Source organism: Procambarus clarkii, chromosome 52 (assembly GCF_040958095.1).
Source record: "Procambarus clarkii isolate CNS0578487 chromosome 52, FALCON_Pclarkii_2.0, whole genome shotgun sequence".
Lineage (NCBI taxonomy): Eukaryota > Metazoa > Arthropoda > Malacostraca > Decapoda > Cambaridae > Procambarus > Procambarus clarkii.
Genome location: NC_091201.1, coordinates 17,993,205 through 18,065,293, shown reverse-complemented (window position 1 = coordinate 18,065,293; position 72,089 = coordinate 17,993,205). Strand labels below are relative to the sequence as shown.

Below are 72,089 nucleotides of genomic sequence, written 5' to 3'. Positions count from 1 at the left end.
TGCTTAAGGCACAACTCTCCTAAACACGAGAGTTAAGTATACAACTTTAGAACACTTTCCCACCAGGAGACTCGAACCCTAGCCAGCACAGAAGCCTTCCAGCAACTGGCATAACAGGTACGCCTTAACCCACTCCACCACCCGCTCAGACCCTTAAAAGAGATGGTAATTTCGGAGTATTTAAATACCCCAAAGATCAACACCTCCCAAGAGCACCAGAGCAAGTGGGGGGTCATTTATACGTTAATTTCATCAAGTCCCTGTTAATATGGGAAGACACAGTGTCTCTGCTTAAGGCACAACTCTCCTAAACACGAGAGTTAAGTATACAACTTTAGAACACTTTCCCACCAGGAGACTCGAACCCTAGCCAGCACAGAAGCCTTCCAGCAACTGGCATAACTAGGTACGCCTTAACCAGCTCCACCACCCACTCAGACCCTTAAAAGAGATGGTAATTTCGGAGTATTTAAATACCCAAAGATCAACACCTCCCAAGAGCACCAGAGCAAGTGAGGGGTCATTTATACGTTAATTTCATCAAGTCCCTGTTAATATGGGAAGACACAGTGTCTCTGCTTAAGGCACAACTCTCCTAAACACGAGAGTTAAGTATACAACTTTAGAACACTTTCCCACCAGGAGACTCGAACCCTAGCCAGCACAGAAGCCTTCCAGCAACTGGCATAACAGGTACGCCTTAACCCGCTCCACCACCCGCTCAGACCCTTAAAAGAGATGGTAATTTCGGAGTATTTAAATACCCCAAAGATCAACACCTCCCAAGAGCACCAGAGCAAGTGAGGGGGTCATTTATACGTTAATTTCATCAAGTCCCTGTTAATATGGGAAGACACAGTGTCTCTGCTTAAGGCACAACTCTCCTAAACACGAGAGTTAAGTATACAACTTTAGAACACTTTCCCACCAGGAGACTCGAACCCTAGCCAGCACAGAAGCCTTCCATCAACTGGCATAACAGGTACGCCTTAACCCGCTCCACCACCCGCTCAGACCCTTAAAAGAGATGGTAATTTCGGAGTATTTAAATACCCCAAAGATCAACACCTCCCAAGAGCACCAGAGCAAGTGAGGGGTCATTTATACGTTAATTTCATCAAGTCCCTGTTAATATGGGAAGACACAGTGTCTCTGCTTAAGGCACAACTCTCCTAAACACGAGAGTTAAGTATACAACTTTAGAACACTTTCCCACCAGGAGACTCGAACCCTAGCCAGCACAGAAGCCTTCCAGCAACTGGCATAACAGGTACGCCTTAACCCACTCCACCACCCGCTCAGACCCTTAAAAGAGATGGTAATTTCGGAGTATTTAAATACCCCAAAGATCAACACCTCCCAAGAGCACCAGAGCAAGTGAGGGGTCATTTATACGTTAATTTCATCAAGTCCCTGTTAATATGGGAAGACACAGTGTCTCTGCTTAAGGCACAACTCTCCTAAACACGAGAGTTAAGTATACAACTTTAGAACACTTTCCCACCAGGAGACTCGAACCCTAGCCAGCACAGAAGCCTTCCAGCAACTGGCATAACAGGTACGCCTTAACCCGCTCCACCACCCGCTCAGACCCTTAAAAGAGATGGTAATTTCGGAGTATTTAAATACCCCAAAGATCAACACCTCCCAAGAGCACCAGAGCAAGTGAGGGGTCATTTATACGTTAATTTCATCAAGTCCCTGTTAATATGGGAAGACACAGTGTCTCTGCTTAAGGCACAACTCTCCTAAACACGAGAGTTAAGTATACAACTTTAGAACACTTTCCCACCAGGAGACTCGAACCCTAGCCAGCACAGAAGCCTTCCATCAACTGGCATAACAGGTACGCCTTAACCCGCTCCACCACCCGCTCAGACCCTTAAAAGAGATGGTAATTTCGGAGTATTTAAATACCCCCAAGATCAACACCTCCCAAGAGCACCAGAGCAAGTGAGGGGTCATTTATACGTTAATTTCATCAAGTCCCTGTTAATATGGGAAGACACAGTGTCTCTGCTTAAGGCACAACTCTCCTAAACACGAGAGTTAAGTATACAACTTTAGAACACTTTCCCACCAGGAGACTCGAACCCTAGCCAACACAGAAGCCTTCCAGCAACTGGCATAACAGGTACGCCTTAACCCGCTCCACCACCCGCTCAGACCCTTAAAAGAGATGGTAATTTCGGAGTATTTAAATACCCCCAAGATCAACACCTCCCAAGAGCACCAGAGCAAGTGAGGGGTCATTTATACATTAATTTCATCAAGTCCCTGTTAATATGGGAAGACACAGTGTCTCTGCTTAAGGCACAACTCTCCTAAACACGAGAGTTAAGTATACAACTTTAGGAACACTTTCCCACCAGGAGACTCGAACCCTAGCCAGCACAGAAGCCTTCCAGCAACTGGCATAACAGGTACGCCTTAACCCGCTCCACCACCCGCTCAGACCGTTAAAAGAGATTGTAATTTCGGAGTATTTAAATACCCCAAAGATCAACACCTCCCAAGAGCACCAGAGCAAGTGAGGGGTCATTTATACGTTAATTTCATCAAGTCCCTGTTAATATGGGAAGACACAGTGTCTCTGCTTAAGGCACAACTCTCCTAAACACGAGAGTTAAGTATACAACTTTAGAACACTTTCCCACCAGGAGACTCGAACCCTAGCCAGCACAGAAGCCTTCCAGCAACTGGCATAACAGGTACGCCTTAACCCGCTCCACCACCCGCTCAGACCCTTAAAAGAGATGGTAATTTCGGAGTATTTAAATACCCCCAAGATCAACACCTCCGAAGAGCACCAGAGCAAGTGAGGGGTCATTTATACGTTAATTTCATCAAGTCCCTGTTAATATGGGAAGACACAGTGTCTCTGCTTAAGGCACAACTCTCCTAAACACGAGAGTTAAGTATACAACTTTAGAACACTTTCCCACCAGGAGACTCGAACCCTAGCCAGCACAGAAGCCTTCCAGCAACTGGCATAACAGGTACGCCTTAACCCGCTCCACCACCCGCTCAGACCCTTAAAAGAGATGGTAATTTCGGAGTATTTAAATACCCCAAAGATCAACACCTCCCAAGAGCACCAGAGCAAGTGAGGGGTCATTTATACGTTAATTTCATCAAGTCCCTGTTAATATGGGAAGACACAGTGTCTCTGCTTAAGGCACAACTCTCCTAAACACGAGAGTTAAGTATACAACTTTAGAACACTTTCCCACCAGGAGACTCGAACCCTAGCCAGCACAGAAGCCTTCCAGCATCTGGCATAACAGGTACGCCTTAACCCACTCCACCACCCGCTCAGACCCTTAAAAGAGATGGTAATTTCGGAGTATTTAAATACCCCAAAGATCAACACCTCCCAAGAGCATTAGAGCAAGTGGGGGGTCATTTATACGTTAATTTCATCAAGTCCCTGTTAATATGGGAAGACACAGTGTCTCTGCTTAAGGCACAACTCTCCTAAACATGAGAGTTATGTATACAACTTTAAAACACTTTCCCACCAGGAGACTCGAACCCTAGCCAGCACAGAAGCCTTCCAGCAACTGGCATAACAGGTACGCCTTAACCAGCTCCACCACCCACTCAGACCCTTAAAAGAGATGGTAATTTTGGAGTATTTAAATACCCCAAAGATCAACACCTCCCAAGAGCACCAGAGCAAGTGGGGGTCATTTATACGTTAATTTCATCAAGTCCCTGTTAATATGGGAAGACACAGTGTCTCTGCTTAAGGCACAACTCTCCTAAACACGAGAGTTAAGTATACAACTTTAGAACACTTTCCCACCAGGAGACTCGAACCCTAGCCAGCACAGAAGCCTTCCATCAACTGGCATAACAGGTACGCCTTAACCCGCTCCACCACCCGCTCAGACCCTTAAAAGAGATGGTAATTTCGGAGTATTTAAATACCCCAAAGATCAACACCTCCCAAGAGCACCAGAGCAAGTGAGGGGTCATTTATACGTTAATTTCATCAAGTCCCTGTTAATATGGGAAGACACAGTGTCTCTGCTTAAGGCACAACTCTCCTAAACACGAGAGTTAAGTATACAACTTTAGAACACTTTCCCACCAGGAGACTCGAACCCTAGCCAGCACAGAAGCCTTCCAGCAACTGGCATAACAGGTACGCCTTAACCCACTCCACCACCCGCTCAGACCCTTAAAAGAGATGGTAATTTCGGAGTATTTAAATACCCCAAAGATCAACACCTCCCAAGAGCACCAGAGCAAGTGAGGGGTCATTTATACGTTAATTTCATCAAGTCCCTGTTAATATGGGAAGACACAGTGTCTCTGCTTAAGGCACAACTCTCCTAAACATGAGAGTTATGTATACAACTTTAAAACACTTTCCCACCAGGAGACTCGAACCCTAGCCAGCACAGAAGCCTTCCAGCAACTGGCATAACAGGTACGCCTTAACCAGCTCCACCACCCACTCAGACCCTTAAAAGAGATGGTAATTTCGGAGTATTTAAATACCCCCAAGATCAACACCTCCGAAGAGCACCAGAGCAAGTGAGGGGTCATTTATACGTTAATTTCATCAAGTCCCTGTTAATATGGGAAGACACAGTGTCTCTGCTTAAGGCACAACTCTCCTAAACACGAGAGTTAAGTATACAACTTTAGAACACTTTCCCACCAGGAGACTCGAACCCTAGCCAGCACAGAAGCCTTCCAGCAACTGGCATAACAGGTACGCCTTAACCCGCTCCACCACCCGCTCAGACCCTTAAAAGAGATGGTAATTTCGGAGTATTTAAATACCCCAAAGATCAACACCTCCCAAGAGCACCAGAGCAAGTGAGGGGTCATTTATACGTTAATTTCATCAAGTCCCTGTTAATATGGGAAGACACAGTGTCTCTGCTTAAGGCACAACTCTCCTAAACACGAGAGTTAAGTATACAACTTTAGAACACTTTCCCACCAGGAGACTCGAACCCTAGCCAGCACAGAAGCCTTCCAGCAACTGGCATAACAGGTACGCCTTAACCCACTCCACCACCCGCTCAGACCCTTAAAAGAGATGGTAATTTCGGAGTATTTAAATACCCCAAAGATCAACACCTCCCAAGAGCACCAGAGCAAGTGGGGGGTCATTTATACGTTAATTTCATCAAGTCCCTGTTAATATGGGAAGACACAGTGTCTCTGCTTAAGGCACAACTCCTAAACATGAGAGTTAAGTATACAACTTTAAAACACTTTCCCACCAGGAGACTCGAACCCTAGCCAGCACAGAAGCCTTCCAGCAACTGGCATAACAGGTACGCCTTAACCAGCTCCACCACCCACTCAGACCCTTAAAAGAGATGGTAATTTCGGAGTATTTAAATACCCCAAAGATCAACACCTCCCAAGAGCACCAGAGCAAGTGAGGGGTCATTTATACGTTAATTTCATCAAGTCCCTGTTAATATGGGAAGACACAGTGTCTCTGCTTAAGGCACAACTCTCCTAAACACGAGAGTTAAGTATACAACTTTAGAACACTTTCCCACCAGGAGACTCGAACCCTAGCCAGCACAGAAGCCTTCCAGCAACTGGCATAACAGGTACGCCTTAACCCGCTCCACCACCCGCTCACACCCTTAAAAGAGATGGTAATTTCGGAGTATTTAAATACCCCAAAGATCAACACCTCCCAAGAACACCAGAGCAAGTGGGGGGTCATTTATACGTTAATTTCATCAAGTCCCTGTTAATATGGGAAGACACAGTGTCTCTGCTTAAGGCACAACTCTCCTAAACACGAGAGTTAAGTATACAACTTTAGAACACTTTCCCACCAGGAGACTCGAACCCTAGCCAGCACAGAAGCCTTCCATCAACTGGCATAACAGGTACGCCTTAACCCGCTCCACCACCCGCTCAGACCCTTAAAAGAGATGGTAATTTCGGAGTATTTAAATACCCCAAAGATCAACACCTCCCAAGAGCACCAGAGCAAGTGAGGGGTCATTTATACGTTAATTTCATCAAGTCCCTGTTAATATGGGAAGACACAGTGTCTCTGCTTAAGGCACAACTCTCCTAAACACGAGAGTTAAGTATACAACTTTAGAACACTTTCCCACCAGGAGACTCGAACCCTAGCCAGCACAGAAGCCTTCCAGCAACTGGCATAACAGGTACGCCTTAACCCACTCCACCACCCGCTCAGACCCTTAAAAGAGATGGTAATTTCGGAGTATTTAAATACCCCAAAGATCAACACCTCCCAAGAGCACCAGAGCAAGTGAGGGGTCATTTATACGTTAATTTCATCAAGTCCCTGTTAATATGGGAAGACACAGTGTCTCTGCTTAAGGCACAACTCTCCTAAACACGAGAGTTAAGTATACAACTTTAGAACACTTTCCCACCAGGAGACTCGAACCCTAGCCAGCACAGAAGCCTTCCAGCAACTGGCATAACAGGTACGCCTTAACCCGCTCCACCACCCGCTCAGACCCTTAAAAGAGATGGTAATTTCGGAGTATTTAAATACCCCAAAGATCAACACCTCCCAAGAGCACCAGAGCAAGTGAGGGGTCATTTATACGTTAATTTCATCAAGTCCCTGTTAATATGGGAAGACACAGTGTCTCTGCTTAAGGCACAACTCTCCTAAACACGAGAGTTAAGTATACAACTTTAGAACACTTTCCCACCAGGAGACTCGAACCCTAGCCAGCACAGAAGCCTTCCATCAACTGGCATAACAGGTACGCCTTAACCCGCTCCACCACCCGCTCAGACCCTTAAAAGAGATGGTAATTTCGGAGTATTTAAATACCCCCAAGATCAACACCTCCCAAGAGCACCAGAGCAAGTGAGGGGTCATTTATACGTTAATTTCATCAAGTCCCTGTTAATATGGGAAGACACAGTGTCTCTGCTTAAGGCACAACTCTCCTAAACACGAGAGTTAAGTATACAACTTTAGAACACTTTCCCACCAGGAGACTCGAACCCTAGCCAACACAGAAGCCTTCCAGCAACTGGCATAACAGGTACGCCTTAACCCGCTCCACCACCCGCTCAGACCCTTAAAAGAGATGGTAATTTCGGAGTATTTAAATACCCCCAAGATCAACACCTCCCAAGAGCACCAGAGCAAGTGAGGGGTCATTTATACATTAATTTCATCAAGTCCCTGTTAATATGGGAAGACACAGTGTCTCTGCTTAAGGCACAACTCTCCTAAACACGAGAGTTAAGTATACAACTTTGGAACACTTTCCCACCAGGAGACTCGAACCCTAGCCAGCACAGAAGCCTTCCAGCAACTGGCATAACAGGTACGCCTTAACCCGCTCCACCACCCGCTCAGACCGTTAAAAGAGATTGTAATTTCGGAGTATTTAAATACCCCAAAGATCAACACCTCCCAAGAGCACCAGAGCAAGTGAGGGGTCATTTATACGTTAATTTCATCAAGTCCCTGTTAATATGGGAAGACACAGTGTCTCTGCTTAAGGCACAACTCTCCTAAACACGAGAGTTAAGTATACAACTTTAGAACACTTTCCCACCAGGAGACTCGAACCCTAGCCAGCACAGAAGCCTTCCAGCAACTGGCATAACAGGTACGCCTTAACCCGCTCCACCACCCGCTCAGACCCTTAAAAGAGATGGTAATTTCGGAGTATTTAAATACCCCCAAGATCAACACCTCCGATGAGCACCAGAGCAAGTGAGGGGTCATTTATACGTTAATTTCATCAAGTCCCTGTTAATATGGGAAGACACAGTGTCTCTGCTTAAGGCACAACTCTCCTAAACACGAGAGTTAAGTATACAACTTTAGAACACTTTCCCACCAGGAGACTCGAACCCTAGCCAGCACAGAAGCCTTCCAGCAACTGGCATAACAGGTACGCCTTAACCCGCTCCACCACCCGCTCAGACCCTTAAAAGAGATGGTAATTTCGGAGTATTTAAATACCCCAAAGATCAACACCTCCCAAGAGCACCAGAGCAAGTGAGGGGTCATTTATACGTTAATTTCATCAAGTCCCTGTTAATATGGGAAGACACAGTGTCTCTGCTTAAGGCACAACTCTCCTAAACACGAGAGTTAAGTATACAACTTTAGAACACTTTCCCACCAGGAGACTCGAACCCTAGCCAGCACAGAAGCCTTCCAGCATCTGGCATAACAGGTACGCCTTAACCCACTCCACCACCCGCTCAGACCCTTAAAAGAGATGGTAATTTCGGAGTATTTAAATACCCCAAAGATCAACACCTCCCAAGAGCATTAGAGCAAGTGGGGGGTCATTTATACGTTAATTTCATCAAGTCCCTGTTAATATGGGAAGACACAGTGTCTCTGCTTAAGGCACAACTCTCCTAAACATGAGAGTTATGTATACAACTTTAAAACACTTTCCCACCAGGAGACTCGAACCCTAGCCAGCACAGAAGCCTTCCAGCAACTGGCATAACAGGTACGCCTTAACCAGCTCCACCACCCACTCAGACCCTTAAAAGAGATGGTAATTTTGGAGTATTTAAATACCCCAAAGATCAACACCTCCCAAGAGCACCAGAGCAAGTGGGGGTCATTTATACGTTAATTTCATCAAGTCCCTGTTAATATGGGAAGACACAGTGTCTCTGCTTAAGGCACAACTCTCCTAAACACGAGAGTTAAGTATACAACTTTAGAACACTTTCCCACCAGGAGACTCGAACCCTAGCCAGCACAGAAGCCTTCCATCAACTGGCATAACAGGTACGCCTTAACCCGCTCCACCACCCGCTCAGACCCTTAAAAGAGATGGTAATTTCGGAGTATTTAAATACCCCAAAGATCAACACCTCCCAAGAGCACCAGAGCAAGTGAGGGGTCATTTATACGTTAATTTCATCAAGTCCCTGTTAATATGGGAAGACACAGTGTCTCTGCTTAAGGCACAACTCTCCTAAACACGAGAGTTAAGTATACAACTTTAGAACACTTTCCCACCAGGAGACTCGAACCCTAGCCAGCACAGAAGCCTTCCAGCAACTGGCATAACAGGTACGCCTTAACCCGCTCCACCACCCGCTCACACCCTTAAAAGAGATGGTAATTTCGGAGTATTTAAATACCCCAAAGATCAACACCTCCCAAGAACACCAGAGCAAGTGGGGGGTCATTTATACGTTAATTTCATCAAGTCCCTGTTAATATGGGAAGACACAGTGTCTCTGCTTAAGGCACAACTCTCCTAAACACGAGAGTTAAGTATACAACTTTAGAACACTTTCCCACCAGGAGACTCGAACCCTAGCCAGCACAGAAGCCTTCCATCAACTGGCATAACAGGTACGCCTTAACCCGCTCCACCACCCGCTCAGACCCTTAAAAGAGATGGTAATTTCGGAGTATTTAAATACCCCAAAGATCAACACCTCCCAAGAGCACCAGAGCAAGTGAGGGGTCATTTATACGTTAATTTCATCAAGTCCCTGTTAATATGGGAAGACACAGTGTCTCTGCTTAAGGCACAACTCTCCTAAACACGAGAGTTAAGTATACAACTTTAGAACACTTTCCCACCAGGAGACTCGAACCCTAGCCAGCACAGAAGCCTTCCAGCAACTGGCATAACAGGTACGCCTTAACCCACTCCACCACCCGCTCAGACCCTTAAAAGAGATGGTAATTTCGGAGTATTTAAATACCCCAAAGATCAACACCTCCCAAGAGCACCAGAGCAAGTGAGGGGTCATTTATACGTTAATTTCATCAAGTCCCTGTTAATATGGGAAGACACAGTGTCTCTGCTTAAGGCACAACTCTCCTAAACACGAGAGTTAAGTATACAACTTTAGAACACTTTCCCACCAGGAGACTCGAACCCTAGCCAGCACAGAAGCCTTCCAGCAACTGGCATAACAGGTACGCCTTAACCCGCTCCACCACCCGCTCAGACCCTTAAAAGAGATGGTAATTTCGGAGTATTTAAATACCCCAAAGATCAACACCTCCCAAGAGCACCAGAGCAAGTGAGGGGTCATTTATACGTTAATTTCATCAAGTCCCTGTTAATATGGGAAGACACAGTGTCTCTGCTTAAGGCACAACTCTCCTAAACACGAGAGTTAAGTATACAACTTTAGAACACTTTCCCACCAGGAGACTCGAACCCTAGCCAGCACAGAAGCCTTCCATCAACTGGCATAACAGGTACGCCTTAACCCGCTCCACCACCCGCTCAGACCCTTAAAAGAGATGGTAATTTCGGAGTATTTAAATACCCCCAAGATCAACACCTCCCAAGAGCACCAGAGCAAGTGAGGGGTCATTTATACGTTAATTTCATCAAGTCCCTGTTAATATGGGAAGACACAGTGTCTCTGCTTAAGGCACAACTCTCCTAAACACGAGAGTTAAGTATACAACTTTAGAACACTTTCCCACCAGGAGACTCGAACCCTAGCCAACACAGAAGCCTTCCAGCAACTGGCATAACAGGTACGCCTTAACCCGCTCCACCACCCGCTCAGACCCTTAAAAGAGATGGTAATTTCGGAGTATTTAAATACCCCCAAGATCAACACCTCCCAAGAGCACCAGAGCAAGTGAGGGGTCATTTATACATTAATTTCATCAAGTCCCTGTTAATATGGGAAGACACAGTGTCTCTGCTTAAGGCACAACTCTCCTAAACACGAGAGTTAAGTATACAACTTTGGAACACTTTCCCACCAGGAGACTCGAACCCTAGCCAGCACAGAAGCCTTCCAGCAACTGGCATAACAGGTACGCCTTAACCCGCTCCACCACCCGCTCAGACCGTTAAAAGAGATTGTAATTTCGGAGTATTTAAATACCCCAAAGATCAACACCTCCCAAGAGCACCAGAGCAAGTGAGGGGTCATTTATACGTTAATTTCATCAAGTCCCTGTTAATATGGGAAGACACAGTGTCTCTGCTTAAGGCACAACTCTCCTAAACACGAGAGTTAAGTATACAACTTTAGAACACTTTCCCACCAGGAGACTCGAACCCTAGCCAGCACAGAAGCCTTCCAGCAACTGGCATAACAGGTACGCCTTAACCCGCTCCACCACCCGCTCAGACCCTTAAAAGAGATGGTAATTTCGGAGTATTTAAATACCCCCAAGATCAACACCTCCGATGAGCACCAGAGCAAGTGAGGGGTCATTTATACGTTAATTTCATCAAGTCCCTGTTAATATGGGAAGACACAGTGTCTCTGCTTAAGGCACAACTCTCCTAAACACGAGAGTTAAGTATACAACTTTAGAACACTTTCCCACCAGGAGACTCGAACCCTAGCCAGCACAGAAGCCTTCCAGCAACTGGCATAACAGGTACGCCTTAACCCGCTCCACCACCCGCTCAGACCCTTAAAAGAGATGGTAATTTCGGAGTATTTAAATACCCCAAAGATCAACACCTCCCAAGAGCACCAGAGCAAGTGAGGGGTCATTTATACGTTAATTTCATCAAGTCCCTGTTAATATGGGAAGACACAGTGTCTCTGCTTAAGGCACAACTCTCCTAAACACGAGAGTTAAGTATACAACTTTAGAACACTTTCCCACCAGGAGACTCGAACCCTAGCCAGCACAGAAGCCTTCCAGCATCTGGCATAACAGGTACGCCTTAACCCACTCCACCACCCGCTCAGACCCTTAAAAGAGATGGTAATTTCGGAGTATTTAAATACCCCAAAGATCAACACCTCCCAAGAGCATTAGAGCAAGTGGGGGGTCATTTATACGTTAATTTCATCAAGTCCCTGTTAATATGGGAAGACACAGTGTCTCTGCTTAAGGCACAACTCTCCTAAACATGAGAGTTATGTATACAACTTTAAAACACTTTCCCACCAGGAGACTCGAACCCTAGCCAGCACAGAAGCCTTCCAGCAACTGGCATAACAGGTACGCCTTAACCAGCTCCACCACCCACTCAGACCCTTAAAAGAGATGGTAATTTTGGAGTATTTAAATACCCCAAAGATCAACACCTCCCAAGAGCACCAGAGCAAGTGGGGGTCATTTATACGTTAATTTCATCAAGTCCCTGTTAATATGGGAAGACACAGTGTCTCTGCTTAAGGCACAACTCTCCTAAACACGAGAGTTAAGTATACAACTTTAGAACACTTTCCCACCAGGAGACTCGAACCCTAGCCAGCACAGAAGCCTTCCATCAACTGGCATAACAGGTACGCCTTAACCCGCTCCACCACCCGCTCAGACCCTTAAAAGAGATGGTAATTTCGGAGTATTTAAATACCCCAAAGATCAACACCTCCCAAGAGCACCAGAGCAAGTGAGGGGTCATTTATACGTTAATTTCATCAAGTCCCTGTTAATATGGGAAGACACAGTGTCTCTGCTTAAGGCACAACTCTCCTAAACACGAGAGTTAAGTATACAACTTTAGAACACTTTCCCACCAGGAGACTCGAACCCTAGCCAGCACAGAAGCCTTCCAGCAACTGGCATAACAGGTACGCCTTAACCCACTCCACCACCCGCTCAGACCCTTAAAAGAGATGGTAATTTCGGAGTATTTAAATACCCCAAAGATCAACACCTCCCAAGAGCACCAGAGCAAGTGAGGGGTCATTTATACGTTAATTTCATCAAGTCCCTGTTAATATGGGAAGACACAGTGTCTCTGCTTAAGGCACAACTCTCCTAAACATGAGAGTTATGTATACAACTTTAAAACACTTTCCCACCAGGAGACTCGAACCCTAGCCAGCACAGAAGCCTTCCAGCAACTGGCATAACAGGTACGCCTTAACCAGCTCCACCACCCACTCAGACCCTTAAAAGAGATGGTAATTTTGGAGTATTTAAATACCCCAAAGATCAACACCTCCCAAGAGCACCAGAGCAAGTGGGGGTCATTTATACGTTAATTTCATCAAGTCCCTGTTAATATGGGAAGACACAGTGTCTCTGCTTAAGGCACAACTCTCCTAAACACGAGAGTTAAGTATACAACTTTAGAACACTTTCCCACCAGGAGACTCGAACCCTAGCCAGCACAGAAGCCTTCCATCAACTGGCATAACAGGTACGCCTTAACCCGCTCCACCACCCGCTCAGACCCTTAAAAGAGATGGTAATTTCGGAGTATTTAAATACCCCCAAGATCAACACCTCCGAAGAGCACCAGAGCAAGTGAGGGGTCATTTATACGTTAATTTCATCAAGTCCCTGTTAATATGGGAAGACACAGTGTCTCTGCTTAAGGCACAACTCTCCTAAACACGAGAGTTAAGTATACAACTTTAGAACACTTTCCCACCAGGAGACTCGAACCCTAGCCAGCACAGAAGCCTTCCAGCAACTGGCATAACAGGTACGCCTTAACCCGCTCCACCACCCGCTCAGACCCTTAAAAGAGATGGTAATTTCGGAGTATTTAAATACCCCAAAGATCAACACCTCCCAAGAGCACCAGAGCAAGTGAGGGGTCATTTATACGTTAATTTCATCAAGTCCCTGTTAATATGGGAAGACACAGTGTCTCTGCTTAAGGCACAACTCTCCTAAACACGAGAGTTAAGTATACAACTTTAGAACACTTTCCCACCAGGAGACTCGAACCCTAGCCAGCACAGAAGCCTTCCAGCATCTGGCATAACAGGTACGCCTTAACCCACTCCACCACCCGCTCAGACCCTTAAAAGAGATGGTAATTTCGGAGTATTTAAATACCCCAAAGATCAACACCTCCCAAGAGCATTAGAGCAAGTGGGGGGTCATTTATACGTTAATTTCATCAAGTCCCTGTTAATATGGGAAGACACAGTGTCTCTGCTTAAGGCACAACTCTCCTAAACATGAGAGTTATGTATACAACTTTAAAACACTTTCCCACCAGGAGACTCGAACCCTAGCCAGCACAGAAGCCTTCCAGCAACTGGCATAACAGGTACGCCTTAACCAGCTCCACCACCCACTCAGACCCTTAAAAGAGATGGTAATTTTGGAGTATTTAAATACCCCAAAGATCAACACCTCCCAAGAGCACCAGAGCAAGTGGGGGTCATTTATACGTTAATTTCATCAAGTCCCTGTTAATATGGGAAGACACAGTGTCTCTGCTTAAGGCACAACTCTCCTAAACACGAGAGTTAAGTATACAACTTTAGAACACTTTCCCACCAGGAGACTCGAACCCTAGCCAGCACAGAAGCCTTCCATCAACTGGCATAACAGGTACGCCTTAACCCGCTCCACCACCCGCTCAGACCCTTAAAAGAGATGGTAATTTCGGAGTATTTAAATACCCCAAAGATCAACACCTCCCAAGAGCACCAGAGCAAGTGAGGGGTCATTTATACGTTAATTTCATCAAGTCCCTGTTAATATGGGAAGACACAGTGTCTCTGCTTAAGGCACAACTCTCCTAAACACGAGAGTTAAGTATACAACTTTAGAACACTTTCCCACCAGGAGACTCGAACCCTAGCCAGCACAGAAGCCTTCCAGCAACTGGCATAACAGGTACGCCTTAACCCACTCCACCACCCGCTCAGACCCTTAAAAGAGATGGTAATTTCGGAGTATTTAAATACCCCAAAGATCAACACCTCCCAAGAGCACCAGAGCAAGTGAGGGGTCATTTATACGTTAATTTCATCAAGTCCCTGTTAATATGGGAAGACACAGTGTCTCTGCTTAAGGCACAACTCTCCTAAACACGAGAGTTAAGTATACAACTTTAGAACACTTTCCCACCAGGAGACTCGAACCCTAGCCAGCACAGAAGCCTTCCAGCAACTGGCATAACAGGTACGCCTTAACCCGCTCCACCACCCGCTCAGACCCTTAAAAAGAGATGGTAATTTCGGAGTATTTAAATACCCCAAAGATCAACACCTCCCAAGAGCACCAGAGCAAGTGGGGGGTCATTTATACGTTAATTTCATCAAGTCCCTGTTAATATGGGAAGACAGTGTCTCTGCTTAAGGCACAACTCTCCTAAACACGAGAGTTAAGTATACAACTTTAGAACACTTTCCCACCAGGAGACTCGAACCCTAGCCAGCACAGAAGCCTTCCAGCAACTGGCATAACAGGTACGCCTTAACCCGCTCCACCACCCGCTCAGACCCTTAAAAGAGATGGTAATTTCGGAGTATTTAAATACCCCAAAGATCAACACCTCCCAAGAGCACCAGAGCAAGTGAGGGGTCATTTATACGTTAATTTCATCAAGTCCCTGTTAATATGGGAAGACACAGTGTCTCTGCTTAAGGCACAACTCTCCTAAACACGAGAGTTAAGTATACAACTTTGGAACACTTTCCCACCAGGAGACTCGAACCCTAGCCAGCACAGAAGCCTTCCAGCAACTGGCATAACAGGTACGCCTTAACCCGCTCCACCACCCGCTCAGACCCTTAAAAGAGATTGTAATTTCGGAGTATTTAAATACCCCAAAGATCAACACCTCCCAAGAGCACCAGAGCAAGTGAGGGGTCATTTATACGTTAATTTCATCAAGTCCCTGTTAATATGGGAAGACACAGTGTCTCTGCTTAAGGCACAACTCTCCTAAACACGAGAGTTAAGTATACAACTTTAGAACACTTTCCCACCAGGAGACTCGAACCCTAGCCAGCACAGAAGCCTTCCAGCAACTGGCATAACAGGTACGCCTTAACCCGCTCCACCACCCGCTCAGACCCTTAAAAGAGATGGTAATTTCGGAGTATTTAAATACCCCCAAGATCAACACCTCCGAAGAGCACCAGAGCAAGTGAGGGGTCATTTATACGTTAATTTCATCAAGTCCCTGTTAATATGGGAAGACACAGTGTCTCTGCTTAAGGCACAACTCTCCTAAACACGAGAGTTAAGTATACAACTTTAGAACACTTTCCCACCAGGAGACTCGAACCCTAGCCAGCACAGAAGCCTTCCAGCAACTGGCATAACAGGTACGCCTTAACCCGCTCCACCACCCGCTCAGACCCTTAAAAGAGATGGTAATTTCGGAGTATTTAAATACCCCAAAGATCAACACCTCCCAAGAGCACCAGAGCAAGTGAGGGGTCATTTATACGTTAATTTCATCAAGTCCCTGTTAATATGGGAAGACACAGTGTCTCTGCTTAAGGCACAACTCTCCTAAACACGAGAGTTAAGTATACAACTTTAGAACACTTTCCCACCAGGAGACTCGAACCCTAGCCAGCACAGAAGCCTTCCAGCATCTGGCATAACAGGTACGCCTTAACCCACTCCACCACCCGCTCAGACCCTTAAAAGAGATGGTAATTTCGGAGTATTTAAATACCCCAAAGATCAACACCTCCCAAGAGCATTAGAGCAAGTGGGGGGTCATTTATACGTTAATTTCATCAAGTCCCTGTTAATATGGGAAGACACAGTGTCTCTGCTTAAGGCACAACTCTCCTAAACATGAGAGTTATGTATACAACTTTAAAACACTTTCCCACCAGGAGACTCGAACCCTAGCCAGCACAGAAGCCTTCCAGCAACTGGCATAACAGGTACGCCTTAACCAGCTCCACCACCCACTCAGACCCTTAAAAGAGATGGTAATTTCGGAGTATTTAAATACCCCAAAGATCAACACCTCCCAAGAGCACCAGAGCAAGTGGGGGTCATTTATACGTTAATTTCATCAAGTCCCTGTTAATATGGGAAGACACAGTGTCTCTGCTTAAGGCACAACTCTCCTAAACACGAGAGTTAAGTATACAACTTTAGAACACTTTCCCACCAGGAGACTCGAACCCTAGCCAGCACAGAAGCCTTCCATCAACTGGCATAACAGGTACGCCTTAACCCGCTCCACCACCCGCTCAGACCCTTAAAAGAGATGGTAATTTCGGAGTATTTAAATACCCCAAAGATCAACACCTCCCAAGAGCACCAGAGCAAGTGAGGGGTCATTTATACGTTAATTTCATCAAGTCCCTGTTAATATGGGAAGACACAGTGTCTCTGCTTAAGGCACAACTCTCCTAAACACGAGAGTTAAGTATACAACTTTAGAACACTTTCCCACCAGGAGACTCGAACCCTAGCCAGCACAGAAGCCTTCCAGCAACTGGCATAACAGGTACGCCTTAACCCACTCCACCACCCGCTCAGACCCTTAAAAGAGATGGTAATTTCGGAGTATTTAAATACCCCAAAGATCAACACCTCCCAAGAGCACCAGAGCAAGTGAGGGGTCATTTATACGTTAATTTCATCAAGTCCCTGTTAATATGGGAAGACACAGTGTCTCTGCTTAAGGCACAACTCTCCTAAACACGAGAGTTAAGTATACAACTTTAGAACACTTTCCCACCAGGAGACTCGAACCCTAGCCAGCACAGAAGCCTTCCAGCAACTGGCATAACAGGTACGCCTTAACCCGCTCCACCACCCGCTCAGACCCTTAAAAAGAGATGGTAATTTCGGAGTATTTAAATACCCCAAAGATCAACACCTCCCAAGAGCACCAGAGCAAGTGGGGGGTCATTTATACGTTAATTTCATCAAGTCCCTGTTAATATGGGAAGACAGTGTCTCTGCTTAAGGCACAACTCTCCTAAACACGAGAGTTAAGTATACAACTTTAGAACACTTTCCCACCAGGAGACTCGAACCCTAGCCAGCACAGAAGCCTTCCAGCAACTGGCATAACAGGTACGCCTTAACCCGCTCCACCACCCGCTCAGACCCTTAAAAGAGATGGTAATTTCGGAGTATTTAAATACCCCAAAGATCAACACCTCCCAAGAGCACCAGAGCAAGTGAGGGGTCATTTATACGTTAATTTCATCAAGTCCCTGTTAATATGGGAAGACACAGTGTCTCTGCTTAAGGCACAACTCTCCTAAACATGAGAGTTAAGTATACAACTTTAGAACACTTTCCCACCAGGAGACTCGAACCCTAGCCAGCACAGAAGCCTTCCAGCAACTGGCATAACAGGTACGCCTTAACCCGCTCCACCACCCGCTCAGACCCTTAAAAGAGATGGTAATTTCGGAGTATTTAAATACCCCAAAGATCAACACCTCCCAAAGATCAACACCTCTGGTGCTCTTGGGAGGTGATGATCTTTGGGGTATTTAAATACTCCGAAATTACCATCTCTTTTAAGGGTCTGAGCGGGTGGTGGAGCGGGTTAAGGCGTACCTGTTATGCCAGTTGCTGGAAGGCTTCTGTGCTGGCTAGGGTTCGAGTCTCCTGGTGGGAAAGTGTTCTAAAGTTGTATACTTAACTCTCGTGTTTAGGAGAGTTGTGCCTTAAGCAGAGACACTGTGTCTTCCCATATTAACAGGGACTTGATGAAATTAACGTATAAATGACCCCTCACTTGCTCTGGTGCTCTTGGGAGGTGTTGATCTTGGGGGTATTTAAATACTCCGAAATTTCCATCTCTTTTAAGGGTCTGAGCGGGTGGTGGAGCGGGTTAAGGCGTACCTGTTATGCCAGTTGCTGGAAGGTTTCTGTGCTGGCTAGGGTTCGAGTCTCCTGGTGGGAAAGTGTTCTAAAGTTGTATACTTAACTCTCGTGTTTAGGAGAGTTGTGCCTTAAGCAGAGACACTGTGTCTTCCCATATTAACAGGGACTTGATGAAATTAACGTATAAATGACCCCTCACTTGCTCTGGTGCTCTTGGGAGGTGTTGATCTTTGGGGTATTTAAATACTCCAAAATTACCATCTCTTTTAAGGGTCTGAGCGGGTGGTGGAGTGGGTTAAGGCGTACCTGTTATGCCAGTTGCTGGAAGGCTTCTGTGCTGGCTAGGGTTCGAGTCTCCTGGTGGGAAAGTGTTCTAAAGTTGTATACTTAACTCTCGTGTTTAGGAGAGTTGTGCCTTAAGCAGAGACACTGTGTCTTCCCATATTAACAGGGACTTGATGAAATTAACGTATAAATGACCCCTCACTTGCTCTGGTTCTCTTGGGAGGTGTTGATCTTTGGGGTATTTAAATACTCCGAAATTACCATCTCTTTTAAGGGTCTGAGCGGGTGGTGGAGCGGGTTAAGGCGTACCTGTTATGCCAGTTGATGGAAGGCTTCTGTGCTGGCTAGGGTTCGAGTCTCCTGGTGGGAAAGTGTTCTAAAGTTGTATACTTAACTCTCGTGTTTAGGAGAGTTGTGCCTTAAGCAGAGACACTGTGTCTTCCCATATTAACAGGGACTTGATGAAATTAACGTATAAATCACCCCCCACTTGCTCTGGTGCTCTTGGGAGGTGTTGATCTTTGGGGTATTTAAATACTCCGAAATTACCATCTCTTTTAAGGGTCTGAGCAGGTGGTGGAGCGGGTTAAGGTGTACCTGTTATGCCAGTTGCTGGAAGGCTTCTGTGCTGGCTAGGGTTCGAGTCTCCTGGTGGGAAAGTGTTCTAAAGTTGTATACTTAACTCTCGTGTTTAGGAGGGTTGTGCCTTAAGCAGAGACACTGTGTCTTCCCATATTAACAGGGACTTGATGAAATTAACGTATAAATGACCCCTCACTTGCTCTGGTGCTCTTGGGAGGTGTTGATCTTTGGGGTATTTAAATACTCCGAAATTACCATCTCTTTTAAGGGTCTGAGTGGGTGGTGGAGCGGGTTAAGGCGTACCTGTTATGCCAGTTGCTGGAAGGCTTCTGTGCTGGCTAGGGTTCGAGTCTCCTGGTGGGAAAGTGTTCTAAAGTTGTATACTTAACTCTCGTGTTTAGGAGAGTTGTGCCTTAAGCAGAGACACTGTGTCTTCCCATATTAACAGGGACTTGATGAAATTAACGTATAAATGACCCCCCACTTGCTCTGGTGCTCTTGGGAGGTGTTGATCTTTGGGGTATTTAAATACTCCGAAATTACCATCTCTTTTAAGGGTCTGAGCGGGTGGTGGAGCGGGTTAAGGCGTACCTGTTATGCCAGTTGCTGGAAGGCTTCTGTGCTGGCTAGGGTTCGAATCTCCTGGTGGGAAAGTGTTCTAAAGTTGTATACTTAACTCTCGTGTTTAGGAGAGTTGGGCATATATATATATATATATATATATATATATATATATATATATATATATATATATATATATATATATATATATATATATATATATATATTTATATATATATATATATATATATATATATATATATATATATATATATATATATAATCTTGAATTCACGAAAAATTGTTTGTTATATACGTTACTCAACCCTTATTTTCTTATGCAGAACCGACCTCTGCTGCTAGTTCTGGATCAGATCACATCCCGCTGCACCAAACAAAAGCCACCAACAAAAGGGAGACTTCAAATTAGCCACTTCCGTCGTGGTCAGTTGTGTGAGAGCAAATTATACAAGAACATAAGAGGAACAATTATGAAGCGGTAACGACTGCTTCATGCAACAAGGTCGCGAGTCCAGATATTACGGCCGACGAGGGTGTGGTGAACTACGGTACGTAGGGTGTGGTGTCATGCGTTATGTAGGGTGTGGTGTCATGCGTTATGTAGGGTATGGTGTCATGCGTTATGTAGGGTGTGGTGTCATGCGTTATGTAGGGTGTGGTGTCCTGCCCTATGTAGGGTGTGGTGTCCTGCCCTATGTAGGGTGTGGTGTCCTGCCCTATGTAGGGTGTAGTGTCCTGCCCTATGTAGGGTGTGGTGTCCTGCCCTATGTAGGGTGTGGTGTCCTGCCCTATGTAGGGTGTGGTGTCCTGCCCTATGTAGGGTGTGGTGTCCTGCCCTATGTAGGGTGTGGTGTCCTGCCCTATGTAGGGTGTGGTGTCCTGCCCTATGTAGGGTGTGGTGTCCTGCCCTATGTAGGGTGTGGTGTCCTGCCCTATGTAGGGTGTGGTGTCCTGCCCTATGTAGGGTGTGGTGTCCTGCCCTATGTAGGGTGTGGTGTCCTGCACTACCGTAGGGTGTGGTGTCCCGCCCTATGTAGGGTTTGGTGTCCTGCACTACCGTAGGGTGTGGTGTCCTATGCTTTGTAGGGTGTGGTATCCAATGCTATGATACCTGCTTGATGGGATTCTGGGAGTTCTTCTACTCCCAAAGCCCGGTTCGAGGCCAGGCTTGACTTGAGAGTTTGGTCCACCAGGCTGTTGTTTAGAGCGACCCACCAGCCCACATATGCACCCCATTCCGGTTGGGCCGGCAATTTTGAAGAAAACTATCTAGTTTTCTCCTGAAGGTGTCCACGTTTGATCCGGCAATATTTCCTATTTTCGCTGGGAGTATGTTGAACAACCTTGGACCTCTGATGTTCATACAGTGTTCTCTGATTGTGCATATGACACCTCTGCTCTACACTGGTTCTATTCTGCATTTTCTTCCATATCGTTCACTCCAATACGTTGTTATTTTACTGTGTATATTTGGGATCCGGCCCTCCAGTATTTTCCACGTATATATTATTTGATATCTCTCTCGTCTCCTTTCTAGTGAGGACACTTGGAGAGCTTAGAGACGATCCCAATAATTTAGGTGCTTTATCTCGTCAATGTATGCTGTATATATTCTCTGTATTCCCTTATTTCAGCAATCTCTCCTGCTCTGAAGAGGGAAGTGAGCACTGAACAGTACTGAAGCCGGGACAGTACAAGTGATTTGAAGAGTACAACCATTGAGATGGGATCCCTGGATTTGAAAGTTCTCGTAATCCATCCTATCATTTTTCTGGCTGACGCAAAATTTGCTTGGTTATGCTCCCGAAACGTTAGGTCGTCAGACATCATTATTCCCAAATCCTTTACATGCTGTTGTTCTACTATGGGCAGATTTGATTGTATTTTTTTCCCTGTATTATGTATAAGGTCCTCATTTTTACCGTACCTGAGTACCTGGAATTTATCACTGTTAAACATCATGTTACTCTCAGCTGTCCAGTGGAAAACTTTATTAATATCTCCGTGTAGTATTTCAAAGTCTTCAACAGAGGTAATATTCATGCTGATTTTTGTGGCATCTGCAAAGGATGATACGAAGCTGTGATTTGTATTTGAGTCTATATCTGATATGAGAATAAGGAACAGCAGTGGTGCAAGGACTGTACCCTGGGGTACAGAGCTTTTAACTGCTCATGGACTCGATTTTATATGGTTGATTGTTACTTTTTGTTTTTTTTTTGACAAAAAACTGAGTATCCAGCGTTCTACTTTACCAGTTATTCCCATTTACCTCATTTTGTGTGCTATCACTCCATGGTCACATTTATCGAATGCCTTTGCAAAGTCCGTGTATACCACATCTGCATTCAGTTTTTCTTCTAATGCTTCAGTGATTTTGTCGTAATGGTCAAGTAGCTGTGAGAGGCATGATCTTCCTGCTCTAAATCCATGTTGGCCTGGGTTTTGGAGGTCGTTGGTTTCCATGAAACTAGTGACCTGACTCCTGATCAGTCTCTCAAATAGTTTTATTACGTAGGACGTTAGTGCAACTGGTCTATAATTCTTTGCGTGTGCTTTGCTTCCTCCCTTGTGTACTCACCTAATTGTGCTTGCGGGGTTGAGCTCTGGCTCTTTGGTCCCGCCTCTCAAATGTCAATCAACTGATGTACAGATTCTTGAGCCTACTGGGCTCTATCATATCAACATTTGAAACTGTGTATAGAGTCAGCCTCCACCACATCACTGCCTAATGCATTCCATCTGTTAACTACTCTGACACTGAAAAGTTCTTTCTTTTTGTGGCTGTGGCTCATTTGGGTACTCAGTTTCCACCTGTGTCCCCTGGTTCGCATACCACCCGTGTTAAACAGTTTATCTTTATCTACCCTGTCAATTCCTCTGAGAATTTTGTAGGTAGTGATCATGTCTCCCCTTACTCGTCTGTCTTCTAGTGCCGTGAGATGCATTTCCCGCAGCCTTTCCTCATAACTCATGCCTCTTAGTTCTGGGGCTAGCCTAGTGTCATATCTCTGAACATTTTCCAGCTTCTCCTTGTGCTTGACAAGGTACGGGCTCCATGCTGGGGCCGCATACTCCAGGATTGATCTTACATATGTGGTATACAAGGTTCAGAATGATTCCTTAAACAGGTTCCTGAAGGCAGTTCTGATGTTAGTCAGCCTCGCATATGCCGCAGATGTTATTCTTTTGATGTGGGCGTCAGGAGACAGGGTTAGTGTGATATCAACTAGATCCTTCTCTCTGTCCGTTTCATGAAGGACTTCATCTCCCATTCTGTACCCTGTGTCTGGCCTCCTGTTTCCACTGCCTTGTTTCATTACCGTACTCGGGTTGAACTTTACTAGCAATTTGTTGGACCATTCATGCAGTCTGTCTAGGTCATCTTGTAGTCTCATACTGTTTTCCTCCGTCTTAATCCTCCTCATAAATTGTGCATCATAAGCAAACAATGAGAGGAATGATTCTATACCATCTGGAAGATCATTTACATATATAAGAAACAGTATGAGTCCAAGGTCTGAAACCTGCCGGACCCCACTAGTAACGTCTCGCCAATCTGAGACCTCACCCCGCACAGTGACTCGCTGCCTTCTGTTACTTAGGTACTCCTTTATCCAATGGAGTACCTTCCCTTCCACTCGTGCCTGCATCTCCAGCTTTCACACTTGTCTCTGGTGTGGCACTGTGTTAAAAGCTTTCTGTCAATCCAAAAATATGCAGTCTGCCCACCTCTCACTTTCTTGTCTGATTCTTGTTGCCTGATTGTCGAATTCAATTAATCCCGTGGGGCATGACTTGCCATCCCTGAAACCATCTTGGTGTTGTGACACAAAGTTCCTTTGCTCCAGATGTTCGACTACCTTCTTTCGCGCAATTTTCTCCATTACCTTGCATGGTATGCAAGTTAGGGACACTGGTCAGTGTCCAGTCCAGTTCAGTGCCTCCTGTCTATCCCCCTTCTTGTATATCTGGACTACGTTTGCCGCCTTCTCATAGGTGGGCTATGTTTGCTGGTTTAAGCGCATCTGGTAACTCCTCTAATGTCCAAGCTCTTCCTCCACACTATACTGTGTGCCTGTGCTACTGGCACCTTGCATTTCTTTCTAAAAAAAAATTGTTCCATGAGTCTGACCCCGGGGCTGAGTGCATGGGCATGTTGTCTATTTCCCTTCTGATATCTGCCACGCTTGTGTTGATATCAATTGTATTTACAGGAGATTGGATATCACGCATAAAAAAAGTTGTCCAGATCTTCCACTTCATGCTGTTTTTTGGCGTGCTAAACATGTCCTCATATTGTATTTTTAGGATTTCTCCGATTTCTTTGTCATCCTCCGTGTATGAACCTTCACTTGTACGAATAGGTCCAATACTGACACTGGTTTTTGCTTTTGATTTTGCATGTGTGAAGAAATATTTTGGGATTTTCTTTTTATCTTGATTTCCTTTCTGTTTCAGTTGCCTTTCTTCAATCTGATCTGAATGCTTCAGTCTCTGTTTGATTTCTTCAATTTCAATCATGACTCACATGATTGATTGAATTCTATGACCAGGCAGCAAAAATTAGGCAAGATAGAGAGGGGTGGGCAGACTGAATATTTTTGGATTACCAGAACGCCTTTGACACACTTCCACATACGAGACTAGACTAGTGCACAAACTGGAGATGCAGGCAGGAGTGAAAGGGAAGGTACTCCACTGAATAAGGGAATAGCTAAGCAACAGAAGGCAGCGAGTCACTGTGAGGGATGAAGCCTCGGAGTGGCGAAGTGTCACCAGTGGAGTCCCTCAGGGATAAGTTCTTGGACCTATACTGTTCCTAATATATGTAAATGATCTCCCAGAGGGAATAGACTCGTTCCTCTGAAATGTGTGCTGCTGATGCAAAAATTATGAGGAGGATTATGACAGAGGAAGATAGTATAAGGCTACAAGATGACCTAAAGAAACTAAAGAAATGGTCCAAATGGCTACACAAGTTCAATACAAGGAAAAACATATGGCTACTAAAGTTCAACCCAAGTAAATGTAAGGTAATGAAACTAGGGGGAGGAAATAGGAAGCCAGACATTGGATTCCGAATGAGAGATGAAGTCCTTCACGAAACGGACAGAGAGAAAGGTCTAGGAGTTAATATTACACCAAACCAGTCTCCTGAAGGACACATCAAAAGAATAACATCGCCGGCGTATGCGAGGCTGGCTAATATCAGAACTGCCTTCAGAAACCTGTGAAAGGAATCTTTCAGAACTTTGTATACTACATATGTAAGGCCAATCCTGGAGTATGCAACCCCAGCATGAAGCCCGTTCCTTGTCAAGCACAAGACGAAGCTGGAAAAAGTTCAGAGGTATGCCACTAGGCTAGTCCCAAAACTAAGAGGCATGAGTTACGAGGAAAGGCTTAGGAAACTGCACCTCACGTCGTTTGAAGACAGAAGAGCTCGGGGAGACTCAGTTCTCCTGAGACAATTCTCAGGGGAATTGAGAGGGGTAAACAAGGGTGGATTATTTAACACGGGTGGCACACGCACAAGGGGACACAAGTGGTTTCCAGGCTTGTGCGTCTTGACATTTGTATGGAAATGTCAAGACGCACAAGCCTGGAAACCCACTTCGGCCAATCATTAGCCAGATACCCACACCCACGTACAGACTGGCGAAGCGACTCAACGGCCTGCTGACTCCTTATGTTCCTTGCGCCTTCAGCCTGAAGTCTCCAAAGGAATTTGTTGACTTACTGCGGGGCACACGGGCCACAGGGATAAGAGCCTCGTTGGACGTAGAATCGCTGTTTATCAACGTACCTGTGGACGAGACAATCGGAATGATAGCCGACAGAGTGTATAGTGATCCAGCCTGTACTCCTCTTGACATACCAGAAAATATTCTGAGGAAACTACTCCAAGCTTGCACTAAAGAGGCACCCTTCTTGAGCCCGGATGGGCACATGCATAAGGAAGTAGATGGGGTCGCCATGGGTTCTCCCCTAGGTGTCCTGTTTGCAAACTTCTACATGGGTACCATCGAGCAAAAAGTCTTAGTCGACATGAACTTGAAACCGGCCATATACTGCAGGTATGTTGACGACATTTTTACACAGGTACCTGATGTCAGACATCTGCAGGAGCTGAAGGAGGCATTCGAGCAGAGTTCCGTGCTGCGTTTCACTTACGAGATGGAAAAGGATGGGAAGCTGCCCTTTCTAGATGTAGCAGTCATGGAAAAGGGCGGAGGTTTCCACACTGTAGTCTACACTAAGGAAACAAACATAGGAATGTGCCTAAATGCCAACAGCGACTGCCCAGACAGGTACAAGAGGAGTGTTGTTAACGCATATGTCGACCGTGCTCTCAGCCACAGCTCAGAATGGAAGCAAGTCGACGAAGAACTCTGTAGGGTAAGGCAGGTCCTAGTCAATAACGGCTTCTCCAATGGTTTCGTCGAAGACATCATAAGAAGGAAAGTGAAAAGCCATGCAACCTCTGAAGAGACAACTAACACAACACCTGTACCCCCTATTAGACTATTTTACAGGAACTTCTTTTCCACAGCTCATAAAACGGAGGAAAGGGTCCTGAAAGATATTGTTAATAGAAACGTTATCCCTACAGACAAAAATCAGAGGATACAACTGACGATTTACTATAAAACCAGAAAAACGGCCAGCCTACTCATGAGAAACTCTCCAGACACAAAACAGAACGCTTTAAAAGAGACTAACGTCGTCTATGCCTTCAAATGCCCTCTTGGGGACTGTAAGCTCCAAAAAACCCAGTATATAGGCAAGACAACAACATCTCTTTCTAGGCGTTTAACGATGCATAAGCAACAGGGCTCCATTAAGGAACATATAATCTCTTCCCACAACCAAACCATCGCCAGAGAAATCCTAGTAAACAACACAGAAATCATCGATAGATACAGCGATAGCAGGCGGCTTGACGTTTGCGAGGCACTACACATCAAGAAGTCAACACCAGCAATCAACAGCCAATTATTGCACAACTATATTCTACCCACCTCAAGACTCCGCTCCAATATAGAAGCATCAAGAAATATGGACCAATAGGCTTTCTACAAACACTTCTATTCAATATCCATTGTTTCGTGTTCTGTCTTGTGTTGATGAAATTAATACCCTATTAATACTCTTGTTCTGTCTTGTGTTGATGAAATTAATACCCTATTAATACCACATCTTGTTCTGTCTTGTGTTAATGCCACATCACCCCTTCCACCTCACTCAAATGTAGATATAAAATCGGAGATGCGTAAGTTCTATTCAGTTGTGTATTTGTGAACTAAAGTCTTTGAAAATGTAATAAGTTTTACAAAACGCGCTCGTGTCGCGTCAGACTAGAAATAAAAATGAATTTTGGAGAATTGATTTTTGATTTACCTCCAACAGTGAAACAAAATGTACGAAAGATTGAGAAAATTCGTGTTAGAATTATTAATCTTACTTTTTCGGTCATATTTAATAATATATATATATATATATATATATATATATATATATATATATATATATATATATATATATATATATATATATATATATATATAAATATATATATATATATATATATATATATATATATATATATATATATATATATATATATATATATATATATATTTATATATATATATATATATATATATATATATATATATATATATATATATATATATATATATATATATATATATATATATATATATATTATACTGCCCCACACTCAATAATAATAATAATAATTATATCAACTTTTTGTCTAAATGTCATAAATGGAATGTTAGCCCCCAAAAGTTTACTTTTTGTACTAAAGAATTAGCCCAAATGATTTTCTTAATTTTTTTTTAATTTATTGAAAATTTAACTTAACGTGGCCAAGCAATCCTAGGTTTAATATGCTATCTACGTTCTAAGGCATAATATAGTACATACGGACTATAGGCCTTGGAATGTTCAATCTGTTTTTCTCAAGGTTTCTACAAAATTAATAGTAAAAGACATAAACATTGTTGGCTGTAACAGTCTATTTATGTACGTCTGTCCAAGTAGTTGCTATAGGTACTGTTTCATGTCTCATACCGTCATCTCACTGGCCTCGACCAGCCTAACTTCACCCCACCCAACTTGACCTCATCATACCTGACGTTGTAACAAGAGAGCAGTTAATAGTAGAACAGTATAACAGCAGAACAGCCACCGGGGCGCGGAGCCAGACAGTCGGCAAAAACAAAATGGAAAATTCACACCTCACAAAAGCTAACAAGGGGGGCAGGACAACTCGGGTCAATGATGATGTGGTCACGAGGTTGTCAGACACGACGCCGTCATGCTAATCCACAGGGATTAACCCCTCCACATCAAATGCAAGCCGAAGACCTCACGTTCAGCTAGATATAAGAGATCACACCCAGGGCACAGGTGAGGGGGAGAAGGTGTGGAGTGTGTTTGTTGTTGTTGTTGTTGTCGTTGAGTTAGGGGCGACGACGATCGTGGGATCGGATGCGCCCCGGCGTACCCGTGAAGGGTGAATCGCAAAGCCAGGAAAGGCGAAACGCTAAGCCGAAACGCGAAACGAGTGACGCCAAGCACTAGAAACTAATATGCCACACGGCAAAGCTACGCACAAAGGGAGAGGCAGAAGCACATAATAAAACAGGGCAAACAAACAGCCAGAAGGGCACACAGCATGTCAGAGCAAATACACAAGAAATCAGAGCACATACTTGCCCGGGAACTTGGCCCGCGGGAATCTTACATTGAACGCCTCCCAGAGCACCCATTGCCAAGGGTCTCGTCCATCCACCGGGGACGCCATAACATCCGGAACCGGGGCAACAAACGCCCGCAAACTGGGGAACCAGATGGTAGAACTCTTGAGGCGAGAAGTCGCCACTCGCCCCCACAGGAAGGGAACTTGCCCCCCACGAAAGCACTCCGGTCCGTCAGACAGCAGTAACTCGGCAATCTTCGACCAATGACCCGGTGGCATCACAGACGCCGGCAACACGTCCCCCAGGGCCCCAACGCGCACCCGCACCACAGGGGTACTCGCAGCCCCGGGTACACCACCAGACGACAGCAGGGAACCCGGACGGCGCGCATCCTTCCATAACGTCACCACCAGGCCACGCCCAGCACCAGAGTCCACACCATCCCTGGCAGCGGAAGCCACCACCCCCCACTGTGGAGAGTCCCCGGCGGAGAAAGAACCGAAAGCACGTCCGAGACACAGGCAGCAGCACCGGCAGGCACATGGACCTCCGCCACCACGAACCACGGAGACATCGACGCATCCGTATCCACACTGTCAACATCCGAAGCCCCACAGTCACTGAAGTCACCAGCGTCGGCCCAGGAAGAAGACGAACGCCGGGAACGTTTGGGCACCGCCGGATGTCGTCAGAGCCGGTAAGTGACCCAGAAACACGGGTACCACGAGCCGAAGGAACCGACACCAGGACGGCAGCAGCCTCAACCACAGGGGAAACCGGGCCACACACAGCAGGAGGCTCCGCAGCCACCCCAGCACCAAGCACATCCGGGACCCGAGTCACGGACACAGGGCCAGGCGCAGCATCAGAAGACGAGGGAGAAGGCAGCGACGTCACACAGGGAGCTCCAGGAAGGCCCACGGGAGCAGCTGGGACAGCGACAGGATCAGGCAGACCAACCGACGGCACCTCAAGAACCGGAGGAGGGACGGCAACAATCGGAGGAACGGCAGGCGCCGCCGGGGAAGCTGCAGCAGAGAACGGGACGCTCACCTCCTCACCCCCGGAGTACTCCTCCAGAGGGAGCAGCGGGAAATCCTCCTCACGGAACAAGTTCACAGGAGCGACCGAATCAGCAGTACACCCGGCAGCCTGATGCCCAACAAGCCACACCGGAAGCAAGTACGGGGTTGCCGGGCATAAAACACAGGCACGTAGTACCCCAACAGCCGGACAGAACACGGTATGTCCGACCTCAGGCGCATCCTGAGGGTCCGAATGTTGGTCTTCACACCCGAATACGTGCCAGACGACAGGGAGATCATCCGCACACTGACGACGGAGCCGTACCTCTGGAAGAATCTCTGGAGGAGAGTCTCAGGAAACTCCATGGGGGCGCCATGAACACTGACATACGTCACAGCACCACTACGGTCGGAAATGGTCACAGACCCGGTGCCGTCCTGTAACTGCAAAGTACGTCCCTCGTACCTCCGTAAGAAAGCACGGTACACCGCCTCACCCACAAACTTGATAACAACACGGTGAGCAGTTACCAGCTCAATGCCATATACGTCCCCAACCGGGACACGAAGCATGTCACTCAACACCACGTCCACCAGCGGGTAACCAGCACGGCCAGTAAACTCCAATCCGATGGAGTTTAACCGCACAACAGCGGGAATAGGGCCGCCCATCGCAAAACACGCCACGTCTCCACAACCAGGAACAGCAGGGAGGGTAAACACCCCCACACCCCCTGCTGGCGAAAACGGCAACTACCACAAACCGCCGGAGCGGACAAGTGACACGTCCTCACTCAACGGCAGCGCAGGTGGAACTCCATTGATGTTGTTGTTGTAGGAGCGACGCCGATCGTGGGATCGGAGGCGCCCCGGTGTACCCGGTAATGGTTAATCGCGAAGCCCGGAAAGATGAAACGCCAAGTCAAATCGCGAAACAAAGTGACGCCAATCACTGGAAACTAATATGCCATGTGGCAAAGAAACATAGACAGACAGATGATTGGGGAGCCCCAGGAGTCCCTCAGGATGACAAGCATCCGCCCCGCCCCACACAGAGAACACCAGATAGCAAAACCAAAACTCGGCCCCCTACAGGGGAGCCAGATTTGAGTTGCCGAAAGTCGCGAGCTGAAGAACTAAATGTCACAAACTTTACAATAAAAGTAGCCAAATATTTTTTTCCCGATTGATTCACTTTTTAGAATAAGCAGCCCAGCTTATTTTAACTGTAGCCGAAAAAGTAGTAAGTAGCGACATACATAGATGGCTTTTTAATTGAATACAATTATCCTAATTGGTAACCGAATTGGGCTACAAGTAGCCCAATCTGGCATCCCTGCCCCCAACTAAAACGCAAAAGTCATCCAGTGACATCTGGTAGAGCAGAAGCAAGCCGCCCACTACGGCTGAGGGCACACCAGGACACCACCAAGACCCTCCAACCCCCGGTACCTCTCGGCCAAGCCGGCCCCGAACACCGTCACCCCGCCGGGAGAACCAAGCAAGGTGAGGTGCAAGAAAAAGGCGCAAGGAGAGGGAAGGGAGCCAGGGAACCTCAGCCTCCAACCCAGCAATCCCAGAGGGAAGTGGGGAACCCCAATCCAGCAACCCAGGAACCTCAGGGGAAAATGCAACACCCCAGCCCACCACCCAATAGGGCCCCTCCCTATCCCCTAGCACAAACCCTTCCTTGCCCCTGCATAATGCCCATCGTGAAACCCAAATCCTCCCCCTCCCCTTACCCCAAGTAGCCCCTGCTTTCCCAGCCCCTGGTCTTCTCCCTGTCTAAAGCAGGCCTGAGCAAGACCAAAGCCCTCTATCCCCCACTCCATCTCCCTCCAAACCCCTGTCAACTACACCGCAGGAGGGCGTGCCCTCTCCCCAAGCAATCCCTGCTCCCTCACCCCCAGGACTTCTTCCTGCCCCAAGCAGGCCTGAGGAAGACCTAAGCCCTCCATCCCCCACTCCACCTCCCCCTGAACCCCTGGCAACTACCTCACAGGAGGATGAGCCTACCTAAGTAGCAGTGACCATAGAACAACCTCCTACACTTGTGGGGAGTGAGGGTGAAATTGGATATAAGAAAGGGAGCTTCAAGGTAATGTACTCAAACATTGATGGGATTACCAATAAAGCAAGTGAACTGGCAGAAAGGGTGCAAGAAGAAAACCCTGATGTAATAGGACTAATGGAAACAAAATTGTCAGGAGTCATAACAGATGCTGTGTTTCCAAAGGACTACTATATAGTAAGGAAAGAGAGGGAAGGGAGATGAGGTGGAGGAGTGGCCCTGCTGATAAGGAAGGACTAGAGTTTTGATGAGATGGAAATTCAGGGCTGTGACGGATTCAGAGATTACGTAACAGGAACTATAACAATGGGTGGACCTAAGATAATAGTGGCAGTCATTTACAACCCTCCCCTAAATGACAGAAGACCTAGACAGGAGTTTGATAGGAACAACATGGCAACCACTAATATAATAGAAAGAGCAGCTTCAGTTGCCTGCAGGAATGGCTCAAGACTCTTAATCATGGGCGATTTCAACCATGGAAAGATAGACTGGGAGAATGGGGACCCACATGGTGGTGCAGATACGTGGAGAGCTAAACTCTTGGAAGTGGCAACAAGGAATTTTCTGAGCCAGCATGTCAAGGAACCCACAAGAGTGAGAGGCAATGATGAACCAGCTAGACTCGACTTGATATTCACCCTGAATGAGTCAGAAATAGGGGAAGTCAAAGTTGAAGCCCCCATAGGAATGAGTGCCACAGTGTACTGACCGTTGAGTACTTGGTGGAGGTAGGGATAACCTATCCAAGGATGGGAGCAGAGGGAAAAAGACTGAATTACCGAAGAGGAAAAATATGATGAGATGAGGAACTTCCTCAGGGGAATACCAATGGAAACAGAACTTAGAGACAAGAATGAGCAGGTCATGATGGATTTTGTCACCCAGAAGTGCCAGGAAGCTGCAGACAGGTTTAACCCCGTCCAAAAGGAGAAAAACGAAAAACAACAGAAAAACCCATGGTTCAACCAGGATTGCAAGGTAGCAAAGCAACTGAGTAAAAGAACATGGAGAAACTACAGAAATAACAGAACACCAGAGAGCAGGGAGAGATACCAGAGGGCCAGAAATGAGTACCTCAGAGTGAGGAGTGAAGCAGAGAGACAGTTTGAAAATGACATCGCGAGTAAAGCCAAGACCCAACCAAAGCTGCTCCACAGCCACATCAGGAGGAAAACAGCAGTGAAGGAACAAGTGATGAAGCTGCGAAAAGGGGAGAACAGATACACAGAGAATGACAAGGAGGTGTGTGAAGAACTCAACAAGAGATTCCAGGAGGTCTTCACAATAGAACAAGGAGAAGCCCCTGCACTAAATGAGGAGACGGCAAACCAAGCAGCCTTGGAGGAATTTGACCTCACCAGTGATGAGGTCAAAAGGTGTCTACTGGAGCTGGATGTGACAAAGGCTGTTGGGCCTGACAGAATCTTACCACGGATACTAAAGGAAGGTGCAGAAACACTAAGTGTGCCACTCTCTATGGTGTATAACAGGTCACTGGAAACAGGAGACTTACCAGAAAGTTGGAAGACAGCTAACATGACCCCAATATACAAAACGGGTGACAGGCAAGAGGCACTGAATTACAGGCCAGTTTCCTTAACTTGTATACCATGCAAGGTGATGGAGAAGAACGTGAGGAAAAGGCTCGTAGAGCATCTGGAGGGAAATAACTTTGTAACGCACCACCAACATGGGTTCAGAGATGGTAAATCATGCCTCACAGGTTTAATAGAATTTTATGACCAGGCAACGAAAATTAGGCAGGAAAGGGAAGGGTGGGCCGACTGCATTTTCCTACATTGCCAAAAAGCCTTTGACACAGTACCCCATAAAAGGCTGTTAAAAAAGTTGGAGCAACAGGCAGGAGTAAAAGGGAAGGTGCTCCAGTGGATAAGGGATGTTACGGTGCCCTCTCCTATTTCTTTCGTTTGCCGGCTTAAAGAGTCATATCAGCTCTCCCTACTGATTCTCTGAGGTTCAGGGAGTCTAATGATATATGTGGCGACCAGACCGGCTGCCATTTAATGGAAGGAGGTTATATTATAAGTTGTAAATAAAGGAAAATTGGCGCCCTGTTATAAAATGAAACAGTATCCCCTACGGCAGATATGACCTTTTGGAAGGGAGACAAGCCGATCGCGGATTGGCCGACGTAGGTCGCGGGCGACAAATCAGGGCCCGCCATGACGTCACCGAGTGCCCCGGGCGGCGCCAACGTCAGAGTTGTACTGACCGTGGAAGCGACAGGACGCGCCTCGGTCTGCTCTCAGGGATTGGAGGCTCTGCAAGCCTTGTTCAGTGGATTGAGCTGGCTGTCGCAGCCATCATAGTTATTGGAGACCCTGCGCTTCTGGGAAGCCAAAGAGGAACCAAGTTCAGTGAGCAGAGAAGTGCCAAACTTGGAAAATAGTCGGCGACGACGCTGGGCGGCGCCGCTGGCTGGACGTTGAGGTCTGGAAGGTGGGCGAGCAAGCCTAGCTGTGACTGGGGTCACATCCACTGAGAATCTTGGAAGGACGACACCGTGCCTAGGACAAGGAGCGACGCCCTGTGGGAGAGGCGAGTGTGGGGAAAAATAGTGATTAGCTCAGCGCCCATCGATGAACCAGGATTGGGGCAGCTGAATCTCAGGGATTGGAACGGCGACGACGCGAAGGCTTCACGACACCTGAGGACCTGTGGAACGCCCTGGATCGTCGAGGATCGACCCAAGGAAGCGTGGGAACCTCACACCATCGAGGGACAGGCGTCGTGAGCCAGGAGTGTAAGGTAGATCATTTTTCCCTCCCATTACCCCTTGTATGAGTAGGCTAGTTAGGCCACAATATTTACTCGTGTATGTGGCAGCAAGACTTTATTACTTTAATAGTAGAGTAGGCTGCAAGGCAGCTTGAGTCCAGGACTGTCAGAGAGGACAGTGTGTATGGATGGCAGGACAGTGAAGAAGAGGTGCCGACGTGGTGAAGAGGCCCTCCTGTGAGAGTGTGAGACTCCTGTCTTCCTGCCCAGTAGAAGGAGCGTTGGATGGTCGTGGAAGAAGAGGCTGACGATCTCCAGACTCATTATCCATATTCCATATTCATGTATTACTTGTGATTGTGTGTGTGTGTTCATGTAATTTGCATCAGTAAATCCACACATTTTATTACTGTGTTTGAGTGTGCCTCCATTTGTGATATTTCTCTATGAGCATACATTTCTGGCTACAAATAATATATAATACACCCACTGAACTGCATTGCTGGGATGCAGATACAATAACCCAGCTGGCGACCTTGCTAAGAGGAAGATAGAGAAGACAGGCGGGAAAGGAGTTCCTGCAACCTTTTTTGTCTGGCAGGCAAGACTCAGGGAGGTTATGGTTATAGGTAAGCCTGAGTCTTCCTTCACTCCCCCACGGGTCTAGGCTGGAACCGTTAACAGCAGTTTCCCCGTGTCTGACTGAAGGGCTTCCAGGGTGAATCAGTGGCACCCCTTTGTGGTGGAAGCAAAGACCTGCGGAGGTGGGCATTGTTGGTCCTCTCTTGTGTGACCAAGGAGACTCCGGTGAATCCAGGGAGTCGGAGGGGCTGAGTATTTGGGCCCTTTGAGCCCCTAGCAGCCGAGTGTTAGCAGAGCCCCGGACCGCCCACCCCCACGTGACAAGAGAACTGGCGACCTTGCCAGGATTCGAACCCCAGTAGCCAAGAACTGGGAACTTCGCCAGGAAGCGCGGATCAAGCTACAGTGTGGACCAAATTTCAAGACAAGTGTTGCCAGGGTACTAATACAGTGTGGCCAGTGAATTCGGTGGTACTGTTACTCAACCAGCTAAGGGACTGAAACGGTGAAATTAGTGCCTACTAACTTGTCTGTGCTGTCGTGTATGCTCAATGATATAGAGATGGAGGAAGACAAAGTAAAGAAATTTATTGACACAAGGGACGAGAGAATTTTAGAAGAGTGTACCAAGGCCCAGCTCCAACAAGTGGCAAACCACTTTGGGATCAGGTTGAGGACGACTAAGGTAGCGGAGCGAAGGATAGAGATCATGGCACAGCTCACAGCTCGAGAGGAAGCGACGGGAGAGGAGCCATCTCAAGAGGAGCCGTCCCGAGGAGAGCCGTCGCAAGGTGAACCGTCCCGACTAGGGCCACCCCAAGCGCCTACCAGTGTGGAGAGAATTCACAGTGAACATGGGAGCAGTGGAAGGTCCAGCTGTAGTAAGAGGAGCCTGCAACTGGAAATAATGAAGATGCAACTGGAAGCCCAGCTGCGACGAGAGGAAAGAGAAGCGCAAATGCAGCGAGAGGAACGTGCAGCTGAGCTGCAGCGAGGTGAGCGAGAAGCACGGCTGCAGCTGCAGCGAGAAGAAGGAGAGAGACAACTGCGACTGGAGGAGATAAAGGCAAAGAAAGAAGTCGAATTGCGTCGCGTTGAACGTGGTCTGCCCTCACTACATGCACGGCGGGATGACCTCAAGGTAAGGGAACGTGACTTACCTACGTTCGAACCACAAGAAGCTGAGGCGTTCTTCGAACACTTTGAGCGGATAGCGACTCTGAAGGAGTGGCCGGAAGATGATTGGGCTGCTCTGGTCCAGGGCAGGTTGACTGGAGAGGCCCGGGAAGCCTATAACATGCTGGACCTAGAGGAGTGTACTAGTTATGACGCGATTAAGAATGCGGTTCTCCACTCATTCCGGCTGACTCCGGAGATGTACCGGAAGCGGTTCAGAGAGTGTACAAGAGCGTCGGGAAAGACTTACGCCGAGACCGCCAGGGAGATGGAACGGAAATTCCTACGATGGTTGAAGGCGGAGGAAGCGGAGTCGGTGGATGATGTTAAACGACTGATAGTGATGGAGAAGTTCATGTCGGTGCTCCATCCTGAGTTGCGAGTAAGGGTGAGAGAAGCAGGTATTAAGGACCTGAAGGCTGCAGCGGATCGAGCCGACATGCTGGAGGAGGCACTACATATCAGGAGGGAGGGGCCGCCCAGACACTCGCCTTACCCCAGGTCGGGAGGGAACTTTAGGAGTTCAGGAGGAGCGAGGACGGGTGGGGACTCTCCCAAGAGTAGTGTGCCCGATGAAGTAACGTGGTTCAAGAGCTCAAGAGACGCGGGGAGGAAGCCCCAAGCTGTGAGCAGTGGACCTAACTCGGGAGCGAGTGCTGCAGTCCCGGATACGACGACAGGGAGTCCAAGGAGGACCCAGGGGACGTCTGCAAGTGGTACCGCCAGAGTGACTAGCGAGTGGCCGCCCAGGAGAGGCAGCCGATGCTACAACTGTGGCGTGAGAGGACATTATGCCCGCGAGTGTGAGGAGCACCAAAGGAATGTAGGATTAATGTTGGAAGAGGAGAGAGTGTTTGTTCACACCCCATATTATAGTGGACCCAACGTGAATGGTTGGGAAATGAAGTTGGGTGAACATCCCTTCGTTTTCGAGGCCAACGTGAAGTTTGGAAAGTCAGACCCAGTGGAGGTTGCCGTGCTTCGAGATACGGGTGCTGACATAAGTATGGTGACCAGGAGTATTCTCCCCAAGGAATTTAATGATTCACCTGTGGGAGTGGTGAGGATACGCAGTGTGGGGGAGGAATACAGGTTGCCACTTCACGAAGTACAGCTGATTGCCGACTACGGAGTCGAGAGAGCTATAGTAGCTGTAGCCCCTAAGTTACCCCTAGAGCATGTACAGATGGTGCTGGGTAATGACCTCGGAGGAGGCAGGATACAACCCGATTGGGCCAGGAGTGCCTATGTTTCAAGCAGCGGTACAACCCTGCCAGGTGAGGTATCAGTCGCTCCAAATAATAGTGAGGAAGCCGACTTCGACAGGGAAAACGTCGCCAGAGACGACGACAACGAGGGCGAGAGTGCAGAGAGGTCGTCGGAGGTTGTGGAAAACCCCGACGGGGACCTCCGACTAAGCCTGATGATGCGTGTGGAGGAGTGGCGAGGAGCAGCTGTACAAACGCCTGGGGCGGTGAGGAGGCTGCAGACCGCACTCCCTCCATACAGAAACGTGAATAAAGTAAGCTCAGTGGATGAGCGAACGGCAGTGAGGGGCAGAGTGGAGGAACCACGACGCAGTGCACCCTATGCCGGCCAGATGAATAGTGGTAGGTGCAAGATGAACCACCGTGGTGAGGTGAGCCACAGGGAGGTGGATGAGCCCAACCACGAACCGAAGAAGACGTCTGCAGGGAAGAGAATCTCATGGAGGAGTGAAGATGTTCGTCGGGAGCGAAGGAGCGAATGGTATAGGAAAGGCAATACGAAGAAAGCAGGGAATAGGTACACCCAGGGTAGGCGCCAGCCTAACCAGAGGGGCATTGGGCCATCGCAAAAGCCTAGTGTGGAAGAGAGGAAGCTGCTGGATGGAGTACAGGTTACAAGTGCCACTGTGAGGAGACAACGCACCTACGGGAGAAGAGGAACCGAGAAGAGAGAAGATTGGCGAAGAGGAGATCATGAGAGGAAACATGGAGTACCTGTAGGACGCAGTGGAAATGCAAGACTATCTCGGAGTACACGACGCGGTGGAGGCGCTGCATGCACTGAATCTTACAGTGGTAACGTGCCGTGGGAGTACACTCGTAGCCACGGAGAGAGGATTTCTTGTAGGTGTTCAGGGAACACCCATCACACCCGGTACTATGCGAGGTGGAGATACAATGAGGCAAGTGACTGGCAAGGTGGTACGAGCCACGTCACCAACTGGAGGAGTGACACTTCAGGAACGGAGGGAGCAAGAGTATAGATTGCCCTCTTGAGTGCTGCTCTTCCGATATGACTCTTATTTTAAGGGGAGGGGTATGTTACGGTGCCCTCTCCTATTTCTTTCGTTTGCCGGCTTAAAGAGTCATATCAGCTCTCCCTACTGATTCTCTGAGGTTCAGGGAGTCTAATGATATATGTGGCGACCAGACCGGCTGCCATTTAATGGAAGGAGGTTATATTATAAGTTGTAAATAAAGGAAAATTGGCGCCCTGTTATAAAATGAAACAGTATCCCCTACGGCAGATATGACCTTTTGGAAGGGAGACAAGCCGATCGCGGATTGGCCGACGTAGGTCGCGGGCGACAAATCAGGGCCCGCCATGACGTCACCGAGTGCCCCGGGCGGCGCCAACGTCAGAGTTGTACTGACCGTGGAAGCGACAGGACGCGCCTCGGTCTGCTCTCAGGGATTGGAGGCTCTGCAAGCCTTGTTCAGTGGATTGAGCTGGCTGTCGCAGCCATCATAGTTATTGGAGACCCTGCGCTTCTGGGAAGCCAAAGAGGAACCAAGTTCAGTGAGCAGAGAAGTGCCAAACTTGGAAAATAGTCGGCGACGACGCTGGGCGGCGCCGCTGGCTGGACGTTGAGGTCTGGAAGGTGGGCGAGCAAGCCTAGCTGTGACTGGGGTCACATCCACTGAGAATCTTGGAAGGACGACACCGTGCCTAGGACAAGGAGCGACGCCCTGTGGGAGAGGCGAGTGTGGGGAAAAATAGTGATTAGCTCAGCGCCCATCGATGAACCAGGATTGGGGCAGCTGAATCTCAGGGATTGGAACGGCGACGACGCGAACGCTTCACGACACCTGAGGACCTGTGGAACGCCCTGGATCGTCGAGGATCGACCCAAGGAAGCGTGGGAACCTCACACCATCGAGGGACAGGCGTCGTGAGCCAGGAGTGTAAGGTAGATCATTTTTCCCTCCCATTACCCCTTGTATGAGTAGGCTAGTTAGGCCACAATATTTACTCGTGTATGTGGCAGCAAGACTTTATTACTTTAATAGTAGAGTAGGCTGCAAGGCAGCTTGTGTCCAGGACTGTCAGAGAGGACAGTGTGTATGGATGGCAGGACAGTGAAGAAGAGGTGCCGACGTGGTGAAGAGGCCCTCCTGTGAGAGTGTGAGACTCCTGTCTTCCTGCCCAGTAGAAGGAGCGTTGGATGGTCGTGGAAGAAGAGGCTGACGATCTCCAGACTCATTATCCATATTCCATATTCATGTATTACTTGTGATTGTGTGTGTGTGTTCATGTAATTTGCATCAGTAAATCCACACATTTTATTACTGTGTTTGAGTGTGCCTCCATTTGTGATATTTCTCTATGAGCATACATTTCTGGCTACAAATAATATATAATACACCCACTGAACTGCATTGCTGGGATGCAGATACAATAACCCAGCTGGCGACCTTGCTAAGAGGAAGATAGAGAAGACAGGCGGGAAAGGAGTTCCTGCAACCTTTTTTGTCTGGCAGGCAAGACTCAGGGAGGTTATGGTTATAGGTAAGCCTGAGTCTTCCTTCACTCCCCCACGGGTCTAGGCCGGAACCGTTAACAGCAGTTTCCCCGTGTCTGACTGAATTGCTTCCAGGGTGAATCAGTGGCACCCCTTTGTGGTGGAAGCAAAGACCTGCGGAGGTGGGCATTGTTGGTCCTCTCTTGTGTGACCAAGGAGACTCCGGTGAATCCAGGGAGTCGGAGGGGCTGAGTATTTGGGCCCTTTGAGCCCCTAGCAGCCGAGTGTTAGCAGAGCCCCGGACCGCCCACCCCCACGTGACAGGGAGTACTTAAGCAATAGGAAACAGCGAGTAATGGTGAGGGGGGAGACATCAGAGTGGCGAGATGTCACCAGAGGAGTCTCACAGGGCTCAGTACTTGGACCCATCCTGTTTCTAATATATGTGAACGATCTTCCAGAGGGTATAGACTCATTCATTTCAATGTTCCGCTGATGATGCAAAAATTATGAGAAGAATCAAGACGGATGAAGATAGACAGAGACTACAGGATGACCTGAATAAACTGGAGGAATGGTCTAGAAAATGGCTGCTAAAGTTCAACTCAGCAAAGTGTAAGGTGATGAAATTAGGCGAAGGGAGCAGGAGGCTGAACACAAGGTATCATCTGGGAGGGGAAATCCTGCAAGAGTTAAATAGAGAGAAGGATCTGGGGGTTGATATCACACCGAACCTGTCCCCAGAGGCCCACATCAAAAGAATATCATCAGCGGCATATGCTAGACTGGCCAACATAAGAACTGCCTTTAGAAACTTGTGTAAGGAATCTTTCAGAACCCTGTATACCACTTATGTAAGACCAATCCTGAAGTATGCAGCTCCAGCCTGGAGTCCATACCTAGTTAAACACAAGACAAAGTTAGAGAAGATTCAGCGGTATGCCACCAGGCTCGTCCCGGAACTGAGAGGATTGAGCTACGAGGAAAGGCTAAAGGAGCTGAACCTCACTTCCCTGGAAAACAGAAGAGTAAGGGGAGACATGATAACCACCTAGAAAATTCTCAGGGGAATTGACAGGGTGGACAAAGACAAACTCTTCAGCACGGGTGGGACATAAACAAGGGGACACAGGTGGAAACTTAGTACCCAGATGAGCCACAGAGACGTTAGAAGGATTTTTTTCAGAATCAGAGTAGTTAATCAATTGAATGCACTAGGAAGTGATGTGGTGGAGGCTGACTCCATCCACAGTTTCAAATGTAGATATGACAGAGCCCAGTAGGCTCAGGAATCTGTACACCAGTTGATTGACAGTTGAGAGGCGGGACCAAAGAGCCAAAGCTCAACCCCCGCAAGTACAATTAGGTGAGTACCAGTCAGAACACGTAAACAAAAAAAAACTATCAACAATCCCGTGACCCATGGCGATATGTGCGCCAGGCGTCGTACAACCGGACCGTTGAATAAGGATGCCAAACGGCAGCAGTAAAGTCAAAACGCGAAAACAGAACGTGATCAGGTGGCTCCCAGGCGGAGGTGGTGTCCAGACGTCCGCTCGTCGTCAAGGTTGAACCAGGAGTCTCGGAGTGTGTTTGTGACTCCGGGAAGGACATCGTCTCAAGGTCAGTTTGAACAACCGGTAGTAAGTACGGCTCACTTATACTAAGCACCTCACCATTCAATTATTTTTGCCTCCGGTAGGGAACATATTTAGTATGTGTTTTTTTATATGTGTTAAATATAGTCATATTTGCAAGTGTCATTCCAGTGTGCATTAATGGTTCTTGTCTTAGTGGTATTGGACTTTCCATCCCATTTGACCTCTTGAGACCTAGTGCCCTTGAGATCATTGTTGCGGTGTGTCAGAAGTAGTGTGTCGAGCCTTGCTCCCGTTTAGTATATAATACACCGTAAGTGGTTCCAGGATTATTCGAGTGGCAGGCCATGATCCGTTTATCATTCATTTGTGCATTACACCTGTGCTGGGAGTATATTATACATCTCCAAGTCCTAAGTTCTCTCTCTCTCTCTCTCTCTCTCTCTCTCTCTCTCTCTCTCTCTCTCTCTCTCTCTCTCTCTCTCTCTCTCTCTCTCTCTCTCTCTCTCTCTCTCTCTCTCTCTCTCTCTCTCTCTCTCTCTCTCTCTCTCTCTCTCTCTCTCTCTCTCTCTCTCTCTCTCTCTCTCTCTCTCTCTCTCTCTCTCTCTCTCTCTCTCTCTCTCTCTCTCTCTCTCTCTCTCTCTCTCTCTCTCTCTCTCTCTCTCTCTCTCTCTCTCTCTCTCTCTCTCTCTCTCTCTCTCTCTCTCTCTCTCTCTCTCTCTCTCTCTCTCTCTCTCTCTCTCTCTCTCTCTCTCTCTCTCTCTCTCTCTCTCTCTCTCTCTCTCTCTCTCTCTCTCTCTCTCTCTCTCTCTCTCTCTCTCTCTCTCTCTCTCTCTCTCTCTCTCTCTCTCTCTCTCTCTCTCTCTCTCTCTCTCTCTCTCTCTCTCTCTCTCTCTCTCTCTCTCTCTCTCTCTCTCTCTCTCTCTCTCTCTCTCTCTCTCTCTCTCTCTCTCTCTCTCTCTCTCTCTCTCTCTCTCTCTCTCTCTCTCTCTCTCTCTCTCTCTCTCTCTCTCTCTCTCTCTCTCTCTCTCTCTCTCTCTCTCTCTCTCTCTCTCTCTCTCTCTCTCTCTCTCTCTCTCTCTCTCTCTCTCTCTCTCTCTCTCTCTCTCTCTCTCTCTCTCTCTCTCTCTCTCTCTCTCTCTCTCTCTCTCTCTCTCTCTCTCTCTCTCTCTCTCTCTCTCTCTCTCTCTCTCTCTCTCTCTCTCTCTCTCTCTCTCTCTCTCCGGCTCTATCTCTCTCTCTCTCTCGCAGGATTTCTCTCGTCCACTCCACTCTTCCTCAGTCTCTAGCCCCCGCTCTCTCTCCCATTCGCTGTCTTTTTCTTGCTCTCTCTCTCCCTTTCGCTGGCTTTTTCTTGCTCTCTCTCTCCCTTGCTCTCTTTCTCTCCCTTGCTCTCTATCGCTCTCTACTCCTTTATGTTGTCTACTCAGAGCTCAGTTCATCTTGAGTAATTATTTAGGTTCTGGTGCTTACGGACCGAGAGTTATTATATAACAATTAGCAGCGAGTATTACAATGGTAGCAGCCCTTCTCTTACCTGTCATTACAACGTTACCCTACCAGACCCCATCATACCTGACGTCACTCTACCAGACCCCATCATACCTGCCGTCACTCTACCAGACCCCATCATACCTGACGTCACTCTACCAGACCTCATCATACCTGCCGTCACTCTACCAGACCTCATCATACCTGACGTCACTCTACCAGACCTCATCATACCTGACGTCACTCTACCAGACCTCATCATACCTGCCGTCACTCTACCAGACCTCATCATACCTGACGTCACTCTACCAGACCTCATCATACCTGCCGTCACTCTACCAAACCTCATCATACCTGACGTCACTCTACCAGACCTCATCATACCTGCCGTCACTCTACCAAACCTCATCATACCAGACGTCACTCAACCAGACCTCATCATACCTGACGTCACTCTACCAGACCTAATCATACCTGACGTCACTCTACCAGACCTCATTATACCTGACGTCACTTTACAAGACCTCATCAAACCAAACGTCACTCTACCAGACATCATCATACCTGACGTCACTCTACCAGACCTCATCATACCAGACGTCACTCTACAAGACTTCATCAAACCTGATGTCACTCTACCAGACCTCATCATACCTTGGCGTCACTCTACCAGACCTCATCATACCTGACGTCACTCTACCAGACCCCATCATACCTGCCGTCACTCTACCAGACCTCATCATACCTGCCGTCACTCTACCAGACCCCATCATACCTGCCGTCACTCTACCAGACCTCATCATACCTGACATCACTCTACCAGACCCCATCATACCTGCCGTCACTCTACCAGACCTCATCAAACCTGACGTCACTCTACCAGACCCCATCATACCTGCCGTCACTCTGCCAGACCTCATCATACCTGACGGCACTCTACCAGACTTCATCATACCTGCCGTCACTCTACCAGACCTCATCATACCTGACGTCACTCTACCAGACCTCATCATACCTGCCGTCACTCTACCAGACCTCATCATACCTGACGTCACTCTACCAGACCTCATCAAACCTGACGTCACTCTACCAGACCTCATCATACCTGACGTCACTCTACCTGACCTCATCATACCTGACTTCACTCTACCAGACCTCATCATACCTGACGTCACTCAACCAGACCTCATCATACCTGACGTCACTCTACCAGACCTCATCATACCTGACGTTACTCTTCCAGACCTCATCATACCTGTCGTCACTCTACCAGACCTCATCATACCTGACGTCACTCAACCAGACCTCATCATACCTGATGTCACTATACTAGAGCTCATCATACCTGACGTCACTCTACAAGACCTCATCAAACCAAACGTCACTCTACCAGACATCATCATACCTGACGTCACTCTACTAGACCTCATCATACCTGACGTCACTCTACAAGACTTCATCAAACCTGATGTCACTCTACCAGACCTCATCATACCTGACGTCACTCTACAAGACCTCATCAAACCAAACGTCACTCTACCAGACCTCATCAGACCTGACGTCACTCTACCAGACCTCATCATACCTGGCGTCACTCTACCAGACCTCATCATACCTGATGCCACTCTACCAGACTTCATCATACCTGGCGTCACTCTACCAGACCTCATCATACCTGACGCCACTCTACCAGACCTCACCATACCTGGTGTCACTCTACCAGACCTCATCATACCTGACGTCACTCTACCAGACCTCATTATACCTGGCGTCACTCTACCAGACCTCACCATACCTGACGTCACTCTACCAGACCTCATTATACCTGGCGTCACTCTACCAGACCTCATCATACCTGACGTCAATTTACATGACGTCATCATACATGACGTCTCTCTACCAGATCTCATCATACCTGGTAACACTCAACCAGACCTCATCATACCTGACGTCACTCTACCAGACCTCATCATACCTGACGTCACTCTACCAAACCTCATCATACCTGACGTCACTCTACCAGGCCTCATCATACTTGACATCTCTCTACCAGACTTCATCATACCTGACGTCACTCTACCAGACCTCATCATTCATGACGTCACTCTACCAGACCTCATCACACCTGACATCACTCTACCAGGCCTCATCATACATGACGTCACTCTACCAGACCTCATCATACATGACGTTACCCTACCAGACCTCATCATACCTGATGTCACTCTACCAGACCTCATCACACCTGACGTTACTCTACCAGTCCTCATCATACCTGTCGTCACTCTACCAGACCTCATCATACCTGACGTCACTCTACCAGACCTCATCATATCTGACGTCCCTCTACGAGATCTCATCATACCTGACGTCACTCTACCAGGCCTCATCATACATGACGTCACTCTACCAGACCTCATCATACATGACGTTACCCTACCAGTCCTCATCATACCTGACGTCCCTCTACCAGAACTCATCATACCTGACGTCACTCAACCAGACCTCATCATACCTGACGTCACTCTACCAGATCTCATCATACCTGACGTTACACTACCAGACCTCATCATACCTGACGTCACTCAACCAGACCTCATCATACCTGACTTCACTCAACCAGACCTCACCATACCTGATATCACTCTACCAGACCTCATCATACCTGACGTCACTCTACCAGACCTCATCATACCTGACGTCACTCTAGCAGACCTCATCATACCTGACGTCACTCTACCAGACCTCATCATACCTGACGTCACTCTAGCAGACCTCATCATACCTGACGTTACTCTACCAGACCTCATCATACCTGACGTCACTCTACCAGACCTCATCATACCTGACGTCACTCAACCAGACCTCATCATACCTGACGTCACTCTACCAGACCTCATCATACCTGACGTCACTCAACCAGACCTCATCATACCTGATGTCACTATACCAGAGCTCATCATACCTGACGTCACTCTACAAGACCTCATCAAACCAAACGTCACTCTACCAGACATCATCATACCTGACGTCACTCTACCTGCAGACCTCATCATACCTGACGTCACTCTACAAGACTTCATCAAACCTGATATCACTCTACCAGACCTCATCATACCTGACGTCACTCTACAAGACCTCATCAAACCAAACGTCACTCTACCAGACCTCATCATACCTGACGTCACTCTACCAGACCTCATCATACCTGGCGTCACTCTACCAGACCTCATCATACCTGATGCCACTCTACCAGACTTCATCATACCTGGCGTCACTCTACCAGACCTCATCATACCTGACGCCACTCTACCAGACCTCACCATACCTGGTGTCACTCTACCAGACCTCATCATACCTGACGTCACTCTACCAGACCTCATTATACCTGGCGTCACTCTACCAGACCTCATCATACCTGACGTCACTCTACCAGACCTCATTATACCTGGCGTCACTCTACCAGACCTCATCATACCTGACGTCACTTTATCAGACCTCATCATACATGACGTCTCTCTACCAGATCTCATCATACCTGGTGTCACTCAACCAGACCTCATCATACCTGACGTCACTCTACCAGACCTCATCATACCTGACGTCACTCTACCAAACCTCATCATACCTGACGTCACTCTACCAGGCCTCATCATACTTGACGTCTCTCTACCAGACTTCATCATACTTGACGTCACTCTACCAGACCTCATCATTCATGACGTCACTCTACCAGACCTCATCACACCTGACATCACTCTACCAGGCCTCATCATACATGACGTCACTCTACCAGACCTCATCATACATGACGTTACCCTACCAGACCTCATCATACCTGATGTCACTCTACCAGACCTCATCATACCTGACGTTACTCTTCCAGACCTCATCATACCTGTCGTCACTCTACCAGACCTCATCATACCTGACGTCACTCTACCAGACCTCATCATATCTGACGTCCCTCTACGAGATCTCATCATACTTGACGTCACTCTACCAGGCCTCATCATACATGACGTCACTCTACCAGACCTCATCATACATGACGTTACCCTACCAGTCCTCATCATACCTGACGTCCCTCTACCAGAACTCATCATACCTGACGTCACTCAACCAGACCTCATCATACCTGACGTCACTCTACCAGATCTCATCATACCTGACGTTACTCTACCAGACCTCATCATACCTGACGTCACTCTACCAGACCTCATCATATCTGACGTCACTCTAGCAGACCTCATCATACCTGACGTCACTCTACCAGACCTCATCATACCTGATGTCACTCTACCAGACCTCATCATACCTGACGTTACTCTACCAAACCTCATCATACCTGCCGTCACTCAACCAGACCTCATCATACCTGATGTCACTCTGCCAGACCTTATCATACCTGATGTCACTCTTCCAGACCTCATCATACCTGACGTCACTCAACCAAACCTCATCATATCTGACGTCACTCAACCAAACCTCATCATACCTGACGTCACTCTACCAGACCTCATCATACCTGCCGTCACTCTACCAGACCTCATCATACCTGACGTCACTCTACCAGATCTCATCATACCTGACGTCACTCTACTGTACCTCATCATACCTGATGTTACTCTATCTGACCACCTCATTTCACCTCAACCTTCACCTCACCTCAAAAACATTGCTCCAATATAGTGACTGTCCCGGTGAGTCTCTGGTACATGTGATATATTCCTCACAGGTAAAACATTATATGCAATTAATGTATACTCCTCTGGAGGTGACCCAACCACTTGGGCTGGACGGTAGAGCGATGGTCTCGCTTCCTGCAGGTCGGCGTTCAATCCCCGATCGTCTAAGTGGTTGGGCTTGGTTCCTTCCCTCCCCCCCCCCCCCGTCCCAAATCTTATCCTGACCCCTTCCAAGTGCTATATAGGCGTAATGGCTTGGCGCTTTCTCCTTGTACTTCCCTTCCTGTTGTGATGTTTCCCTACATATAATGAATAATTTGAAGTGTTGTAATAATATATATGTAGTACCAACACCTGCGGGCAAAGGATCCATCTCTCTTAAATATGTGAGCTGTGATAATAATCCTGACCGAGAGCTTTTCTCTATGGGTTTTCCAGCCTTGTATCCCATGAGAGACAATTCCCTGGTAACTCTTTCGCAGAGCCTCCGGCGAAGGATACGACCAAAACAGTAAGGAATGTATGGTAAGTTTAACAATACATATTTGTTTTTATATTAAAATACGAGAAGTCACCCCAGTGTTCATATATAACCACAGGAAGTCACCCCAATGGTCATATATAACCACAGGAAGTCACCCCAGTGTTCATATATAACCACAGGAAGTCACCCCAGTGTTCATATATAACCACAGGAAGTCACCCCAGTGTTCATATATAACCACAGGAAGTCACCCTAATGTTCATATATAACCACAGGAAGTCACCCCAATGGTCATATATAACCACAGGAAGTCACCCCAGTGTTCATATATAACCACAGGAAGTCACCCCAGTGTTCATATATAACCACAGGAAGTCACCCTAATGTTCATATATAACCACAGGAAGTCACCCCCAATGTTCATATATAACCACAGGAAGTCACCCCTAATGTTCATATATAACCACAGGAAGTCACCCTAATATTCATATATAACCACAGGAAGTCACCCCTAATGGTCATATATAACCACAGGAAGTCACCCCCAATGTTCATATATAACCACAGGAAGTCACCCCAGTGTTCATATATAACCACAGGAAGTCACCCTAATATTCACATATAACCACAGGAAGTCACCCCAGTGTTCATATATAACCACAGGAAGTCACCCTAATATTCATATATAACCACAGGAAGTCACCCCAGTGTTCATATATAACCACAGGAAGTCACCCTAATATTCACATATAACCACAGGAAGTCACCCCCAATGTTCATATATAACCACAGGAAGTCACCCCAGTGTTCATATATAACCACAGGAAGTCACCCCAATGGTCATATATAACCACAGGAAGTCACCCCAGTGTTCATATATAACCACAGGAAGTCACCCCAGTGTTCATATATAACCACAGGAAGTCACCCTAATATTCATATATAACCACAGGAAGTCACCCCCAATGTTCATATATAACCACAGGAAGTCACCCCAATGTTCATATATAACCACAGGAAGTCACCCTAATATTCATATATAACCACAGGAAGTCACCCCAGTGTTCATATATAACCACAGGAAGTCACCCCAGTGTTCATATATAACCACAGGAAGTCACCCCCAATGTTCATATATTACCACAGGAAGTCACCCCAATGTTCATATATAACCACAGGAAGTCACCCTAATATTCATATATAACCACAGGAAGTCACCCTAATGTTCATATATAACCACAGGAAGTCACCCCAATGGTCATATATAACCACAGGAAGTCACCCTAATGTTCATATATAACCACAGGAAGTCACCCCCAATGTTCATATATAACCACAGGAAGTCACCCCAATGGTCATATATAACCACAGGAAGTCACCCCAATGTTCATATATAACCACAGGAAGTCACCCCCAATGTTCATATATAACCACAGGAAGTCACCCCAATGTTCATATATAACCACAGGAAGTCACCCCAATGTTCATATATAACCACAGGAAGTCACCCCCAATGTTCATATATAACCACAGGAAGTCACCCCAATGGTCATATATAACCACAGGAAGTCACCCCAATGGTCATATATAACCACAGGAAGTCACCCCAATGGTCATATATAACCACAGGAAGTCACCCAAATGTTCATATATAACCACAGGAAGTCACCCCAGTGTTCATATATAACCACAGGAAGTCACCCCAATGGTCATATATAACCACAGGAAGTCACCCCAATGGTCATATATAACCACAGGAAGTCACCCCAATGGTCATATATAACCACAGGAAGTCACCCAAATGTTCATATATAACCACAGGAAGTCACCCCAGTGTTCATATATAACCACAGGAAGTCACCCCAATGGTCATATATAACCACAGGAAGTCACCCCAATGGTCATATATAACCACAGGAAGTCACCCCAATGGTCATATATAACCACAGGAAGTCACCCAAATGTTCATATATAACCACAGGAAGTCACCCTAATGTTCATATATAACCACAGGAAGTCACCCTAATGTTCATATATAACCACAGGAAGTCACCCAAATGTTCATATATAACCACAGGAAGTCACCCAAATGTTCATATATAACCACAGGAAGTCACCCTAATGTTCATATATAACCACAGGAAGTCACCCAAATGTTCATATATAACCACAGGAAGTCACCCAAATGTTCATATATAACCACAGGAAGTCACCCAAATGTTCATATATAACCACAGGAAGTCACCCAAATGTTCATATATAACCACAGGAAGTCACCCCAATGGTCATATATAACCACAGGAAGTCACCCCAATGGTCACATATAACCACTGTTTGAGGTAATCGGGGCCTTATTCAAGGAGAGAGCTTGACACTCGCTAATCTTAGGGTACTATGTGAAAAGTCTTGATTACAGTCAATTCGTTGTTGGCTGAAAGGAGAGAGTAAAGTAATTTCAGGAATGGAGTGATCATGCTGATCTAGAGCCATGCACGCAACAGTCTTTGAAGATGATTGTGGTGCAGTGTGGCATAAAGTCCACAACCACGAAGGCTGCTTAAATAAGGTAAAAGGTAACTGATAGCTTGCACGAGAGAACAAGTCAGATACAGCGGCAAAATCTGAAAGTTGGGGAGTAACAGCGAGATGAAGAGAAAACTGCTTCTCTTTTCAGAAGAAGGCCTCACTTTGGAGGAAAATAGAGATATTCAAAAATGTTTTAGTTATGTTTCTCTAATTATTTTCATATAATCTTGGGTTATATCCCATTCCTTTTGTGTACGTTGAACGCTAAATTCTCTGGGTTTCACAGAATCGTACTCTTTTTGTCTCTGTCATAATGACAGTTCTACTGTAGTTCCTCCTGTAGTGTTTTGCCTTTTGGTACAAAGGCTCCTAACAAATCTTCATTACCTGAGCAAGTGTTAATGGAGATTTATGTAGTTCTTGATTTAGGGGCGACGATGATCGTGGGGTTTGATGCGCCCCCGCGTACCCATGAAGGGTTAATCGCGAAGCCTAATGGCGAAAAGAACTTCGCTTATAAGCGGAAACTAATGAGCCTCGCGGCCAATAAACACACAGACAGACAGATGATTGGGGAACCCCAGGGATCCCTCGGGGCGACAAGCACCGGCCCCGCACCACACAGAGAACACCAGGTAGCAAAACCAAAACTCGGCCCCCAACTAAAACGCAAAAGTCATCCAGTGTACCCCGGCAGAGCAGAAGCCGGCCGCCCACCTGATCTGAGGGCCCACCAGCCGCCCACCTGGTCTGAGGGCCCACCAGCCGCCTACCTGGTCTGTGGGCCCACCAGCCGCCCACCACGCTGAGGGCACACCAGAAGCCCACCAAGACCCAATGGAGATTTATATGACCTGAATAAATGTTCTACCGGAAACGCGCCACGGAGGTAAATGAACCCATCCGGAATGTTAGTGGAGCACTCCTGTTATATATTAAATATGTGTTTAGGTAGTTAAAAACAATCAAAGATATTAATTGTAATGTACCTGAATGCTGGGACTATTCGTTATCTTTACTAACGACACAACATCATACGATTAAACCAGTAGGTTGAAGGAGCTCCTTATCCACATGTACTCGCGTCTATAAGGTCCATCTACACCACACGAACGCGTGCCTTCGCCTCTATAATGTCTATCTACAACACACGAACACGTGCAAAAAGAGAGATCTGAATTATATAAAAGAAAAAAGTTGTCGAGTGAGCCCCAATAAACGTGTACCTCTCGACCCTAGGAATAAACCATGGACATAATAAGGCATACATATGTTAATATTTATATGCCGGCTTAGCTCACTTCCACTTCACTCTCTGACATAAAATAAGTCTTTTATTTGTTTCGCAAAATTTCAATTAAAAAAAACTTAGGAAGAAGGGAAGGGCATTCAGTGTTCGTCTTTATGAGACTACCGGGTTCGAGCTCGGTTCTATGACTTTCTGCCATGTCCATTGTGAATAATACGTCACTGGTTCATGAACTCAGAGGCAGCAGCCCGGAAAATCGGCGTTCGTCATTTCCTTCTACACTACAGCAAAAAGATAAGTTTCCTTCAAGTACACAATCTGAACTAGTAGCTTAGGTCTTACACTATAAGGCGACGTCATTACCATCCTTATTTTACAAAATAAGCGAAAATTACACATTCTTCCGGATGTAAGAAATTCGCAGTGTATATGGTAAGATATTCAGTAAGAGTCGCAATATATGGTGGAATATTCAGTAAGAGTCGCAGTATATGGGGAGATATTCAGTAAGAGTCGCAGTATATGGGGAGATATTCAGTAAGAGTCGCAGTATATGGGGAGATATTCAGTAAGAGTCGCAGTATATGGTGGAGTATTCAGTAAGAGTCGCAGTATATGGGGAGATATTCAGTAAGAGTCGTAGTATATGGGGAGATATTTAGTAAGAGTCGCAGTATATGGGGAGATATTTAGTAAGAGTCGCAGTGTATGGTGGGATATTCAGTAAGAGTCGCAGTATATAGGGAGATATTCAGTAAGAGTCGTAGTATATGGGGAGATATTTAGTAAGAGTCGTAGTATATGGGGAGATATTCAGTAAGAGTCGTAGTATATGGGGAGATATTCAGTAAGAGTCGTAGTATATGGTGGGATATTCAGTAAGAGTCGCAGTATATGGGAAGATATTCAGTAAGAGTCGCAGTATATGGGGAGATATTCAGTAAGAGTCGCAGTATATGGTGGAATATTCAGTAAGAGTCGCAGTATATGGTGGAATATTCAGTAAGAGTCGCAGTATATGGTGGGATATTCAGTAAGAGTCGCAGGAAGACTCTCCACAGGAAAGAGCTGGGGACGTTGACTCGTCCCGAGAAGCCCCACTTGTGACGACTGCAGCTGACGCTAAACATAATGAGTTCACTGTATTAGTAATGAGATGGAAGTAATAATGAGTAATGAGGTAGTAATGTATATATATATATATATATATATATATATATATATATATATATATGTATATATATATATATATATATATATATATATATATATATATATATATATATATATATGTATATATATATATATATATATATATATATATATATATATATATATATATATATATATATATATATATATATATATATATATATTAGTATATTTTGGTAGCAGTCTTTCCTGTAGACATATATTATTAAATATGACCGAAAAAGAAAGATTAATAATTCTAACACGAATTTTCTCAATCTTTCGTACATTACGCTTCACTGTTGGAGGTAAATCAAAAATCACTTCTCCAAAATTCATTTTTATTTCTAGTCTGACGCGACACGGGCGCGTTTCGTAAAACTTATTACATTTTCAAAGACTTCACAAATACACAACTGATTAGAACTTACGTCTCTCTGATATTATATCTACATTTGAGTGAGGTGGGAAGGATGATGTGGCATTAACACAAGACAGAACAGGGGATATTAATAGGGTATTAAAAGTATCAACACAAGACAGAACAGAAACAATGGGTATTGAATAGAAGTGTTTGTAGAAAGCCTATTGGTCCATATTTCTTGATGCTTCTATATTGGAGCGGAGTCTTGAGGTGGGTAGAATATAGTTGTGCAATAATTGGCTGTTGATTGCTGGTGTTGATTTCTTGATGTGTAGTGCCTCGCAAACGTCTAGCCGCCTGCTATCGCTGTATCTATCGATGATTTCTGTGTTGTTTACTAGGATTTCTCTGGCGATGGTTTGGTTATGGGAAGAGATTATATGTTCCTTAATGGAGCCCTGTTGCTTATGCATCGTTAAACGCCTAGAAAGAGATGTTGTTGTCTTGCCTATATACTGGGTTTTTTGGAGCTTACAGTCCCCAAGTGGGCATTTGAAGGCATAGACGACGTTAGTCTCTTTTAAAGCGTTCTGTTTTGTGTCTGGAGAGTTTCTCATGAGAAACTCTCATGAGAAACTCAAGTGGGCATTTGAAGGCATAGACGACGGTAGTCTCTTTTAAAGCGTTCTGTTTTGTGTCTGGAGAGTTTCTCATGAGAAACTCTCCAGACACAAAACAGAACGCTTTAAAAGAGACTAACGTCGTCTATGCCTTCAAATGCCCACTTGGGGACTGTAAGCTCCAAAAAAAACAGTATATAGGCAAGACAACAACATCTCTTTCTAGGCGTTTAACGATGCATAAGCAACAGGGTTCCATTAAGGAACATATAATCTCTTCCCATAACCAAACCATCGCCAGAGAAATCCTAGTAAACAACACAGAAATCATCGATAGATACAGCGATAGCAGGCGGCTTGACGTTTGCGAGGCACTACACATCAAGAAATCAACACCAGCAATCAACAGCCAATTATTGCACAACTATATTCTACCCACCTCAAGACTCCGCTCCAATATAGAAGCATCAAGAAATATGGACCAATAGGCTTTCTACAAACACTTCTATTCAATACCCATTGTTTCTGTTCTGTCTTGTGTTGATACTTTTAATACCCTATTAATATCCCCTGTTCTGTCTTGTGTTAATGCCACATCATCCTTCCCACCTCACTCAAATGTAGATATAATATCAGAGAGACGTAAGTTCTAATCAGTTGTGTATTTGTGAAGTCTTTGAAAATGTAATAAGTTTTACGAAACGCGCCCGTGTCGCGTCAGACTAGAAATAAAAATGAATTTTGGAGAAGTGATTTTTGATTTACCTCCAACAGTGAAGCGTAATATATATATATATATATATATATATATATATATATATATATATATATATATATATATATATATATATATATATATATATTTCATTGAATATGACCGCATATTCTGTATTTATTATTTTCTGGTTTAGGGCTTCTATCCCTCTAACTATTTTCTTAGCATCAGGGCTTAATTGAAATAGGAGTTCTCCAAAACTCATTTTCGTACTTTTAAGGTGAAGAAAAGAAGTGATTTACTATAGAGTGTATTACACTTATTTGTATAATTTGCACGACGTTTCGAACCTCCATGGTTCATTCTCAAGTGAACAGATCTTACAATACTAGTTGATTTTATACCCGCATTAGGTCAGGTGATAATACAATGAAGGTGAAAACATGGGGGGATACATAAGGGATAAACATAGGGGCTGCAGAAGGCTTATTGGCCCATACGAGGCATCTCCTATCTAAACACAAAGATTAATCCAGTGTAATTGGCCTGTTATGTTGGACATTGTCTTCTGTGTTGGCATCGATATGTTCTTGTCTTGTCCTTACTCTCATGGTGGGTAGAGTAAATAGTTCCGTGATTTGGGTGTTCATGGTAGGTCGCTATATTCTTATTTTCATAAGAATAGAGCGACCTTATTTTCATAAGAATAGAGCGACCTACCATGAACACCCAAATCACGGAACTATTTACTCTACCCACCATGAGAGTAAGGACAAGACAAGAACATATCGATGCCAACACAGAAGACAATGTCCAACATAACAGGCCAATTACACTGGATTAATCTTTGTGTTTAGATAGGAGATGCCTCGTATGGGCCAATAAGCCTTCTGCAGCCCCTATGTTTATCCCTTATGTATCCCCCCAGGTTTTCACCTTCATTGTATTATCACCTGACCTAATGCGGGTATAAAATCAACTAGTATTGTAAGATCTGTTCACTTGAGAATGAACCATGGAGGTTCGAAACGTCGTGCAAATTATACAAATAAGTGTAATACACTCTATAGTAAATCACTTCTTTTCTTCACCTTAAAAGTACGAAAATAAGTTTTGGAGAACTCCTATTTCAATTAAGCCCTGATGCTAAGAAAATAGTTAGAGGGATAGAAGCCTTAAACCGGAAAATAATAAATACAGAATATGCGGTCATATTCAATGAAACATGTTTGAAAGAAAACCTGCTGCCAGTATACACCAATATATATATATATATATATATATATATATATATATATATATATATATATATATATATATATATATATATATATATATATATATATATATATACATATATATATATATATATATATATATATATATATATATATATATATGTATATATATATATATATGTATATATATATATATATATATATATATATATATATATATATATATATATATATATATATATATATATATATATATATATATATATATGTGTGTGTGTGTATATCACGAAAATAAACACGTGATTAAGAATGTGACAATGTCAGACCACGGAGGAAAATGAAACAGGAATTTCCTTAAGTACTTTCGTATATTAAATACATCTTCAGAAGGATTCCTTCTGAAGATGTATTTAATATACGAAAGTACTTAAGGAAATTCCTGTTTCATTTTCCTCCGTGGTCTGACATTGTCATATATATATATATATATATATGTCGTACCTAGTAGCCAGAACGCTTTTCTCTGCCTACTATGCAAGGCCCGATTTGCCTAATAAGCCAAGTTTTCATGAATTAATAGTTTTTCGACTACCTAACCTACCTAACCTAACCTAACTTTTTCGGCAACCTAACCAAGCCTAACCTATAAAGATAGGTTAGGTTAGGTAGGGTAGGTTAGGTTCGGTCATATATCTACGTTAATTTTAACTCCAATAAAAAAAAATTGACCTCATACACAATGAAATGGGTAGCTTTATCATTTCACAAGAAAAAAATTATAGAAAATATATTAATTCAGGAAAACTTGGCTTATTAGGCAAATCGGGCCTTGCATAGTAGGCTGAGAAGTGCGTTCTGGCTACTAGGTACGACATATATATATATATATATATATATATATATATATATATATATATATATATAACTGAAAACTCACACCCCAGAAGTGACTCGAACCCATACTGCCAGGAGCAACGCAACTGGTATTTACAGGGACGCCTTAGTCCGCTTGACCATCACGACCGGACAAAAAGGAAGTGATAGCCGAAGCTATTTGAACCACTTCCCCGCCGGCACTCGGATGGTAATCTTGGGCATAGCATTTTATCAAATCACCTCATTCTTTGGGGCACACGTGAGGAACACAAATGCAAACAAGCCTGAATGGTCCCCAGGACTATATACAACTGAAAACTCACACCCCAGAAGTGACTCGAACCCATACTGCCAGGAGCAACGCAACTGGTAAGTACAGGGACGCCTTAATCCGCTTGACCATCACGACCGGACAAAAAGGAAGTGATAGCCGAAGCTATTTGAACCACTTCCCCGCCGGCACTCGGATGGTAATCTTGGGCATAGCATTTTATCAAATCACCTCATTCTTTGGGGCACACGTGAGGAACACAAATGCAAACAAGCCTGAATGGTCCCCAGGACTATATACAACTGAAAACTCACACCCCAGAAGTGACTCGAACCCATACTGCCAGGAGCAACGCAACTGGTAAGTACAGGGACGCCTTAATCCGCTTGACCATCACGACCGGACAAAAAGGAAGTGATAGCCGAAGCTATTTGAACCACTTCCCCGCCGGCACTCGGATGGTAATCTTGGGCATAGCATTTTCTCAAATCACCTCATTCTTTGGGGCACACGTGAGGAACACAAATGCAAACAAGCCTGAATGGTCCCCAGGACTATATACAAGTGAAAACTCACACCCCAGTTGTTGTTGTTCAGTTGTTCAGTTGTATATAGTCCTGGGGACCATTCAGGCTTGTTTGCATTTGTGTTCCTCACGTGTGCCCCAAAGAATGAGGTGATTTGATAAAATGCTATGCCCAAGATTACCATCCGAGTGCCGGCGGGGAAGTGGTTCAAATAGCTTCGGCTATCACTTCCTTTTTGTCCGGTCGTGATGGTCAAGCGGATTAAGGCGTCCCTGTACTTACCAGTTGCGTTGCTCCTGGCAGTATGGGTTCGAGTCACTTCTGGGGTGTGAGTTTTCAGTTGTATATAGTCCTGGGGACCATTCAGGCTTGTTTGCATTTGTGTCTGACGCGACACGAGCGCGTTTCGTAAAACTTATTACATTTTCAAAGACTTTAGTTCACAAATACACAACTGAATAGAACTTACGCATCTCCGATTTTATATCTACATTTGAGTGAGGTGGAAGGGGTGATGTGGCATTAACACAAGACAGAACAAGATGTGGTATTAATAGGGTATTAATTTCATCAACACAAGACAGAACAAGAGTAGTAATAGGGTATTAATTTCATCAACACAAGACAGAACACGAAACAATGGATATTGAATAGAAGTGTTTGTAGAAAGCCTATTGGTCCATATTTGATGCTTCTATATTGGAGCGGAGTCTTGAGGTGGGTAGAATATAGTTGTGCAATAATTGGCTGTTGATTGCTGGTGTTGACTTCTTGATGTGTAGTGCCTCGCAAACGTCAAGCCGCCTGCTATCGCTGTATCTATCGATGATTTCTGTGTTGTTTACTAGGATTTCTCTGGCGATGGTTTGGTTGTGGGAAGAGATTATATGTTCCTTAATGGAGCCCTGTTGCTTATGCATCGTTAAACGCCTAGAAAGAGATGTTGTTGTCTTGCCTATATACTGGGTTTTTTGGAGCTTACAGTCCCCAAGAGGGCATTTGAAGGCATAGACGACGTTAGTCTCTTTTAAAGAGTTCTGTTTTGTGTCTGGAGAGTTTCTCATGAGTAGGCTGGCCGTTTTTCTGGTTTTATAGTAAATCGTCAGTTGTATCCTCTGATTTTTGTCTGTAGGGATAACGTTTCTATTAACAATATCTTTCAGGACCCTTTCCTCCGTTTTATGAGCTGTGGAAAAGAAGTTCCTGTAAAATAGTCTAATAGGGGGTATAGGTGTTGTGTTAGTTGTCTCTTCAGAGGTTGCATGGCTTTTCACTTTCCTTCTTATGATGTCTTCGACGAAACCATTGGAGAAGCCGTTATTGACTAGGACCTGCCTTACCCTACAGAGTTCTTCGTCGACTTGCTTCCATTCTGAGCTGTGGCTGAGAGCACGGTCGACATATGAGTTAACAACACTCCTCTTGTACCTGTCTGGGCAGTCGCTGTTGGCATTTAGGCACATTCCTATGTTTGTTTCCTTAGTGTAGACTGCAGTTTGGAAACCTCCGCCCTTTTCCATGACTGTTACATCTAGAAAGGGCAGCTTCCCATCCTTTTCCATCTCGTAAGTGAAACGCAGCACGGAACTCTGCTCAAATGCCTCCTTCAGCTCCTGCAGATGTCTGACATCAGGTACCTGTGTAAAAATGTCGTCAACATACCTGCAGTATATGGCCGGTTTCAAGTTCATGTCGACTAAGACTTTTTGCTCGATGGTACCCATGTAGAAGTTTGCAAACAGGACACCTAGGGGAGAACCCATGGCGACCCCATCTACTTGCTTATAAATGTGCCCATCCGGGCTCAAGAAGGGTGCCTCTTTAGTACAAGCTTGGAGTAGTTTCCTCAGAATATTTTCTGGTGTAGGAGTACAGGCTGGATCACGATACACTCTGTCGGCTATCATTCCGATTGTCTCGTCCACAGGTACGTTGGTAAACAGCGATTCTACGTCCAACGAGGCTCTTATCTCTGTGGCCCGTGTGCCCCGCAGTAAGTCAACAAATTCCTTTGGAGACTTCAGGCTGAAGGCGCAAGGAACATAAGGAGTCAGCAGGCCGTTGAGTCGCTTCGCCAGTCTGTACGTGGGTGTGGGTATCTGGCCAATCATTAGCCAGATATATATATATATATATATATATATATATATATATATATATATATATATATATATATATATATATGTATATATATATACATTTATATATATTTATATATATATATATATATATATATATATATATATATATATATATATATATATATATATGTATATATATATATATATATATATATATATATATATATATATATATATATATATATATACATATATATATATATATATATATATATATGTCGTACCTAGTAGCCAGAACTCACTTCTCAGCCTACTATTCAAGGCCCGATTTGCCTAATAAGCCAAGTTTTCCTGAAATAATATATTTACTATAATTTTTTTCTTATGAAATGATAAAGCAACCCTTTTCTCTATGTATGAGGTCAATTTTTTTTTATTGGAGTTAAAATTAACGTAGATATATGACCGAACCTAACCAACCCTACCTAACCTAACCTAACCTATATTTATAGGTAAGGTTAGGTTAGGTAGCCAAAAAAAGCTAGGTTAGGTTAGGTTAGGTAGGTTAGGTAGACGAAAAAACATTAATTCATGAAAACTTGGCTTATTAGGCAAATCGGGCCTTGAATAGTAGGCTGAGAAGTGCGTTCTGGCTATTAGGTACGACATATATATATATATATATATATATATATATATATATATATATATATATATATATATATATATATATATATATATATATATATATATATATATATATATATATATATATATATATATATATATATATGTCGTACCTAGTAGCCAGAACACACTTCTCAGCCTACTATGCAAGGCCCGATTTGCCTAATAAGCCAAGTTTTCATGAAATAATTGTTTTTCGACTACCTAACCTAACCTAACCTAACTTTTTCGGCTGCCTAACCGAACCTAACCTATAGAGATAGGTTAGGTAGGGTTGGTTAGGTTCGGTCATATATCTATGTTAATTTTAATTTCAATAACAAAAAATTTACCTCATACATAATGAAATGGGTAGCTTTATCATTTCAAAGGGAAAAAATTAGAGAAAATATATTAATTCAGGAAAACTTGGCTTATTAGGCAAATCGGGCCTTGCATAGTAGGCTCAGAAGTGCGTTCTGGCTACTAGGTACGACATATATATATATATATATATATATATATATATATATATATATATATATATATATATATATATATATATTTTGGTAGAAGTCTCTCTTTTTAAACATATTTCGTTGAAAACGGCAGAAAGTTTTAGATATATGATTCTGGCACGAATCTTCTCGATATTTCTAATGTTTTTTTTTTTCCACTTAAGCAGGAAGTTGAAAAATTAACTCTCCAAGTTAATTTTTACTTTTTATTAGGTCTGATGCCTAGTGATGCGGTTTGCAAGGTCACTGTTCACATTCTAAACGACAAATTCTACCTTGCTTAGCAGCGGGTTATATTCTTTTATGGTGAGTAACATATGGATGAAAGGTATTATTTAGATATTGATACGGTATTTAATGTATCAATATAGAGTGTGAGATGTTGGCAGCTTTTGTTCTTTTCGCAGCTTCCGTTCCTGTGGCAGGGTTATTCGGTCCAGCTTCTGCATTGGCCCGGATTCTTGAAATGGGTAGAGTGTAACTATGTATTTGCTGGTTGTTGATTACTGGTCTAGATTTCTTGATATGTAGCACCTCACTGATGTCTAATCTTCTGTTGTCATTGTACCTATCAGTTATTTCGATGTTGCTCGTCAAAATATCCCTGGTGATCGTCTCGTTGTGTGGCGATTATATGTTCCTTCATGGAGCCCTGTTGTTTGTGCATTGTTAATCGCCGAGAGAGAGGGAGACGTTGTTGTCTTGTCTATATACTGATATCGTTGGTGCGGACAATCCCCAATTGGGCATGTAAAGGCGGGCTCGGGTTTCTCTGTCTGTCTCTTTATCTCTATCTATCTATCAAATTTCTCTCTTAACAGCCTGGCTGCGAAAATTTTGGATGCATTATGATTATATCTTCAAGAGTGGATAATGTAATTGCAAGGCTCCTGGTACCTAATACCAGCAGGATTTGAAACATTAATCATAAGCTATGCGAAGTCTACATCAATATTTAAAGGCTTAATGGTTCCAAAAGATAAGAGGAAATGTCAACACTGTGGAGAAATGCCTGACAGACCACTGGAACATTATCTAACACAATGCAGTGATACAAACCCAATAAGATTTCAACTTAGATTCAACAGAGCAGAAGAAGTTGTTAAACACATGGGGCAAAATCTTACTGAAGCGACCATACGAGTCATAAATACTCACACTCCATCTAAGTAAAATAGAAACAAGGAATACTTAGTGGACTAGCCAGAGGCTTAGGGCCCACACAGGAATTTCCCTGCAAAAAAAAAAAATCTACGTATAAGGGGAATACAGAGATAATAAATTTAGCTGATTCACAGCACAGTGTGTTGGGCGTGGGCTTCTGGCGCCATTGTTGTTGTTCGTAGGTTTGTGGCGCCACTTTTGTTGGCCGTGGGCTTGAGGCGCCTCTCTTGTTACATAAGAACATAACAATGAAGGTAACAGAATGGCTATTGGCCCATACGAAGCAGCTAATATTTATAATCACCCAATCATTCATATTTATGTGTAATTTGCACTTGAAACAATCAAGGGATCCTACTTCTATTATGTTATGTGGTAATTGGTTCGACAAATCAACAGCCCTGTTACCGAACCAGTATTTACCCAGGTCTTTCCTAAATCTGAACTTATCTAATTTATACCCATTGGTTCGTGTTCTGTCTTGTAATGATACTTTTAATACCCTGTAACATCTCCTTTGTTATGTATATTCATCAACTTGTACACCTCTATCATGTCACCCCTAATTCTTCGCCTTTCTAGTTAATGTAATTTAAGCTTTGTCAATCTTTCTTCATATGACAGGTTTCTAATTTGCGAGATTAACTTTGTCATCCTACGCTGGACACGTTCTAGTTAATTTATATCCATTCTATAGTACAGCGATCAAAACTGAACTGAATAATCTAAAAGGGGCCTAACCAGAGCAAGATATAGCTGAAGAACAACACCAGGTGTCTGTAGAAGTATATTACTAATACTTCGATAAATAAATCCCAGTGTCCTATTTGACTTATTACAAACATTAATGCATTGATTTTTTTTTTTGGTTTGAAATTCTTACTAACTTGCAATCCGACTTCCCAATCTCAACACCATCTAGCTCGTATCTTGTAACTCTATCATCATTACCTAACCTTAAAACCTTACATTTTCAGCATTAAACTGCATCTACCAATCTTTTGATAATTTCAAAACCCTATTTAGATCGTCTTGAAGTGACAGTGAGCGTTTTCCGTGTTTATTTCCCTTCCGATTTTTGTATCATCAGCAAATTTGCAAACATTGCTGCTCAAACCTGAATCTAAATCACTGATATATATTATGAATAACAGAGGTCCAAGGACAGAGCCTTGAGGCACTCCACCTACAACATTTCCCCACTCTGACTTAGCCCCATTTATACTAACTCTTTGTTTCCTTTGGTAAAGCCATGCCCCAATCCAACTAAACATAGCACCCCCAATACCATGAGCCTCTGTCTTTTTTACTTAATCTTTCATGTGTCACTGTATCAAAAGCTTTGCTTAGGTCAAGGTACACAACATCACATACGTTGCTACTGCCAACTGCCTCTACTATGCTGGAATAAAATTATGCAAATTTGTTAAACATGAACACTCATTAGCAAAAGCATGTTGTGATTCATTTATTAATCTATATTTTTCAAGATGAAGACGAATGGTATTTGTAATTATCGATTCAAGCAACTTTCCCAATAGAAATAGCTAATTGGCCGATAGTTTGACGCAAGTGATCTATCTCCTTTCTTGAAAATTGGTACCACATAAGCAACCTTCCACGACTCTGGCACTCTGCATGACTTTGATCTATTTAAATAAAAATGGAAATGTTCGTTTGTGCATAACCGCTAATCTCCGAAAGTTCTTCACGGATTGCTTTGAAATTTTCACACAATGTTCCTTTTGCATCCGAGAAGGTTTTTAAATACATACTATATTGATATCACGTATGTGACGGAAAAAACATGCTTTTTTGAAAAAAAACTTTGTTTTTCATGTGCGAGAAATCTTCGAAACCTTTTTTACCGATTGCTTTGAAAATTTGAAACGACGGTGCATTCGAATAGGCGCGTGTTTTTATATAACTACTATATACATGCCTTACCTATGACAGGAACAAACATGTTTTTATTGAAAAACAGCGCCATCTGTTGGACGTAAGAGCAACATATGCTGTAATCTTCCAAAGTTCTTCACTACTTGCTTTGAAATTTTGACACAACGTTCCATTCGAATAGGCGCATTTTTTTTTATGTACCTACTATATAGAAGCCACACCTCTGACAGATGAAAAAGTTTTTTTTTTCAAAAAACAGCGCCATCTGTTGCACGTAATAACACCACACACGTAATAATAAATATGCTACAAATTCCATTTCAATGTTTCCGATTGCATTGATAAACCTAATTTTCATAGATTTCGTTTTTTTTTTAATTTTTTATTGAATTATTTTGTGTGACATTGTATAGAAATTGAACTGTGTTGTTTACTATACTGTTCATTTCATAAGTAAAAGTATAAATGCCACACACCTGTGACAGGTAAAAACATTTTTTTTAATAAATAGCACCATCTGTCGAACGTAAGAGTCACAAAACGCTGTACTAAATATGTTACGATTCCATTTCAATATCTTCGATTGCATAGACAAATAAAATTTTCATACATTTTTATTTATTTTCATTTATATTTAATTATTTTGTGTGACATTACATTGTAACTGAGCTGTGTTGTTTACCATACCTTTAATTTCGTAAGTATAAGTAGATGCCACACCAGTGACAGGTAAATATATGATTTTTTATAAGAAACAGCGCCATCTGTTGCACGTCAGAGCAACTCACGCTATATTAAATATGTTTCGATTCCATTTCATTGTTTCCAATATCATTGAAAAATTAAATTTTCATGGATTTCGAATTATTTTCATTTTGATTTAATCATTTTGTACGACATTGTATTGTAATTGTGTTTTGTTGTTTACCATACCGTTCATTTCGTGAGTATGGTTTTTTTCATTGCTTCGTTTTTAATTATTTTACTTATATTTCAGTTATGGGAGCATCAGATCGTTTGATGTTCCCAATTTTCTGATGGGAACATCAGATCATTTGGGAATTTGCTGTTGCTCAGCAACGCACATGCATTGCTGAGCCACAGCAACGCGTGGCCGGGTACAGCTAGTGATTAATACATTTGGTAGACACCGGCTCGCAAAGCTCCTCTTTGCATTTTTTAACGACTCTGGCAAACACTTCGTCCGGCCCTGGGGCTTTGTTTGGCTTTAGTTTCGCTAGTTGTTTAATAACATCTTCCCTGGGGACTTCTAAACTAGTCAACCTGTCCTCTTCCCCACCAACATAGACTTATTCGGCTGAAGGCGTAATGTTAAGTTCCTCTTTAGTAAATACAGAGATAAAATATTTATTTTAAATACTACTCATCTCTTCGTCATTATCCTTTATCTGACCTGTCCCAGTTTTTAAAGAACCTATCCTTTCCCTAATCTTTGTTCAATATAACTGAAAAAAACCTTTAGGATTTGTCTTTGCTTGCCCTGTTATGCGAACTTCATAGTTTCTTTTTGCCATCCTTATCTCTTTTTTAACATTTCTAGCCAGTTGGACGAATTCTTGTTCAGAACTGACTTCCCAACTCCTAATCCTTTTGTACCAAGCTCTCTTTCTACCAATAAAGTTCTTCAGGTCCTTTGATATCCACTTTGGGTCATTATTATTCGATCTATTCAATTTGTATGGTATACTACGCTCGTGTGCTTTGCTTAGAATATTTTTAATTAAGTTATATTTTGAATCCACATCGAAACCCTTTCTTAAGTCATCCACTAGGTTCAAGTCTCGCTCCAAGCCCCCCCCCCATGGACTTTCCAATCTATTACACCAAAAAAATTTCTTAGGCCATTAAATTCACCTTTTCTGAAATCTGACATTTATGTGTCAGCTATTTTCTCCTACAAATCTATTCCATTCTATGCTAAATCTGATTTTTTTGGTGATCGCTGTTCCCTAGCTCACTCCTTATTTCGATGTCATTCATTTGCGTTTCCCTGTTAGCTAACACTAAGCCTAAAATATTTTTTCCCGCGTTGGTTCCTTAATGTGTTACCCAAGGAAGCAATCATATATTAATTCTAGAAAGACTTCTGCTTCTTTATTCCCTGTTTTGTCAAGCGAGTTTATTCCGCTAAAATTAAAGTCACTCATGACGCAAAATCTGTTTGACCAAGATGCTCTAAATATTGCATCCCATAGATGCTATGCTTCCATTCTGTCTAAGTTTGATTCTGTCCACCATGTGGCCATGTGTGGTATATACCATGTGGCCTGTGTATGTAAATCCTATTATAAGTTTTTTTTTAGCTTTTTCGTCAAATTCTAACCAAATAGTTTCTGTGTGTAGCTCAGTTTTGATTTCCTCTTAGAGACACCATTTAATTTTTATCCTTACATATATGGCTACTTTCCCTTCTCCTCATCTAATATATCTATCTTTATGAAATACTTTAAATCCGTTTATTTGATAGTCAACTAATAGTTCTCTGTTTTGTATATTTATCCATGTTTCTGTAAGTGCAATAATATCTATTGTTTCTGTGCAGACAGGAACATTTAAATTGTTTATTTGGTTTCTTAGATTCTTACTGTTCGTGTAGGAGTGTATTGCTATTTTGATGCCCTTTTCCATCCATGTTTCTTTACCAATTCTATCTCCCACCAACTCATACTGTTATGCCTCCTTTTCCCATATCCATTCGCATATCACTATTTACTAACAGTTTAAACCCAAACAAGCCCCTCCAAGCACATATTCCAACGAGGTGGCAACAGCAACAACCCCATATGTAATCCGACATGTTGCAGACATTAGTGCAGACGACATTAAAGCAGATGACATTCAGGCAGATGTCATCTTCAGGCAGATGACTTTCTGATCTTCGGATTCAAAACATTTATGCGTAGAACTAACAGAGAACTAAGTGATACCTACTTTTACACTGCCCTACTTAATTTTCTAGACTACTTTTCCCGCCCTGATCGGATTTGGATTAACGGCTACCTCCATAAACGTGGTGCACGTCCCACTCAGTGTTTTAGATATAATGGTTTCAACCAAACCTCGAAAGGCTGCACCAAAGACATTAAACGTGGGAAATTCTCTGGTTCCCATTACACACAAGACTGTGCGTCAAATATGCTCACTTGTTCAAACTGGCAGTGGTGGCGATCATGACATTACATTGAAACAATGTTCTTCATAAATAGGAGCAAATACTAAGGCTTTTCCCACCAATAACCTGCAATACTTTGAATTGGTGCACTGAAACAACCTAACTCAGTCAATCATCAATCACTACCTCTCACTCAACCACAACTTTTGATTGTACCTGATATATCTGTCACTGACAATCCTGTACCCCCAAAGTCCAATCCTCTCCCACAAAACGTACAACTGTGTCCCGATCTTGTTGAAACTCTGTCACTCGCAATTGAAAATTCACTAGAAAAGACGCTGGACCGACTCCTAACTAAATTCTTTACGCAAGTAAACCAACCCATCCCCGAGGCTGATCCAACACATACCTCATTCACATCTACAGAGAATGAGATCCAACTAAACGCAGCAACCATTGCTGTATACAAATAGTTTGAACTGATGCTGGACAAACTCCTAAATAACTACTTAGCACGTCTTACCCAAGTCACTCCCTAGGCTGACTTGCCTCAACTCACAACCATCGGCACTCAGAGTTAGTAATCCCCAGCTGGACAAACCTCATAACGCAAAAACAAAAACCCGAACACTGTCGGGTATTTTGTAACAATAGACAGACAGAAATATAGGTGGACAGATAGATGGATGGATGGATAAATGGAGAAATTGATGAATGGGTCGTAAATAAATGGAGAGATAAATGGACAGAAGATAGATCGATGGATGGATAGGTAGATGGGCAGATGGAAAACAGACTTGGACAATGCGTAACCCCGCTAGTGCACTATATGAGAATGTCTGTTTGTCTTTCTATCTATCCAAAGTTGGAGGTCATACACTTGGGGCTAGCCTCACCTAAGTTTGGAGGTTGAATGGCCTAGGGTACGGGACGGACATAGGTTTCTCTGGATTACCCTAAGCTAAATGCAATAGGAAATATGTGGAGTTATAGAGATTCCCCCATGCGATTTTCATTCTGTCAATTATGAAATGTTTTGTGCGAATTCTCCCAAGATTTTAGTGATCGTCATAATATATTTTCTGATATATATCCTTCCAGCCCGCTAAATGACCAGGCCTCGTGGTTGGTGGTCTGGTCAACAGCAACAACCCCATATGTAATTTTACCGAGACCGAGACCGTGTGACCAGGCTGTTGGTCATGGCTGCTCGCAGCCTGACGTATGAATCACACCCTAGTTGATCAGCTATTCTTTGAAGGTGTTTATCGAATGTTCTTTTTAACATATGTGAGAGGCCAATCTGTTATGCTCCTTGTGTGTAGCAGGAGCGTGTTAAACTATCTTGGGCTTTTTATGTTGAGTTCTCTCACATCGTACCTAATTCACCTCTGCTCTTCAGCGGGGGCTATTCTGCACATTCTGTCATGCCTCCTGGTCTCATGTGATGTTATTTCCGTCTGCAGATTTGGAACCTCTCTAATATTTCCATGTATAAATTGTTATGTATCTCTCACACCTGCTCTCTAGAGAATACAGATTCAGACACTGGAAACGGTCTCAATAATTTAAATGTCATATTGAGTAGATTCTACCAGTTAAGGATCTTTGTATGGTCACCAGGTCAGCAATTTCTCCCGCTTTGAATCGGGGTCAATATTGTGCAACAATATTCCACTCTAGAGACAACAAGTGTCTTGAAAAGTATGATCATTGTATGGGATCCTGTTGGAATGGTTCTTGTTCTCTAACCTGTCATTTTTATTGCAGTTGTGGAAACTACTCTGTTATGTTCTTTAGAGGTGAAGAGGTTCTTGTTCGTTCTATAGTATGATTTGACTGCGTGTTGTACGTGGGACTCGTACAGTTACTTCAGTGCTTATTAATACAAAAGTTTCCGAGAGAAGGGAAAATGGTGGGGGGGGGGGGGGGGTGGAGGACGGTAGGGGGAGACCAAGGTGATAGCGACCAAGTGGGTCAAGGGATGGGCATGGTGAAGAGTGAGGAAGAGGGACAAAGGGTCGGAAGTGGAGGGAAAGAGAGCTGGGTGTAGTCGGGTACAGATTCTACATAGTTGGACAGGTCTCTAGTCAAGGCTGGAGGGGAAAGGAAGGGAGGATGACGAGGTGGGACACAGGTGAGTATACACACACAGCTTCCAGAGGTACAGGTTCCTGAGCCTTTTGGGCTCTATCATATCTAAAATTGAAACTGTGTATGGACTCTACCTCCACCACATCACTGCCTAATGTATTCCAAATGTTAACTAATTTGACACTAAAAATGTTCTTTCAAATGTCTCCCTTATGCGTGTATTCCCCTTGTTAAATAAACTGTCAATATTTAAATTATCAATTCTTCTGATAATCTTGAATGTGGTGATCATGTCTCCCTAATACATTTCTGTATTCCAGGGACGTGAGGTTTAGTACCTGAAGTTTTTCCACGTAACTTCTACTGCTCTTTTTTCTCTATCAGCCGACTAGTACATCTAGCTGCTTCCTGAGAAGAGGCCACTTCCCTTACCTCAGACCTAGCGTCAGGGCTCTTTCTAAACAATTCTGCAAATGAGGGTTGTATTGTAGAAGTACGCTCTATCTTCTTGAGGTTATCTTGAGATGATTTCGGGGCTTAGTGTTTCCGTGGCCCGGTCCTCGACCTGGCCTCAATCCCCAGGAAGCAGCCCGTAGCAGCTGTCTAACCCCCAGGTTCCTATTTACTGCTAGGTAACAGGGGCATCAGGGTGAAAAAATAATTTTGCCCATTTGTCTCTGCCTCCACCGGGGATCAAACTCGGAACCTCAGGACTACGAATACGAAGCGCTGTCTACCCAGTTGTCAGGCGCCCCTCCCTAAATGTTCTAAAAGAAAATTGCCGCCTTCCTGAGGGGTGGTTTGTGTACTTACCTAATTGTACTTACCTAATTGTGCTTGCGGGGGTTGAGCTCTGGCTCTTTGGTCCCGCCTCTCAACCGTCAATCAACTGGTGTACAGATTCCTGAGCCTATTGGGCTCTATCATATCTACATTTGAAACTGTGAATGGAGTCAGCCTCCACCACATCACTTCCTAATGCATTCCATTTGCTAACTACTCTGACACTGAAAAAGTTCTTTCTAACGTCTCTGTGGCTCATTTGGGTACTCAGCTTCCACCTGTGTCCCCTTGTTCGCGTCCCACCAGTGTTGAAAAGTTCGTCCTTGTTTACCCGGTCGATTCCCCTGAGGATTTTGTAGGTTGTGATCATGTCCCCCCTTACTCTTCTGTCTTCCAGTGTCGTGAGGTGCATTTCCCGCAGCCTTTCCTCATAACTCATGCCTCTTAGTTCTGGGACTAGTCTAGTAGCATACCTTTGGACTTTTTCCAGCTTCGGCTTGTGCTTGACAAGGTACGGGCTCTATGCTGGGGCCGCATACTCTAGGATTGGTCTTACATATGTTGTGTACAAGATTCTGAATGATTCCTTACACAGGTTCCTGAACGCCGTTCTGATGTTAGCCAGCCTCGCATATGCCGCAGACGTTATTCTCTTTATGTGGGCTTCAGGAAACTGGTTTGGTGTGATATCAACTCCTAGATCTTTCTCTCTGTCTGTTTCATTAAGTACTTCATCTCCTATTCTGTATCCTGTGTCTGGCCTCCTGTTTCCACTGTCTAGTTTCATTACTTTGCATTTACTCGGGTTGAACTTCAACAGCCATTTGTTGGACCATTTACTCAGTCTATCTAGGTCATCTTGTGGCCTTCTACTATCATCCTCTGTTTCAATCCTCCTCATAATTTTTGCATCGTCGGCAAACATTGAGAGGAACGAATCTATACCCTCTGGGAGATCATTTACATATACCAGAAACAGTATAGGTCCAAGGACTGACCCCTGCGGGACTCCACTTGTAACGTCTCGCCAATCTGAGACCTCACCCCTCACACAGACTCGTTGTCTTCTGTTGCTTAGGTACTCCTCTATCCACCGGAGTACCTTCCCTTTCACTCCAGCCTGCGTCTCCAACTTTCGCACTAGCCTCGTGTGTGGCACTGTATCAAAGGCTTTCTGACAATTCAAAAATATGCAGTCTGCCCACCCTTCTCTTTCTTGCCTTATTTTTGTTGCCTGGTCGTAGAATTCAAGTAACCCTGTGAGGCAGGACCTGCCATCCCTGAAACCATGTTGATGCTGTGTTACAAAGTTCCTTCGCTCCAGATGCTCCACTAGTTTTTTTCGCACAATCTTCTCCATCAGCTTGCATGGTATGCAGGTTAGGGACACAGGCCTGTAGTTCAGTGCCTCCTGTCTATCCCCTTTCTTGTATATCGGGACTACGTTAGCTGCTTTCCAAATATCTGGCAGTTCTCCTGTTGCCAGTGATTTGTTATACACTATGGAGAGTGGTAGGCACAGTTCTCCTGCTCCTTCCTTTAGAACCCAAGGGGAGATTCCATCTGGGCCTATAGCCTTTGTCACATCCAACTCTAGTAAACACTTCCTTACTTCCACGCTGGTAATCTCAAACTCTTCCAGTGGTTCCTGGTTAGCTATTCCCACATTTACCTCTGGAATTTCTCCTTGCTCTAAGGTGAAGACCTCCTGGAATTTCTTATTCAATTCCTCACACACTTCCTTGTCATTTGTAGTGAATCCTTCCGCCCCTATCCTTAATTTCATAACCTGTTCCTTTACTGTTGTTTTTCTCCTGATGTGGCTATGCAACAATTTAGGCTGAGTCTTTGCCTTGCTTGCGATGTCATTTTCGTATTGTCTTTCTGCCTCTCTTCTCATCCTGACATATTCATTCCTGGCATTCTGGTATCTTTCTCTGCTCTCCAGTGTCCTGTTA

At 44.6% G+C, this 72,089-nt stretch overlaps 2 protein-coding genes across 2 annotated transcripts; both read left to right on the top strand.

The window, feature by feature from the left end:
- Nucleotides 1-43,065: 43,065 nt before the first annotated feature.
- Nucleotides 43,066-43,509, top strand: LOC138352147 (adhesive plaque matrix protein-like). Its single transcript, XM_069304409.1, has one exon. It carries the CDS (start codon nucleotides 43,066-43,068, stop codon nucleotides 43,507-43,509), a length of 444 nt encoding a protein of 147 aa, XP_069160510.1.
- A 159-nt stretch (nucleotides 43,510-43,668) lies between these two features.
- On the top strand, nucleotides 43,669-47,733 carry LOC138352146 (glutamine-rich protein 2-like). The gene has a single exon (XM_069304408.1). It carries the CDS (start codon nucleotides 43,669-43,671, stop codon nucleotides 47,731-47,733), a length of 4,065 nt encoding a protein of 1,354 aa, XP_069160509.1.
- The last annotated feature ends 24,356 nt before the right edge of the window (nucleotides 47,734-72,089 follow it).

What these genes read in the sequence shown, in the direction of transcription:
- LOC138352147 (XM_069304409.1), top strand. Translation starts at nt 43,066, where the DNA reads ATGGTAGCAGCCCTTCTCTTACCTGTCATTACAACGTTACCCTACCAG.
- LOC138352146 (XM_069304408.1), top strand. Translation starts at nt 43,669, where the DNA reads ATGTCACTCTACCAGACCTCATCATACCTTGGCGTCACTCTACCAGAC.